Here is a 60,948-nt window from a genome sequence, read left to right as displayed (position 1 = left end):
TATGCTTATGGGTATTTATATATAGCCAGTAGTGTCTGATGATAACATAGCTTTCACTTGTTTTTCTGAATACAATGTTAATCCAACTCCTATAGGGTTAATAAATGGGTGTTGGTATAGCGGGTGCAGGGTGTGCCATTTTTATGGGACCCATGTCATATAGTTGTCTATCAAGTACTCTGAATTGCCTATTAAGCAACTGGCCCATTGCCCAGCCTGACAAGAGGAACTTGTTGGCGCTTCTATAAGTGGCCGTCTCTATCTCTTCTTCACAGTAAAGCTCCATACTCATATGATCCATCTCTCATGTTCTAGTATCACTGTCACCGGTGCAAGTGAAATAATGCAATGTGCAATTATGCACCTGTGCAAACGCCTTCGGCAAGTATCAAATTTACAGAGACGTTCTCACTGGTAGGGGAGGGGGTATGCAGGGGGCAGCATCGGGCAGTGTTAAGCCGCTCGCTAAGCAGCGAACGACCACCGTTTAGTGAGCAGTTCTGAATCAGTCCCAATGTGTACTAGCAGCACTGCAATGTGACATATTTGGAAATGGCTGCACTACAATGTGGTATAGTATGGCATGGGGAATGTGTCGGTGTAATGTGAACTTGGGCACTTCTGTAGGGCAGAAATTTAACTATGGAACCACTATGGGGCATAAAATGAACAACCAATGTGGAGAGATGTGTCTATTTTGAAGCATTATTAAAAGGGCTCCTCAAAAATGTTGCTATGGGGCCCTTAAAGTTTTATTTAAGCCCCTGGGTTAATCACTTATCTCACACTCAGCTGCCGGCTGCATTGGCCACAAGTAGTGTGTTAGCTACAGGTATATAGGCTATCCCGGGATTAAACAGAATTAGAATTTTGCAATGTTGGTGATAGTGTCCGTTCATATCTCAAGTGACCTGAAGTTGTGGAGATTAAAATAACTTTATCTAGCATTTAGAAATAAGCACGTGACACTTGAGGCAACTTAATATATTCTTTATTTGTGTTCTTACATTGTATTGGGTTAAGACAATGTAGGTTCATACATCTGGGGCACAGTTTCCTTCTAAACATACTTTATCATCATCAAAATCTGTTTGTGCAAAATGAAATATAACTCAATATAAGCAATATCTTATCGTATCAGCCGCCAGGGCTTACAATACTGTTATGTTGTTCTATCATTTTGTTGGGCTTGGCAGGTTTTATATAGTGTTATGCTGGCTACACACCAGAATGATTTGGCCTCAATTCCCCCAATATCGATACAATCTTGACCAATTGTATGTAAATTGGGCATGTCTTGGCATGTTTTACATCTGATTCCGATCCGATGCACGTCCCTACTGGTCGTTTGGTCCTTTTGCATATCCTACCTGCAGCAGTCAGGATTTGAAAACGACCCCTTCAGCTGGGTACAGATCGGAATTGGATCCGATGCAAATTGTGAGTAAGATCGTGTGCTCCAGTAGATCGTGTGACCATCGTATGGTCATCTCACGATCTGCTCAAGATCATGATCGTTCTGGTGTGTACCTAACAAAAGTATGCATAACATGTCAATAGTCTTGGTAGTACTGTTTAACAGCCTGTAGGTGTCAGTATTGCCAAATATGAAATTATCTCCCACCATATTAGTGTATTATATAAATGCAAAAGTTTTAACCAAATCTGTATTGCAGAAAATTACATTACATTTTCATTACAGTTCTTAAACAAATTCTTTATAATCCAAATCTATATTTTTCATAGATGTGAGCAGAATTCTAATTTGAGGCTTGAAAAGCAGTTTTTGAGGCTTAATTGACCAATAACAACTGCTACTGATCTTTTTGCCTCATAAGTGATTTTTGGCCAGATTCTCTAAGCTTCAAAAGTGATAAAATGGAGAGTGATAAACAGCCAGCCAATCAGCTCCTACCTGCCATGTCGCAAACTGTGTTTGAAAAATATCAGACAGGAGCTGATTGGCTGGCTGTTTATCACTCTCCATTTTATCACTTCTGAAGCTTAGAGAATTTGGCCCACTATGAATTGCAATATATTTGTTTTCCCCAAGGAAAGTCAAGCAGATATCAGAGAGTGTTGGTCTGAGTCACATGATGTCCAACCAATGACGACCTCCCATTTAGTCATCTGATGGGGCTTCTCTGGGCACCAGATTGAGCATAACAGGTTTTGTTGTCTTTAGGTAACCTCGTGTGTCAATTTCCAGTGGGATCTGTTAAATAAATAATAATGTTAATATTTCCCATAAGTTGGATTCAACCACTCAAAGCATACAGTCATTTTGTATGGTTGTTTTTAAAGCTTGGTAATTCATAACCTGGATAATTCATTAAGAAGAGGTGTAGGGAGAGATATGTTTCCCAGTAGGCAGTCCTTAATAGAGCCGCTCAGGGAGTGAGGTGTCAATAAATAGATACCAACATAAATATATTCCGTACCTTAGGGATCATAACATGGTTGGCGGTGCTCCCAAGAGTATGATTACGTTTAAGCAGAAAAACAAAGAATGAAGTAGATTCTGGTGCTGTGGCACTCTTTACATTAAAATGTAACTTGTATTAGTTATATTTAATAATTATTAAATATAACTTTTAAAGGTAAAATTTTAATGTAAAGAGTGCCACAGCACCAAAGTCTACTAAAAGGTGCTAAAAAAATTAGAAGAAGATTATGATTGATTGCCCATAGCAACATCCCATGTGAAATACAACTCCCATCTTAGTAAATTTCAGCCTTTGTGTTTCTGGTGCTGGACAAGGTAATTCTTTCTCTCTCAAAAACTTCCAAAATATGCATGCAAAAACTACTCACAGGCTGCACATTACTAATTGTTGTTTCATCTGTGTGAGGTCTAATGGAGCCTACACACGGGGAGATGCTAGATCGTTCAGAACGCTCCAGCAAGATCGTTCAACACGCAGCATTGTGTCAGCGCTGTGTGCTGAGCGATCTGTCAGGCCAGTGAGAACATTATACTGTGATGCAAGATAGAAGGACCTCCTGCTTCTATACAACTTATCAGATGTACAGTACACAGAGGGGCACAGAGTGGATAGAACTTATGCTCTGGTCACCAGCCTTCAGACGGGTGCTCCACAGGCATCAGTCAATCTATTTTCCTGACTCACAGCAGAGAACATACAACTGCAGCGCTCAGCGTTCTAATTTCCGCACTGAGCACCACATTCCTACTCAGTATTTTGCACCCTCAGCTAATGAAGCAGCCCTCAGTCGCTAAGAGGCTGGAAGCACAGTAAGGAGGTCACTGCGATCCTACCTTATAAGTGACAGTCACTTGTGATCAAGGCAACCATGTGTTGTCTTGAAGATATAATTCTATTTTGGAAATTGTGACCAAAACAACAACCAACAGCATTAAATGATGACATTAGAAAAGTAGCTGAAGTTGTTTCTTACTGGAGTGTCGTTGTTAGTGCGGAAAGAGAAGTTCTGCAGCAGTAAAGTGATGACTGATTTCATGTTTATCAAAGCAAATCTCATCCCTATGCAGTTCCGTGGTCCAGTTCCAAAAGGGAGGAAGGTATAGGAGTCTTGTAAATCTTTATTATCCTTTCGGAACCTGTGAATGTAAAGAAAACAAACCATCACCATGCACCATCAATGGTTTAGGACAATCATCACAAAATTGTCAAACTGCCCCATTCAGTTGCAGTTGTATCGGCAGCTTTATATTTTTTATTGCATGGTACAGTGTGCATGCCTCCCAAATGTCTCAGTATTCAAGGGTTAGCCATGTTTTTTGGGACTGTCCCTCCATTGGACAGTAGTGTCCCATGGTAGGGGTGGGGCAGTTGGCTGTGACTGGCTGCTCTGCTTAGCATGCACACAACATCTACTAATGCCAGTTAGAGGGGATGGGGGTATGGACAGCAGCTCACAGAATGTGGACATAAACCTATAATGATGAAAATGGGTGGTGTGGCTCACAGACATGGCATTCCCTTAAAGCCACAACCCCTAATACATAGGCCATGCCCCCTTTTGGGCTTGCACGTGGAAGACCTGAGTTGGAAAGACCAAATGTTGGGAGGCATGGGTATGCAGTGCTTAAAGTGGTCCTGGTGAGGTGGTGGAACTCTCTTCCCCGCCATCTCCCCCCTCCCCCCCCCCCCCCCCCATATGTCACAACCAGGGCGGGTGCTAGGGTATTCGGCGCCCCCCTGCGAGCTCAAAATGTATGACCTATCTCACATAGACATGGAAACAATAATGCGGGCCACATAACGCCACCCTTAATGCAAATTATGCCCCAAAGTGCAAAAGAATCTAACAGGCTAAACAATGTGAAAGTGCGCGCCGTAGGCGCGCCACAAAATTTTAGGGCATGGCTTTGTGGGACAGGGGATTATGCACACCGTAAAGCCCGGCTGCTCCCCCTGCATATCAACCAGGCCACCACAGGCTGCTCCCCCTGCATAACAACCAAGCCACCACAGGCTGCTCCCCCTGCATAACAACCAGGCCACCACAGGCTGCTCCCCCTGCATAACAACCAGGCCACCACAGGCTGCTCCCCCTGCATAACAACCAGGACACCACAGGCTGCTCCCCCTGCATAACCAGGACACCACAGGCTGCTCCCCCTGAATAACCAGGACAAACAGGCTGCTCCCCCTGCATAACCAGGACACCACAGGCTGCTCCCCCTGAATAACCAGGACAAACAGGCTGAAAACAGTGCTTAAAGTGCCCGCTGCATTATATATATATATATATATATATATATATATATATATATATATATATATATATATATATATATATAATGAATAGGAGGTGGCGGCACTCAAATAAAGGCAATATAATGTATAAATAAGGTACATACCAGGTACCTGGGAGCCGGGCCTGGGACACTGCAGGGAGGGAGAGAGGCTACTGCTCACCGGATGGTGGGGGCCGGGGGTAGATAAAGAGCGCGGATTTCAACGGCCGCGTCGGAGAGAGGGAGCCGCTCTGCAAGCTGCCGCCTGCGCTGTCATACAATATGACAAGCGCGGCAGCAGCAGTTTAAGGAGCATAGCAGGGAGAGCGTCCTGGCCTCCTGAGCGGGTAGCGCCGGCGGCCATGTTCCTGTAGCCAGCCCGCCCCTGACAGCCGGGTAGAGTGCTGGAAAACCCGGCTGTCTCAGAGCACGTCGTCCATCCCTCCGTGTGCGTTGCAGCTATTTGAAATGACGCGCAGCCCGGCTGCCAATCAGGCAGTCGCAAGCTGGCACGTCATTTCAAATAGCCGCCCGCGGACGGATGGACGACGTGCTCTGAGACAGCCGGGTTTTCCAGCACTCTACCCGGCTGTCTTGACTTGTTTAGCAATGCAGGCAGGGAGAAGCAGAGGGGGCAAGGTGAGCGGATGGAGGCGGAACCGTTCCGCCTCCAAAATGGAACTGACGGAACGCAGTTCCGCCCCGTTCCGCCTCACTTTAACCCCTGTGGGTATGTAAGTAAAGGTTGATACACTCAGTTATTATTGAGCATATTTATATAGTGACAATATATTACACAGCGCTCCAGTAAAACTGGAATAAGCTGGGATGCACATATAGACAGTAGAAGGCAGTATCCTAAAGGAGCTCACCAGCAAAGGCCCATACACACTGGGCGGCTTTGAGCTGAAAGTCGCTCAAAACAGCATGTTTAGGCGGCTTTCAGAACAAAGCTGCCCAGTGTGTAAGCCCCGGCGATGAGGGCTGCTGCGCGCTCCCACATCATCGCCTGGTATTACCAGCAGATGATCAGCTTTGAGGACGGCTTTGCATAGCGCTGTGCTATGCAAAGCCGTCTTCTCCCTGCTGACGGCACCAGGCAGGGGAAAAGCCACTCAGTGTGTAAGCAGTGTAATTGACATGTGCCGATATGCCCATGTGAGGGGACATGGTGCTACATTTCTTTCTGGACATTCGGGACAAAGAAAAAAGTGAAAAACCTCATTTCGACCTTTTGACTGTCGACCTTTCCCATGGCGACATAATGCTTGTTTCGACCAAACCCGCGTCGACCTAACCCACGTTGACCTTCATACATGTCGACCTAGTGGTGTCGATCTAGTTGGTGTCTATCCAATGATCCATACCCCCCAATTTGTTCAAGAATGGGTGAAATCGGCCCAAATCACGGTAGTGTATGGGAGCCGTAACTAACACACATAGCGACTGTACTTATTCCAAGCAAGTGATTTATTTTTTACCGTATTTTATTTAATTACAGTAACAATATTTTACAACTGATCTGATGAATATTTGACTTGTCTGATGTTTGCCGTTGATATTAGAGATTTTGAATACAGAAAAAAACTAAATATTCCACCAAGGCGCTGTATACTTATGAGCAGCAGGGGTCTATAATGGTGGTCACCTAACCACCAACAACAGATTCCAAAAAGGAGACAAGGAGACTGACGGAACCATCCTTATAGCGCAAGTGGGGCTATTCTCGTGTTTTTGGAATATTAGAGATTTTGGGGTACTTGTGTATTTTGCCGGCGCCCATCGCATCGCATACCATAACGCATGCGATGGTATGCAATGCGACGCGATTTAGTTGGTTAGTTTACGATGGCATACAATTTTCAAATTGTATGCCATTGTACATGGCATACAATGCCATACGATGCGATGCGATTAAACATTGTATAAGCACCCTAATGGGTGCTTACAATGTTAAATGCACCCCCACGCCACCCCCCCACTATAAACGTGAACCCGAAGCTTGGCGAGCGCAGCGAGCCCGCGAGGGGCGGCGGTACGCGTCCTACGACCTTTTCATACCCCCACTATCCACGTCGGCGTGGAGTTGAGAATAGATTAGTGTGGCGAGCGCAGCGAGCCACCGAGCCCGAAGCGTGGCGAGCGGACGCGGATACCTGTGAAGCCCGCGAAGGGACGCGTTTACCTGTGAAGGTATCCGCGTCCGCTCGCCACACTAATCTATTCTCAACTCCACGCCGACGTGGATAGTAGGGGTATGAAAAGGTCGTAGGACGCGTACCGCCGTTTATAGTGGGGGGGTGGCGTGGGGGTGCATTTAACATTGTAAGCACCCATTAGGGTGCTCAAAAGCACCCTTTAGGGTGCTTATACGATTTTTCATCGTATAGGGGGTCAAAATCGCGTCGCAACGCATGCCATCGGGTACATGGCATGCAATGCGTTCATCGAACGATGCTGAAATCGGGCGCCGCCAAAATACACAAGTACCGATTTTGGTCCTGATTCTAATTGACTCGGTAAGCTGCGAAGCTCACAGCTTACCGAGTGCTTGTAACGCCTCCCCGGTTATTACACACACACACACACGCACGCACTCGCACACACACACACACACACACGCTGTCGTTTCCCCTCGCATGGAATGATTTCTCCAGGGCTCGCAAATATAAGTCAGTTGAACTGACTTATATTTGCAGGCTTCTGGTCGAAGACAGGGTGGGCGGCTGACGTCATGTGAAGTCAGGCCGCCCGCCCCCGGCACACCTCATCCCGTCCGCAGTCCCATGGGAACACCCTGCTCCACCGCCCCACGCCCCCAGCCCACATCGTTCTGTGCGAACAGCCATTTACCCATGGACCCTGCACATGCGCATAAGTCATTATGTGTATACGCACAACAAAAACATTGGTTCCCCTGTGCAAACACGTGGGGGACCAAATCAGAATGGGTCCACAGGGCCTTCCAATAAGATACATAAACTGAAAGTATGAGCAAAAGAAAACTAAACGTGTATTAGGGTACAAAACATTGCAGAACATGGACAAGCGACGGGCTGTAATAGAGAACAAGTTCGCCGGAGGTGTGGGATTCCGGCAAAATATGGATGTTTTTCTACAGCGCCAAAAGCAAAACCATGTCCTATAAACAATTGCCACTTGAAAAAACATCCCAGTTTGCCTGGGCATCCCGCTCCCCTGACGAACTCGGACTGTGTTACATCCCATTGCTTGTTTCTAAACATTGCTGCAGCATCGGTCCAAATCAGCAGTGGTATGACTAAGCTGAAAACATTGTTGCTGTTGTTGGTAGTGGGGAGGAGATGATGGTATAAGTGAGGGAAGGAGAAGCACATGAGGGAAGAGAGCTCACTTAGGGGGTTATTCTAGTTCATTCTTTCTGACAAAATCCTTCTTAGATGGACAAAACCATGTGCACTGCGGGTGGGGCAGATGTAACTTGTGCAGAGAGAATTAGATTTGGGTGGGTTTTTCTTCAAAGTGAGATCTATATTGCAGTGTAAAATAAAGCAGTCAGTATTTTCCCTGCACAGAAACAAAATAACTCACCCAAATCTAATTCTATCTGCACATGTTACATCTGCCCCCCTGCAGTGCACATGGTTTTGTCCATCTAAGAAGGATTTTGTCAGAAAGAATGATTTAGAATAAACCCCTTAATTGGTAGTCACAATTACTAAATAAATGTCCTCCAATGTGTGATACCTTTCAGGCCTAAACTCGTCTGGATCTGACCATATCTCCGGATCACGGTGCAGCACAAATACTGGGATCACTACCACTACCCCTGCTGGTATTGTTACTCCATTGATTTCAGTTGTTTTCTTACAAACCCGCTCAAGTCTCAAAGAAGAAGGGTAGAGGCGCAGGGTTTCAGATATCACCATATCAAGGTATTCCATCTGCATCAGAGCCTCATATGTAGGAGAAGCCTGTGGACAACAAGAAGGACAATTTCAATAACATGGAACATGCTTTCCTGTGATTTACTATGACATACTATTTCATATGATTTATTCACTTTTCAAGTAAATAACTACTAGTTTGAATTAGGTTGATTAAACAATTCTATCGTTGTATCTGCTCCATTCATTAGATACCATTTCAGCGTAATACTAACAAAGATATAGCTTTGACTGAGCTGAAGAAATCAATAGGTGGGAGCCAACTCTCTCACTACAGGCAGCAAGTGCTACTAGCTCAGCCAATGTTTCAGCAGAACTTTCCTCAGGGCATTCCTCAGTTTGGAAGTGCTCCAAAACATAATGCACAGTGAAAACACTTACAGTAGAAGAGACCTACATAATAGGACATATTCTATTTACCTTGTTTGGGAGAATGGTATCAATTTCCTCCTGAAGTTTAGTTTGTACATCAGGGTGAGTGGCCAGATGATAAGACAGGAACATCAGTGTAGTGCTGGTTGTCTCGTAGCCAGCCATGATGAAGATAAGTCCCTGAGCCATAATCTCTGTGTCTGTCAGAGCTGTGAAACAGAGAGACAGTTCTCCATAATGTCTCCTTATGTAGAGGTGTATAATGTATCCTTATGTATAGGTGATTAACAATAACTTTCTTGCACAATTACAGAAGTGAAACATTGTGGTATTAATAAACAAACTGTAAATTGTACATTTAAGGTTCACTTATACCTCTTTCACATCACTCGGGATTTGGACACTGGTCCATCCCGGGAGCGACCCAGCATTTGCAGTGTTAAGCTGGCCATACATCAGAAAGATATTGTACCCAATCATACAATCTCAATTGATTGTAAGATGGATTGTATGCATATTGTGTGCACATCTTGGGTACACAATCATACAATCAATCATAAGATGGATTGTATGACTGATTGTATGATGGATTGTATGCAGATTGTGTGCACATCTTGTGTACAAAATCATGCAGCAGATGGATTGTATGACTGATTGTATGATGGATTGTGTGTAGATTGTGTATCCAAAAACCACCAAGGACTGCTGGGGATTTCAAGGGAAATTGTACACAATCATGAGTGCAATCGATCTTAAGATCGATCTTTCTGATGTATGGCCAGCTTTAAACCGGGTCGCTGATGTCACATGGTGGCGGAGTGGTGGCGTGTCATCGGGGGAGGGGCAGGAGGCAGCGCTTGGAGCTGACACTATCACTCACCAGAGCTTGATGCATCTCCACCAAATTCTTGTTTTCTATTTGAATTTATTTAAATATGTGAACCTCTATTGTGATGCGTCTACAATAGCTTGAATACCCCTATTGCTCTAGTAAACTGTACAAATCAAGCCTTATACCTTTATAGTTATGAGTCTCCTCCCCTGAAGATGTATGTATGTCTTTGTTTTGAGAATCCATCATAAGTTTTAGGAAATCTACCCGGTCCTAAAGAGGAAAATTAGTGAGGTCAGCAGAGATATACAGAACAATGATGTTGTCACTTTGGAAGACCAGCAAGTGCTATAGCCACAATAGATGCAAGATGCAAGGTACATGCTATGTCAGAAAAATGTCCCGGACCATTCAAAATCTCTCAGTCTAAAAATTAAAGGTTAGAAATCAAAATGTAGTGGTGAGGCATTCTATGGTGTTATTTTTCCTTCACCACTGCTACCATTGTGGCAGATTGTTTTGGGTTACCAAGCGATGATTGTTCATCACTTGTCAAAAAAACATTACACTAGACTGTGGAATGGCAAGGTCATTGTTAGAATACTCATGGTATCCATCAACGTCTTGACTTTGGCTGTTAGAATTCTGACAGTCAGTAACCTGACCACCATATACCCAAACCTCTCTCATGGCTTGTTCTACCACCAGCCCTCTTCAAGCCATACATTTCCCAATAAGTTGTCACTTACTGTGTGAATTCCTTTCTGCCGGCTTTCCTTAATGCGTTTTATGGCATCTTGGAAAAAGTTGAGAACAGTAATAGGAAGAAAACAGAAATTCAATCTGTTCAGGAGAGGAATAAGGAACGGACACAGGACTGCAAGAGAAACATTCAGAAGTGTATAGTTAGACAAAGGTTTAATTTCTAGTGAAAAATCACCTGCTACTGTGAAATTGTGGACACTAACTACAAATCTCAGTACATTAACATGTGTGAGTAGCTCAGTCAGTAACCTACGTGTCAATAAGAACAGAGGATTGAAAAACGAGAAGGTGAAAAGGTTCCTGGCATTGGTCACAAATGGGTCATTGGGATTGTTCATTGAATCCACATTTACGCTGAATGATGTGCTCAGAACAATGTCCATGCTGTAGCTGCCAAAGATGCTGAGAAGATAAAATAGCAATAAATAAACTGAAATAAAAAATATATATATATCACTTGGTCCATCGTTGAACTGTCCCAAGGGCCTTTCCATTACTCCAACAACATTCATATTATAATAGTGATTGACCCACACGGACACAGGTAAAATCCCCAGTGTGCCTCTCGACTTCCTTTAATTTCATGATCTAGTCAGTGCACTCAATGTATACATTGTTACTGTATTAAAGAGCTGGTTATATGGGGAAGGTGACTGAAGCAGTGATAAGTGGAGAAGCAACCAATCAGCTGCTTCATATAATTTTATAGAATGCACTTGATAAATGATTACTTCAAAGCTGATTGGTTGCCACTGGCTCACTTTTCCACTCTTGTTACTGCTTCCTACATCTACCCCATGGTCTTTAATGACTGTTAAAGTCTCTCTATGGTTCACCTGTGGTAACTGGCAGCACCCCATAAGCATGGGCAGCTACCACTGTGTTTCCTGATAGGCCCTTCATAGCTCAGTCCGATACTAAATTGTGATGTCATATAAAATCACTGGGGTAACAAATACCACGTGCTTACCCAATAACTTCCCAAAAACATACTGTATAATCCAGTGGTTCCCAAACTGTGTGCCTAGGCACCCTGGGGTGCCTCTGGACACTTGCAGGGGTGCCTTGGGTTGATGGACCAGGATCAATTCATATTATTTATGGTCAATGTACCAGGCAAAACCAGTGCTGGTGGCTGCCAATCATAATATATGTGGACAAACAGAAGCAAATCCTGTCCCTCACCACATAACTGTGACATATAAACACAATGCACTTCATTTAATATTTTTTTTTTCTGAATTTCTCAATAAGAAACATTTGGCCTAGGGGTGGTGTGAAAACATTTTGATGCTCTAGGGTGCCGTGATTCAAAAAAGTTTGTGAACCACTGGCATAATCCCATGTTATTAGGGCTGCCAGGAGATTGTTGAAGCCCTGAAGGCTGGGATAATGTCCCACAGTTGGGTGTGTAGATTGTACTTATTGTAGTGCCTAAGAAATGCAAATATCTGTGATAATATTTGATATTAAACTGTCTTTATTTACCATACACTTGTCCTGAATTGCCTTGTACTGTAATTCGTTATTTAATTGTTTGATTTGCTCATTTATGTATTGTTAGGTGCTGGGGAACCCGTGTGGCTCCATATAAATAAATGATAATAATAATAATGATAATTAACTCTTGCAAATTATATATTTAAATGGTGCATTTTGATGCCATAATCAGTGAGTTATGACGTCATCATTTTATACATACATATGAATATTTGTGACAGCAGAAAACAGTTCTCAGGGAACTAAAAATGACTTATAACATTCTTATAATTTATGGTATAGGGTACATATCCCATATAACACAATATATAAAATATTTTGATTAATCACCACACAGAAACCATCAATAGGCCACATACTCACTGTTTCATGTTTATAGACTCTTTGTTACCCACTTTGTTCCAAACATTTTTCACTAAAAGTTGTCCATAATTTTGTATTATTGGTAACATCTGAAAGCAAGACAATTTTTATTAAACTTTCCTTAAATCAAATATGAGCAATTCTAAAATGCAAGATTCATTTTTTAAATAATAAAGTATAAAAATTCTAATTTAAAAAAATGTATCTTATTCAGCAAATGCCATGAAAGGAACGAGAACTGTATATCACTACATTAGGAATATAACATACTGTATATACATGTTATTTTCTATAAATCAGTTTAATAAAATGTGCAATATTAACAAGAAAACTCAAAAAAATCTGCGCTATGTCATGAGAAAAAATGGCTGATTCTGAGTTAGATGCAATGAGGCTGTGTTTTTATGATACCACAGAAGCCAGATATACTACCTTATGCTGGTGCTAGTTTCTATAGGGCTGGTGTGAGGATCCTTACAGCTGCAAGCGGGAAGCCGCTCCACACACTGTTTTTCCATATACAACTGTTAAGATTACTATAGGCAATTGCGCCAGACTTATACAGTACTTGGAGCAAGCAGTGCATCAGAAACATGCTTCCCTTTGCTGCACATTAATAGAATGTACTGTACATGAATAGCCACAGGACCTATTTCTACACTGACAAAGAAGCCATCATTTGACTACCGATGGATCATGGGTGCATTCATACACAGTGTATGTGCACACCCACGGGCACTCTAGTCGTGATTGTTGCAGCTAGTGACAAAGATGAAGAAGGACTTAACTGTATATTATGTATAATTAGGACATACAGTACGTAGGCAACATGAATATAATCTCATTGATGGACATTGGCCCTCTATCCCCAGAGTCTTTACATTTTATTTATTTGCTTAGAATGCCATGAAAGGTGTTCTCTGTTACCCATATAGCTGAAACATATATCCATTACCTGCTTTAGTTTACCACTGGTGAATGTAGGGGACAGGACCGTTCTTATCCTCTTCCACTGCTCATCCTCCGCAATCAACACTGAAGAATTTAGTGGTCCGTTTAGTCCAAAATTCTAATAGAGGCCAAAAATACAAGTCAGCATTGTGTAACTGCGCATTCTGACTGCACACAAAATGTGCTACAAGAAAAATGTGGACGTTATAAAATTTTAGGACAATAGGATTAAAGCCCCATACACCCTAGATGAAAAAGTAAGATATCTTTCAGAATGGCCCTTGTGAGCGATATCTTGTACTTTCTCGTCTATGTGTACACTACATAACGTTAATGATGCGTGCTTCCGTGCATCGTTAATGACCCCCTCCCTTGTCTATACAAGTAAAGACAAGGGAGGATCTCGTTAATGAGGGCCATGCAGCAGCTGCAGCATGCCCTCTACCCGGCACTTGCCAATGCCAGCACCCCGACAGTCCGCGCTGTGGATTGCCTAATGTGTACGGGACTTTACATTTAATATATTCAACTAAAAGTAATCAAGGGAGAAGCAAGACATACCACTATATGGACAAAAGTAATTGGCCACATCTGTTAATTATTGAATTCAGAAGTTTCAATCATGCCTGTTGCCACAGGTGAATAAAATCAAGAACTTTGCCATGTCGTTTCCATTTGCAAACATTTGTGATATAAAACGGGTTGTTCTGAAGAGCACAGTGACTTCAAGTGTGGTAATGTTATAGGATGCCACCTTTGCAATAAGAAAGTTCATGAAATTCCATCCATGCTGGATATTTCATGGTCAACTGTAAGTTATAATAAAAAGTGGAAGTGTTTAGGAACAACAGAAACTCGGCCATGAAGCGGAAGTCTACGTGGGATCAATGACTGCTAAGGTGCATGGTGCGTAAAAGTGAAAAATGCTGAATCTATAGCTCCGAAATTCCACTGGCAATAATGTATTTGAATACAAAACCATTACAGTCTCTGTTGGTGTAATGGTCACACGTCTGAATACTTTTGTCTATATAGAGTATGTAACATAGTGCGCTAATGGTCACAGACAAAGTAAAATGCAGGTCTAGGGTTACAGACCTGTCACTCACCCTTCTGTTAGTGAATAAGCTGTAGCATTCCTTAACTAAAATGCATTTAATGATTGCAGGATCCATTACGGCAAGAACTGGCTGTCGACCATCGTAGAACCTGAAGGGGAAAAAAAGCTTTTATTACAAATACAAAATAGGAATAAAAAAAGAAGACCATCCCAAGTAATGCAGACGACCATGATGTCTGTTCGGCTGTGAATTGGTTTTAATTGCAATACTGAGTTAGGACCAAAGCAAAAAACAATGTGAGTAACTGCAAGCAGTACACACACTTTCTGATTTCCTGTGCAAACTAGGAAACGCCCCTCTCATCTAAATCTCTGTGCACATTTAAATCTGCCCCTGCATTGCAGCTTGCCAAGGTGCATAGTTATCAACTTTATTATGCTTTGCTCCTAACTTTGAATCAGCTCCTTGGTTGTGCCTCAATAATATCACTAGTCCCCCCCCCCCCCAATTAAGGTTACACTACTTTTTCTTCCCCTAGATACTATAATATATGCCCAGTTCCTGAATACATTGATAAAAGGGTTCACAAAGCATGGGAAAGAAAATATTATAGAAAATAACAATATTATAAGAATCACCAAACAAGTCCAATATGACTTAAATAGTAGCTGAGACACAACATGGATCTCCAAGAACAGGACCATCGCACTCAGCCATTGGGGAAGGCGACTGAGACACTACATGGATCACCGGATAACCGGACCACTGCACTCAGTCGGAAGTTCGAAACCCAGTAACCTTTAGGAAAAGAATACATACAAACAATGTGTAAGGGGCATAACTATAAATCGTGCACATGGACACAAAATGTAAAAAGCTTAATATGTGCTATGGGTTATAGACCATAACATCTATCAATGGTCACAGATCTAATGACAAAAGGGTACAATAGTCCTTCTGCAGCTCCAGGCGTCCAATAGTAGCAACCAACTGAACCATGACATAGAGCCTGTATCACCCTACAAACTACCACTTCACTGGATCCCATTATTCCTACATTACTGACAATATGAGTTGAATACTAAACATTATGCACTGTGAAGTACTGTATAAAAGAAATCAAATACCCATATAAAAAACGGAATTAGAACCTTCCAGTGTAACATTCCAAACCAGCATTTTCAGACAGTTTAAAGAAGTGGTCTCCAACCTGTAACTTGCGAGCTACCGGTAGCTCACAGGCATAATTTGGGTAGCTCACCTACCTTCAGTACTGCTGAGACCGTTAGGAGGAAGTGATCCAGTGTCAGTGTCCTAGAATAAACTGGTGGCTGATTTGGAGACCAACAAATATTAACACCACCAGTGGGAGACAGCAGCACAGCTGATACTCCACAGTGGAGGTAAGCGGGAAGGTAAATGGGAAGTCCTGCGGGATGGAGAGGGAATCCACAGAAGAGCCTTCAGATCAACATGGTGGGCCAAGGGCTGGAAGTTACTGATATGCAGACCACTTAAGAAACTAACACAATTTTTATTTTAGTGGCTCTTCAGGAGTTTAATTTCTCTTGAGTCGCTCACACCCCAATAAAGGTTGGCGGCCACTGGTTTAAAGCATACACTGTACATTGCTTGTAGTGATTTTTGGGATGACAATCCCTTATGCTATGTCAACTTTAATTCAGGGTTGCCGACTTTTAAAAGTTCCTCTCCGGGAGAAGCCCGGAGAGGAGACTTTCAGCAGGAGTTCGGGGGCGGGGCTTAAACATGACATCATTAAGCCCCGCCCCCATGAAGGAACGTTACTCAATTTGCCTATCTCCGTGGAGGGTTTCTTGCTCGTCCGACACGGTATTTTGTTCAATGTGAAAGGGCTTACCGGTTACAGCTACTGACCAGGTAAAAAGAAGGGTTCTTACCGGTTCATTGCCGTGCTGCTGTGCAGTGTGAACGGGTCAAGCAATCTGTTTTCCATTCACACTATGGAGGAGACAGCGTTTGGAGCAGCGCCAGCTCTAAATGCTGCTTCCTCCTCCGCCCCCAATGATGCTCCACCGCACCCCCACATGACGTCAGCGAACAGTTTCAAAGTCCCTGTGTGACCCTAAATTTGCGTTCTGAAAGCGTTATTAGTGTACTAATGGGTCTATTCTTGTATAAGTCAGTGTTGGCAGGATTGAATATCACATGTGAAAAACAGCATTAATACAACTTTAATAAAAAAAAATATTAAAAATGGAGGCCCTTGGGGTGACCATATAAACAGAGGACATACAGTAATTCATACTGGGGCAATCTATAGCCCACCAGGCCAGGGGCAGGACAGGGAACTATTTCCATCACTAGAATGGCTAAAAGAGGTCATAATTATGGGAGACTTTAATTTACTTGTAAACTGGAAGGTGTCTTGTTGCAAGTTCCCCTAGAAGTGGCCACTTTCTAACATCATGCAGGGATCATCTCTCAAGCAATTGTTAAGAGAGCCCACTCATAAATATACTATTGTAGACTTGATACTCACAAATTGTGACATAATATCAGATGTCAATGTGGGTGAGAACTTATAATCCAGTAATCATCAAGCAGTATGGTTTAGTATAACAACAGGGTCCAACTCATGCCATACAAAAACAAAGGTACAGATGTAGCAGGGGCTGGCGGTATAGCATCTTTGCAGGGGCTGTACGTCATGTACTGTATGTCATACGTCCTTATAATATAATATTATATCTGGAGCATAGGGAGGGTTTTTCCGGTGAAGAACAAGCTCCAGGCACGAAAGACTTCAGAGGGTACCATAGGTCATGCTGCCGCTCTTCTTTTCCGTCTGTGCTGCAGCAGGCTGCAGTGAAAGGTGATGGAGCTGTGGGCTGAGGAAAGTAAGGCACATGGTGCTGAAGATGAGGGGCTGAGGATGGTGATAGTGGTGTGATTGGGGGCCGTGGAAGGTGATGGGGACTGTGGCTAAGAAAGGTAATGGGGCCCTTGGCTAAGGAAGGGGAGTGGGGCTTGGCTTAGGATGGGGAATGGGGTCTTTGGCTAAGGAAGGCAAGTGGGAGCTGTGGCTGAGGAAGGTAATTAGTGACTTTGGACAGTGTTGAGAGGATAAGGAAGGTGATGAGATGCTGAGGTGATGGGGGCTTAGGACGGTGTTGAGGGCCCGGGGAGGATGTGTGACCAAGGTTTCTTTTTACCCTTTACCTTTGCTACTAATCCTTTAATATTTTATTATTCTATAATGATAATAATAAAAAAGGAGCTTACCCCCAAATTCTTCCATATTTTTTGAAACATTCCATGTCAAATTCAGAGAGGCCCTGAAGAGAACAAATTTTGCATGAATAACTGGAAAAAAAATCCTACATCCATTCTGAGTAGTAAAGCAGTATATTCAGTTTATTCAAAATGGTTCATTGCATAAGTTGGGTTTTGAATATGCGCATACACAGTACAAAAACATTGATCCAAAGTGCGAGCACGCCAGGGGCCGAGTCAATCAGAATGAAACACTTTGTGTGATATGAACTAACTTTTCTTAAGATTATGACTATATATTCAAAAACAATAGTATATATATCACAACATGTATATGCACCTTAGGTTTCTACTAGCCCATGACAGGTGATATTATGTGACTCTGCTCTAAGTGGGCGGGTATACAACTGTATGGAATACCGGCACTTCATGCACTGCACTCTTTTTTTTTACTTTAGCTGCCGCTTTCCTGCACAGCATCACCTCCCTCCCCTCCTGGCAGCTGCAGTCAGTGGCCATCCCCTCAGCACCAGTCTAGTAATATCAGATGTCAATGCCACTGGGCCCCAGTGGCTGAGGGCACGTGTGCGGCCAGCATCACTTCCCTCCCCACCCGGCGGCTGCAGTCAGTGGCCAGCCTCTCCTCAACAGACTCCTCTCTTGGCAGCTGAGGGTAGGCGGGAGGCCCGCATCACCTTCCTACCCACCCGGTGGCAGCAGTCAGTGGGCAGCTGTGCATTTCTGCACCAGACCCTGCAACTGTGGGAGAGCGGATGGCTCACATCACCTCCCTCCTCACTTGGTGGCTGCAGTCAGTAGGCAGCTGGTCCGCATCAGCTTCCTCTCCCACATATTGGCAGACTGGGTTGGGTGCTCCTCGGGCCAGTACCATTTTGCAGCACCAGGGCTGCTGCTGTGTGTACTGTACCTGATGAGTGTTTTCTGTGAATTTAGCACAAATGTTACATGATAAATTGGCCCCTGTATAAGAATTGCACCACATTTGGCTGCTATCTGTCACTGCCACTGTCCTCCCTTGCTTTTACAGGAGAAAAATATATGTTGGATGCTAGATGGTCATCCTGCAGCCCATTTCCGAACCCAACTGTCTTCAGCTCCAGGGCTGCTTCTCATAGAATGGTGGACACTAAATCATCCATCCATGTCGTCCTCTGCTCGTCACTTTCTCTCCATCACTCTCTGCCTCCCTGTTACCCTCTCCCTGTCACCCACAGCTTGCCACCCTATCGCCGTCACTCACTGGTTCCTGTTACCCTCTCCCTGTCACCCATTGCTTGTCACTCTGCCTCTCCGTTACCCTCTCCCTGTCACCCACAGCTTGTCATACCTCTATATCACTCACTGCCTATCTCTGTTGCCATTAGGCGTGGAGGGGGTCTATCACTGCCTATCTCTCCGCCTCTCCGTTACCATGTCCCTGTTACCCTCTCCTTGTCACCCACTGCTTTTCACTCTCCCTGTCCCTATGTCCATGCTTTCACTCTCTATGCCCCAACCACAGCCTCCAAAGCACAAATCCCCCCCCCCCTGACTGTAGCCTCCAACTCCTCCACACTGCTGCAGATCACAGCCTCCAGCTCTGCTGCCTACCACAGCATCCTCTGCATCGCTGATCGCAGCCTCCTCTGCCCACCAGCTGCAACTGACCACAGCCTCCTCTGCACCACCGTCAAACCCATCTTCCTCCTCCACGCCACCGATCACAGCCTAAGGTAAGGTAATCATACACTGCTGCCTTCTTCTCTCCCACCGGTATGTCCCTGCTTCACTATCTCTCGCTGTCCTTGAATTTTGGCTTGTACCATGTTGCATAAGTGTACGGGGCATTAGTACTAAATAGTATAAGGTGTCCAAGTATTGTGGTGTATGTGGTGTGGTACACTACACTTATACTCCCTATCAAGTGGCCACACACCCTTTTCCAGAACACTCAGGTGCGGGCATAACTATTTCCTTTATTTATCCATACCGCAACTTTAACATTTCCACTTCGAGCACTGATATGTGACGGATATGTATTCCAGTTTATACTCAAAAGCATGAATACATTATCCATTTCATCCTTAAATATCTGCTATTCTTAAAGGAACTTTAATCCTGTACTGTAACGATCTAAGCCTTACTTTACTGTATATTTCACATGTGCTCTCAACCTAGGTCAAATGAAATGAATTATATTGTTGCCAAATTAAAAAATGTGAATTAAAAAAAATAAGCTTCTATAATTAAAAAGTAGGGATGATGCCCATAGCAAGCAATCAGATTCTGGGTATTATTTGGTATGATACAATAGAGAAATGATAGAATCTGATGGTTATTATTGGCAACATCCTCCCTTTTCACTTTAAGAAGCTTTAATAAATTCACACCACAGTATCCAATTAATAATTCTTTTTCTGACTCATTTTTTCCTGCTGCATTATTTGCAGGTTAATCATTCGTAATCTGCTTGATAAATATGTGTGATAGTTACAGTTAGGGTGACCAACTTATCCCTTTAATCCGGGACACATATTAATTACACAGGTTCTGTGGCAGTTTAAAACCAGGTGAAATGGAGTCTTGAGGTGTGGCAGTTTAAAACCAGGTGAAAGCCAGCCACAGAACCTGTGTAATTAATATGTGTCCCGGATTAAAGGGATGAGTTGGTCACCCTAGTTACAGTATGTTTGCGGATTCCCAGACTACACAAAGGCCCTTATTCTGCTTTACTCGCAAAGGCAAATTCGTCCTCAAATGGTCAAAACCATGTGCACTGCAGGGGGGCAGATGTAACTTGTGCAGAGAGAATTGGGTGAGTTATTTTGTTTCTGTGAAGGGAAAATACTGACCGCTTTATTTTTACACTGCAATATAGATCTCACTTTGAAGCATGGTTGCCTACCTGACCCTCCTCCTTCAGCGAAAAAATGCTCTGTCCCTGGACTTCCCTGGTAATGTAGGACTGCCATCACCTGTGGGGAAACACCTTTCTTATTAATTACCTAGCTCCCCACAGGTGATGGCAATCCTACATTACCAGGGAAGTCCAGGAACAGGGCATTTTTATCCCTCATGTAGAGGGTCAGGTAGGGGAACCATGCTTTGAAGAAAAACCCCACCCAAATCTAATTCTCTCTTCACATGTTACATCTGCCCCACATGCAGTCCACATGGTTATGTCCATTTGAGAAGGAGTATGCCTCTGAGAGTGAACCAGGATAAGGGCTAAAGTCCTGCAGCTTTCAGTGGATGGGAAAACGTATTATCAGAATCTTCTATAATTACACATTATGTGGTGCATGTTATATACTTTGATTGCTAGGCCACATATACTGGGTACAAGTGGAAAATAAATGACTAAATGGCTTTGCGAATTCGTACAGCGACCGATTAGTGACACACTGCGCATGCCTCTGGGCCACAATGTGTGTGCCATGCCTGCCAGCGGTGAAATCCTGCTACTTTTTTCCTTCGCTAGCTGTTCACAAGTTGATTGACAGGAAGCCGGCATCTGGGGATGTAACCGGCTGTTAAATGGGAGTGACCAAACACTGTAGGGGAGGGTGTATGGACCTTAACAGAAAAAGCTGAGTCCAGTAATAGATAATAGTGCTGGCAATAAGCACAAATCACGGCTGGTCCTTTGGTTCCAGCACTAACCCCGCTCACTGTATAATAGCTGACATTCTGATTAAACTGTAAATGACAGAGAATCAACATTAGGGGTGAAATGTCACAGGGTGAGAGAATCAGAAAGCCAGGGATTTGTTAGGAAATCTCCAATTTTTTTTAAAGCGGCAATCATTTACACTGATTGCCGCTTTAAAAAAACTGGAGAATCTGTGTAATTCATAGTTGCCTACCCTCCTGCATTGTGCAGGAGACTCCCTGAAATAGCAGCAATCTCCCCCTCTCCCTCATTAGTCTAGCAATCTCCCTCATTTCACATAACCCAGATTACATTGTTAAATGTTTTGGGGAAAAAGGAATGAGAGAAAGATACTGTACATTTACATTGAATCATCAGCGCCATTTCCCTGCACTTTACCACGTACTGTATAGTACTGTAGCTCTTACTAACTGCTTTGGGGCTCATCTACATTTGGATATAATATACTGTACATCAGTGCTCGAAGTGGGGCGGTATACGGTGGTATGACATACCGCCACTTCCCTCCGCCACTTCATTTTTTGTCTGTTTATGGAATGTACCAGCGCTAGAATAGAATATGGCATCCCAGCACTGAACAGTAGCAGCATTGTTGGAGAGGTGTCCTTCTAGGACCTCTCACGGACCGGCTACCAATGAAAAGAAGGGCAGCTTTTTTTTAATACTGGCATTAGCCAATCACGTCTATGTCCACCAATCAATTAGAAGCTGTCAAGCGGGAGACATGAAAGCTGCAGAGGTCGCCAGACTCAGGGGATGGAGGTTGGAGCGGGCGCCAAACCCGCGGGACATGGAAGCTGCAGCGTTCACTGGACCCGGAGGGTGAGTGTGGCAGCAGCGGGCACCAGACCTGCGGGGGGGATGGAGGCTGCAGCAGATGCCGAATCCAGGAGGGATGGCGGTGTGAAGGCTATGATGGGAGCTAGTCTGGGGGTCTAGCCTGCAGGACTGCTACTGTCCTCCAGGCTCAGCGGCCACAGAAAAGATCAGGCATCTGCTGGATCCTTCAGATAGCTGCACCCACCCCGTGGCCAGATCCACACTACAATCCATTGCCTCAACCCAGCTGCCGAGAAACTACATTCACAGCAGGTGAGCTGCTGCTGTATTGCCGGGGGAAGGGGGGGTGGGCAGGTGAGATGCTATGTGGGCCGGGGGAAGGGGGGGGGGGGGCAGGTGAGATGCTATGTGGCCTTGCAAGGGATAGGGAAGTGAGGGTCCTGGGGGGCGTGGGGGTGGGGTTAAATTTCCATACCCCCACTTCTAAAATTCCACTTCGACCACTGCTGTACATTATAAAATGACTATTTTAAAAGATTCCTCTCAGATGTAGCAGTACACACCCACGCTTCTAGGTGCCACGTTCACAATCTCTTTTCACAATATCTCCATATACAGTATGGAACTAGACAGGGCCTTTGGGTGAAGCATGACACACCCTCTCAACCTGTGCAAAATTCTACTACCAACTATAATCTCCCTGAAACTCATTTCCAAAAGTAGGCAAGTATGGTGTAATTAAACCATTCTTACTGGTTACAAAGGCTGAAACTATAAAGCAACCGGATGAAGGGTCAATATACTCACATTTCTGTTTTCCAGGAAGGTCCCAATAAATGGCAGCGGCTTAGGACCGGGTATTCCATGCTTTAGGAACACTCTGTAAGGTACTACAGCATAGCTGGGAAAGAGCAGAAAACCATTGAGCTCTGTATGTGATTATGTATTATAATTACACTTAACAGCTTGATAATTAGCAGAATTAAATGCAGGATTGTTCTACAGCTGGTGTCATCATAGTATCACTGAGTAGTATGCACTTGTCTTCTAGTAGCTTTTCTCATAATGTCACTTGTTCTATTGTTTGTCTTTGCTGCGTAGTATAAAGGACAGTTACAGTAATCTTTATCATACTAAAAAATAATAATTAAAAGCCCACAGTGCTGAATAGTGGATTTCAGCAGTGAACATGTATTTGAGCAAAATATAAGTGCTACTCATTACTGTACATATGTGAAAGTTCACAGTCTGTAAAGAAGCGATACAAAATCATGTCTAATACAAAAGACCGACACGTACACTAGCAAATCAACCCAGATGTACTTACTAAGTGAACAGTGCCAGTAACAGGACTAGCAGTATCCATGTTTCATTAGAGAGATCTGGTAGTAAATACATATTTTAGCTTCCTTGGTGCTTGTAGTCTCTCTCTCTGTCTCTGTCTGTCTCTGTCTGTCTCTGTCTGTCTCTCTCTCTCACATTTCTGACTTCCTGCTAGTGACGTGTTCTGTGGGTAGGATCCAAAAGCTGAGAGGAGAGCAGGGCAGAGTGGATGCCAGAAATATATTCTGTATCACTGTGTGTGTTGTGGTGGAGCAATTACTTATCTCTCTCACCCAAGCACAAGCCCTCCTAATATTCCCTATTTGAGCTCTGTTGAGCAAAGTATTTTCAATAGAACTCCCAGCTTTGTAAATTAACCTCTAATGGGGAAATTTACTAAGATGTGTATTCTACATCACATGTGATGTTGCTATGGGCAACCAACCAGATCTTGTCTACTATCTTCTAGAGCAGGGGTGGCCAACCGGTCAGAGGTAAAGAGATGAAAAATATCTGTAGTCAAGCTAAAGAGCAAACAACATGCGTGCGTGCCCAAAAAAGGGGCATGGTCTATTTGGACACCTTGGGTGGTATGCCCAGCTGTGCTGCCGCAGCGGGCTGTCCCGCCATGCCGCCACTCATTTTACAGCAGCACTGACGTCGGTGGCAGGCTCGGGTATGTTCGGCGCGGCTCGGGGGGACTTGGGAGCCTGCCGCCGACGTCACTGCTGAATGTGACAGGTGGATATAGCAGAGGGTGCAGCGGCGGCAGGGAAGCTCCGGTGTACAAATGCCGGAGCGGAGATGAGTGGGGGGGGGGGGGGGGCAGGGGGGGGTTTCCAATGTCCTGTGGTGGGTTTTGCTGGGGCAGGTAGGTTTGTCCTGCCCCAGCAAAAGCCACCACTCAAGGGATAAATGCAGGAGCCGCACTTTAACAGGGGGAGAGCCGCATGCGGCTCGAGAGCCGTGGGTTGGCCACCCCTGTTCTAGAGGGTGCTAAATAAATAAGAAGTAGATTCTGATTGTTTGCCCTTAGCAACATCACATGTGAAGTAGAATACACATCTTAGTCAATTTCCCCCAAAGTATCATAGTTGTAGGAAAGGGTTAACGAAGCAGATAATGTAATTATCTTCCTCATTATTGCTGCACTCCTATATCACCGAATTGAAGCGCGCAGAGCAATGCACTGCAGGGGGGCAGATGTAACAGGTGCAGATAGAATTAGATTTGGTGAGTTATTTTGTTTCTGTGCAGGGTAAATACTGACTGCTTTATTTTTACACTGCAATATAGATCTCACTTTGAAGAAAAACCCCACCCAAATCTAATTCTCTCTGCACATGTTACATCTGCCCCACCTGCAGTGCACATGGGGGGTTATTCTAGTCCATTCTTTCTGACAAAATCCTTCTTAGATGGACAAAACCATGTGCACTGCGGGTGGGGCAGATGTAACTTGTGCAGAGAGAATTAGATTTGGGTGGGGTTTTTCTTCAAAGTGAGATCTACATTGAAGTGTAAAATCATGCAGTCAGTATTTTCCCTGCACAGAAACAAAATAACTCACCCAAATCTAATTCTCTCTGCACATGTTACATCTGCCCCACCTGCAGTGCACATGGTTTTGTCCAGCTAAGAAGGAATTTGCCTCTAATAGTGAACTAGAATAAGGCGCTATGTGTCCAGAAAGTCTAACTATGTGTCCAGAATGTCTAATACATTTACTAAAGTCTGCGTTCATTCAAGAACATTTTCAGCCGAAAAATGCATCTTGATAATTTACCAAACACAAAACATGACAGAGTTTGCTCAGATACAAATGTAAATCAACAGACTTGTACAAATCAACAGACCATCGTCCGAACTTGGCAGGATTTTCCAAATGCACAACCACATGGAACTTTTCCAACATTCTTTTTTGCAAACACTGCTGTGAATCAGGCTCAAAATGCACGTTTCAAATAGACCACATTTTAACTGGAATGTCTGGAGAAGCATGCATGGATCAGTCAGATCCTTATAGCGTTTCTTTATGTAAAAGTAAAATAAAGAGTTCTTAAGTGGTTTCCCCTCTTAAGCATGAGTGGGAAAAGCTTGTGGTTTTCCATATTTTATAATTGTGGTAAACTGCATTTTCCCAAATATATTCTTCTGTGGCATAGGTGTGCGCAGCCCATTTTGTTAGGGGGTGCACGATTGGAGGGGCCTATCCTGCACCGCCTACTGGGCGTGTCCATCAATGCCTATTGGGCATCAATGCAAACTAAATAGAAGGTGACTTATTTATATATACACTTCAGAATGAACCATTCTCCCCCCACACACACATATCAGAAATAGGAACAGTGCGTGCCGTATAATGCCACATACTGCAATGCCCATTACACATAATGCCACACACATAATGCATGTCCATTACATATTATGCCAGGGCTTGACAAATTTTTGTAAAATATGGAGAACAGGGACAGTGCGTGCCGAAGGCACACACCAAAATGCCTATTACACGTAAAGCCTATTACACGTCACACACCAATTACATAGTATACCACATGCCATAATGCTCAATAAATTTTATGCCATACGCCATACACTATAATGCCCGTCCCTCTGTCAGCCATGGGGGTCCCCTATGTCAGCCATGGGGGTCCCCCATGTCAGCCATGGGGGTCCCCCGTGTCAGTCCCCCCTCCCAGTGTTAGCCCTGTCCCCTTCCCCCTGTGTCAGCCATGTCCCCTCCCCCTGTGTCAGCCATGTCCCCTTCCCCCTGTCAGCCAGGTCCCCTTCCCCCTGTGTCAGCCCTGTCCCCTTCTCCATGTCAACCATTGTCCTTTCCCCCTGTGTCAGCCATGTCCCCTTCCCACTGTGTCATCCATGTCCTCTTCCCCCCTGTGTCAGCCATGTCCCCTTCCCCCTGTGTCAGCCATGTCCCCCTCCAATTGTCAAAACTCAAGGGGATCTAGACATTACCATTTCCCCTTGTGTCAGCCCTGACCTTCTGCTGTGTGAGTGATTACGGTTGGATGTCACATACCATTTAGCAGGGACTACCAGTGCCCACTGTTCTGCTGGTTGCTCTCCGGACTCCCTCCTTTGTGTGCGCTGAGTGTGACAGCCCTGCATTTCCCAGACCAGCTCCTCAGTCAGTCAGAGCACAGCCTGCTGAGAAGAGCGCAGAGCTGATGTAGGTCACAGAGGGGAGTGCAGAGCTGATCGCTCCTCCACCTCTGCTTGGGGAACGCTTAGTCGGGGGACATTGATGCAGACACAGTGGCAATGAGGCGCAGTGGAGGGGGGAGGAGATGGGGCCAGTGGTGCGCCCGCTCTCCTCCTCGGCTCCTGGAGGAGGAAGGCACCCACCCGACATGGACCTCGACCATTCAGCCGCTCTCGACCAACTCTGAGTGACAGTCCCGCTGCATCAGTGTGATTTGGGCGGCGGCGGCAGCGGCGCGGGACTGTCACTCAGAGTCAGAGTTTGGCGGCGGACGGTCATTAGGAGGTGCCTGTGCACCCCCGGCACCCCCCGTGCGCACGCCTATGTTCTGTGGGGATTTTCCCCATAGAAGTGGAGTTGAGCCAATCAGGTGCTCCCTGATTGGCTAATATGTCTCCAAGTGACTCAAGTAAGGTGAAGGCCCTTCATTTGGGGGAACAGAATCCATGTGTAAACATCAGTTTGCCTCATTCGGGTAATGCACTTTGTTATTTTTTAAAAATTTGGAATGCCTGCATGGAAAGAAGAGGACTGATCTACACTGGATTGGGTGAGTATGTCAATTGTGTGATTTTTTTACAGGTGCCCTATGGATTACAACAGGAGAAGAGGAAGGAAGGGCTGTAGGTAAGTATGTATAAGTGTGTTATTATGTATACGAGTCCATATGGGTGTTTCATTTAACTTGCTTGTCCTGTGTTTATTGTAATATTTGTTTTACATGTGAAACTACAGGTTTCAGCAGGTCCTTTAATGCCCTACATGCTGGTACTTGTGGTTCTCCAAGTACCAGCATGCGGAGAAGGCATGCTGGGACCTGTAGTTCCAGAGGTAAAACAAAATATTCACTTATTTTTTTATTCAATATTGTTATGAACCACAGAAAGGCATAGCACCAGGTTTTTGCCCTGGCCCTTTTGTATCCCAGAGGGGAGTGCCCCATTATCATTAATAAATGAACACCATTAGTTTACAGTAGATCTTATCTATGCTCTAAAGCTTTCAAAGTGCCGACATTACAGTCTGATAAGGTATAATGTAGGTGCCACAGTGACTTGGCATATTTCACCATCCTAGGTGAAGGTCCTTTTTATATATAAATATTGCTGCAGCCAGTTCAGTTTGCACTTTCTGCTACCACCAGAAACTGAGCTGTCTACAGCTTACACCCACACGTATCTTATCTACTTCTCGACTGAGCATCTGATATTGTGGATCTGGTCATCAGTACTACTCAGATTTGGTCGTCCGTACTTCAGAAATGGGATGGTCCTGTATTAATAAAGACACCTTATACACGCACCAAAAATAGGTGTACCAAGAAGGCCGCGGACACCCCATATACTTGTGGACACTTCCACCTTACATTCGAATTATCGGATTTCTGAGATCCAGAATTTACCCAACGGTTGGGGAAGCCATAACAGCCAACAGCTACTAACCTATCACACCTCGTAGGTGTTTAATAGAAGGTTTTGGATAGTCCATGCGCATTTGAAGCGTTCCTATATTATACTTAGTGTAAAACCCCTGATAAAGTCTTTTTCAAGACGAAACACGTCGGGTTATTGATGTCGTATTCCGAAATGGAAACAATGTCCAGATGTGGATCTTCTAATAAAGCATTCTGGTTTTAATTGTATTGGGTCACTGTATTATGTACCAGTATTATTGGTGTGAATTGTACTAAGTGGTGAAAGCGCTCTCTATATTTCTTGTTTCTATTTTCCATTTTTGCCTCCCACTAACAGGGTCATTCTTTGTTTTATATATATATATATATATATATATATATATATATATATATATATATATATATATGTATATATATATATATATATATGTATATATATGACTTGTTGGCTGAAAGAGCACGCACACATACTGTAGGACAAAGACAAGAACATTTCCATTTGTTGGTTCTTATTCAAATTGTATATAAATCTGAAGAACTACCTTAAACTTTGGACTGAAGGTTTAATGTTGTTTAATGTATATAGGAGGTGGATCAAATATACACCCCATTGAAATTATAATCAGGGTGAACCACCCCCCGTAAGCGGGATTTCCGTTATCTAATAACATCAAGGTCAGGATTCTAATGATTTTAACATGAAATTAGTTTTTAATGTCAGTCAACACGAAATTGTATTTTTAGATTTAAATATTTATAATAAAGAAGGAAAAATCATTACAAAAACTCACAGAAAGCCAACAGATTCAGGGCGAGATTCTATATAGCAGAGATGCGGTAAAAACCCCGTTTTCGGGGTTTCTACCGCATCTCTATATGCTATATTGTGCCTCCGCAGTGTCAGCGCTGCGGAGGGAATCGCCAGCAAAAGCTGGCGAATCCCTGCAGAAGCCTATGGGCTTCTTACCGCAGCGCTGTTTGAGGGATCCGTCACGGATCCCTCCCAGCGTGCCCTGCGGCCGGCGCCGGGGTCTGCGCATGCGCAGATGGACTCCCGGGTCACAGACCCGGAAGTCCAGCACCGGCACCGCATCGCAAGGGACAGCTCTTACCGCAAGAGCTGTCCCTTGCGTTAATAACGGCATATGTTACAGCATATGCCGTTATTAAAAATGCGATGTCCGGCGAAGGGGGGCCGCGGATGTTATAATATCCCGCCCTCAAACTGCTATATCGATAATACTAGCCAACATCATAGAAGATGGCTAGATGGGATTCCTTATGGCCAGTTTACCCATGTGAAAAGGAACTGCACAGAAGAAGCAATGGGCAGTATTCAATGAGTAAAATTCACCATGTTTCATGGTGAATTTGTGCTTTTTTCACTTTGGAAGGTGATTTTTTTGTGTCAGAAAGTGAATCACCCTATTCAATGTGCACTTTTTACCGACGGTGAACAGTGAATGAGGGACAATTCCCCGTCTGATACTCTCCTGTGGTTTTTCAATGGGTTTTTCAATGTGATTCGCCATGAGTGTATTCAATGACAAGATGGCGAATTGCTCTCGCCGTGTGTCACCGTGTAGCAATCGCCATCTTTTCATGGTGAAGTGGATTGTGAACTTTTAAAATAATGTTGTTGTTTTTTTAAATTTGGTGTAAAAAAATCAGGAATTTTATTCTGAGAAGGGGCATGCTATTTTTATTCATGTGCTTACATGAATATATATTTAATGAAAAAAAACTCCGGAACACGGCGAATGTGCAGCGAATCCTAAACAGGATTCGCTGCACATTGCGATTAGGGACATTGAATACTGCCCAATACTGCCCAATATGTGAAGAACAAATACAAGAAAAGGCTGTTTGTTTAAACAAAAGGGATACAGTTCAGATAAATCGATATAGGGCCTTATTCTGATCGGTGCGGCCGGATCCGAATATGCGGCCAGGACCGTGTGTACGAAACCCCGCCTTCCATACGGATCGCCAACTCCGTCCGTACGCGGTAAGAAGCTGGCCGAACGGACCGCACGTGTATTTTACACGGAATACGCCTCCTTCATCTAAGGGAACCTCCCCCATCATTCGATGGTCGCAGACCATCGAATGCAGGGCTGAGTGCTCCACCAGCTCCCGCAACCTCAGACCACACGGACATTTCTCCGTGCAAAAGCAGGGATCTGGGCGGGCAGCTGACATCCGGCGATGTCATATTTCCGCCCCCTACACGTGCGTCACGGCCACATTACCATACGTACGCCCAGCGTTTGCATGGGAACACCCATGAAACGCGGGGCGTACGCATATGGTAATGAGCCCAAATAGCCCTTCACGCCCCTCTCCACCCCCTGTTCGGAGTGTTCACCTTTCATGCAGGATTTGGCCGTACGCCCCGCTCGCACATGCGCAGAGACGCCTCTGCACATGCGCAGACACAAAACATCGGTGGGACGAACGCACGCGGACATTACCGCACCAACCAGAATAAGGGCCATAGTTCTCTTTTTATCCTCCTACTCTACTAGCTCTCTTCTTGATCCTATACCTGCACAAGTCATTAAAACTACAGTATGTCTCCTGTTCTTATCCCAACCTTAACTAAAATCTGCAATCTCTCTCTTGCTACTGGTACTTTTCCTTCTTTGCTCAAACATACAGTGATTACTCCAATTCTGAAAAAAACACAATTCTGACCCTAACTCTCTCTCTAACTATTGTCCTATCTCTCAGCTCCCATGCCTCTCCAACCTACTGGAGAGACTTGTCTACTCTCACCTCACACACTTTCTTAACTCTCACACCCTATTAACCCCACTTCAGTCAGGCTTTCATTCCCAACACTCCACTGAGACCGCACTGACTGAAGTGGGGAATGATCTGGTAACTGCCAAGTCTAAAGGCCATTACTCACTACTTATTCTTCTAGATCTTTTTTCTGCGTTTGACACTGTTGATCATACTCTTCTCATACAAACACTGCACTCCCTATGTCTTAATAATAAAGCCCTTTCCTGGTTCACATCTTTCCTATCTGAACGCACTTTCAGTGTTAGCTTCTCTGACTCTACTTAATCTTCACTACCTCTGTCAGTCGGAGTTCCGCAAGGCTCAGTCTTAGGTCCTCTGCTTTTCTCAATCTATAGCTCATCTCTTGGCAAACTTATCAGCTCTTTTGGATTGCAGTATCATTTATATGTGGATGATACTCAAATCTATCTATCAACCCCAGAGTTGTCATCAGTGGTTTTGGGCCGAGTCTCTGGATGCCTCTCTGCCATCTTATCTTGGATGTCTTCTTGCCACCTCAAACTCAATATTTCCAAAACGGAATTACTTATACTCCCACCTGCTAAGAACAGTTACCATCCTGATATCTCCATCGCTGTTGACAACTCGATAATCTACCCTACCCCACAAGCTCATTGACTAGGGTCATCCTCGACTTTGAACTGTCCTTTGTTCCCCACATTCAATCTGTCACCAAATCATGTTACATGCATCTAAAAAACATATAAAAAATATGACCCTATCGCACACTACTATATATCTTATCCATGCACTCATTATATCCCGCATTGATTACTGCAATAGTCTCCTAACTGATCTTCCCAAGAACAGACTCTCGCCACTTCTAAATGATGCTGCTAGGCTGATCTTCCTAGCAAGATGCTCATCATCTGCTGATAGGCTCTGCCAGTCCCTCCATTGGTTACCTGTGTTTTACTGTATTCAATATAAAACCCTTCTGCTAGCAAATAAAACTATTAACCCTACTGCAACAGCTTATATCTCTTTATTTATCTCAAAATATCTGCCATCTCGACCAGTGGTGTAGCTAGGTGCCACGGTGCCCGGGGCAAGGGTATGTTTCGCGCCCCCCCCCCGATTTGTAGTAAGTGGGGCTCTTGCGCGGCGAAAAGGCCTTGCTCGTTGCCAAGGGGACTGACATTGCTTGTTGCCAAGGGAGCTGACCTTGCTCGTTGCCAAGGGGACTCACCTTGCTCATTGCCAAAGGGACTGACCTTGCTCTTTGCCAAGGGGACTGACCTTGTTCGTTATATACAACATACAGTAGAGCCCATTATTGATGTTACTTCGCACAGTAGTACCCCTTATAAACATTACACCACACAGTAATGACCCTTATACACTTAATTCCACAGTATTAGTGCCTTTTTAAGAAACCGCTCCTTTGCTAGTCAACCAGAATGAGGGCCATAATGACCAGAGTAGTACCCAAAAAAGATAATGCACAGGGTAGTGCCCAGTACATATTCCAATGGAGCCACCACCATCGGGTGCACTGGCATGCTGAGACGACTTGGTGCACCATTCGCCAGGACATGTCCATTGCCGGGAATGGGGCACACAAGCGTTTAACTCACATGCACGCCATTTGCCAGGAGCTCTATCTCTAGTGCCCAATACATAAAATGCCCCAGAGTGCCCAATACATATAATGCCAAGAGTGGTGCCCAATACACCATATTGCCCAGAATAGTGTCCAATACATACTGTATGACACTTCCTTTTATTAAATGTGCAGCGGCCAGCCTCTTCCCTAGTATTAATTACCTCCTCTGCTGCAGTCAGGGCCTCCTCCCGGCAGCCAGATCCTTCTCCCGTCAGCCAGCCAGCTTCTTCTATCCTCCAAGTGTCTGTAGGAGCAGCAGCTTTCGGCTCCTGTCTCCTCTCCAGTCACTGCAGCCATGTCTCCTCACTGTGAGGGCAGCATCATGGTCAGTGAGTGATCCGTGATGCTGTCTATTTAGAGCCGCTGCTGAGCCCGCTGCCTGTCATATTTTGACAGGAGCAGGCTGGGGCGACAATCAGCTGTGGTGTCAGGAAGGGGAAGGGTAGCGCCTCTCTTGCGGGCGACAGGAGTAAGCTAGCGTGTGGGTGGGCGTGCGGGCGGGTGGTGTCGGCTGGCTGCAGTAAGCTAGCGGGTTGGTGGGTTCAGCGGGTGGGCGCCAGCAGGAGTCTAGCACGGTCGCACAGTGCACTCTGTGTCTGACGCCGGGCAGAGCAGGCGAGCAGGGCGGGAGAGCCGGCGGCACAGAGCAAAGCTCCGGCACCAGGTGACATCCCTGCGCCTGGAGCTTGTGCTCCACTGGCTCCGCCCTAGCTACGCCTCTGATCTCGACCACTCTGCTCTGCACCAGATCTGGGTCTCTCTTCTGCACGGATCACCAGCTCCCATTCACTATTACAGGACTTTCATCGGGCTGCTCCCAACCAATGGAATGCCCTTCCACACACAATAAGACTCTCCACTAGCCTCCAAACTTTCAAGCGTTCCTTGAAAACTCACCTGTTCAGGCAAGCCTATCATATTTAAGTTCCATACGCATAACCCTCTGAGGCACTTATGTATTATATAGCTTCCCTTCTGGGCATACAAGCTATGCTATTACTGGTGCCTGTCCTTGTGTTTCCCTCCTATATCCCTATAGATTGTAAGCTTGCAGCAGGGCTCTCTTACCTCCAAATCTGTCTATTGTTACCCAGTTTGTTTTATCTCTGTTTACAATTGTAAAGCGCAACGGAATCTGCTGCGCTATATAAGAAACTGTAAATAAATAATAAATAAATAATAATATTAAAGAGTTAAGCAGATGGAACGCTCCACATTATTAAAAGACAAAATTAAGGATAACAGTAAAAACAATTAATCCATTGAGTGAGCATTTATGTCCAATTTTAATGCAAAAACTAGACAAATTGAATCGTTTTTTAAGAAGAATTGGCACATTTTACAAAAAGACCCTATTTTAAAAGAGGTTTTACCTGACCATTCAAGTTTTATCTACAGACGAGCCCCTTCTTTAAAAAATAAGCTTGTTCAAAGCAAATTAATGGAAGAAAAAAGAAGTAGTATAAGGAGTCAGGGTTTCATGGATGTGGAATGAGCCTTATGTGCAGAACCACCAAAGGACCCAGTAAACAAAAAGTTTTTAGAGTCAAAAGTTGTACGTATAAAATAAATGATTTTATAACCTGTAATTCACAAAATGTCATTTATATTTTAGAATGTGGTTGTGGCCTTTTTTATGTTGGCAAAACATCAGACCACTAAAAGTGCGTATGGCCGAACACATATATAACATCAGAAAAGGGCTAGATACTCACACAGGGCCTTATTCTAGCTCACTCTTTCTGACAAAAACCTTCTTAGATGGACAAAACCATGGGCCTTATTTTAGTTCACTCTTTCTGACAAAATCCTTCTTAGATGGACAAAACCATGTGCACTGCAGGGGTTCAGCTGTAAAATGTGCAGAGAGAATTAGATTTGGCTGAGTTATTTTGTTTATGTGCAGGGAAAATACTGACTGCTTTATTTTTACACTGCAATAAAGATCTCACTTTGAAGAAAAACCCCACCCAAATGTAATTCTCTCTGCACAAGTAACATCTGCCCTCCCTGCAGTGCACATGGTTTTGTCCATCTAAGAAGGATTTTGTCAGAAAGAGTGAACTAGAATAAGGCCCACTGTCTCATCACATTTAAAATAAAACACCAATCACGTGAGTGCCACCTCAAATTCTTTTGGGGGAGTACAACTAATAACAACTATTCGGAGAAATAGGGATGTAAACATATGGTTACAAAGTAGGTGAGGCTTAATAAAAACTTGTGTCCATCTAGTTCAACCTATGTTTATAATAGTTTATCCCTTGTTGTATAGTGTGTTCCGATATTTTAAAGACAGATTATGTTACTTATTCGTACCCGTGGATGTTTTTAACCAATAAATGTTTATCCAACCTTATTTCAAACATATTTATAGTGTCTGCCGACACCTCTTCTCCAGGAAGAGAGTTCCAAAGTTTAACTGTTCTTCTGACTGTAAAGAATTTTTTTCTTCTAGATTAACAAAATCTTTTTTCTTCTAATCTAAACCCGTGCCCTCTCATCCTAGATTCCTGTCTAGCAGAAAAAAGGGTGTTTGACAGTTCCTTATATTGGCCCCTAATGTATTTATACATATTGAGCATGTCCCCCCTTAAAAGTCTCATCTCTGGTGTAAATAGTCCCAGATTGCTTAATCTTTCCTCGTAGCTTAAATTCTCCATTCCCCTAATAAACTTTGTTGCTCTTCTTTGGATTTTTTATAATTGTATGATGTCCTTTTTATAGTGTGGGGCCCAGAATTGTACTCTGTATTCGAGGTGCGGTCCAACCAATGATTTGTACAGATGCATAATTACTTTTGAATCCCTAGTTTCCATGTCCCTTTTAATACATGCTAGAGTTTTGTTGGCCTTTTTTGTTGCTATATTACATTGAGCACTACTCCCTAGTTTGTTGTCTATTTGGACTCCTAGATCCTTTTCGAGTACTGAATTACCCAATTCATCCCCGCTTAGGTTATAACTAGCACACTGGTTATGTCTCCCCAGGTGCATGACCTTGAACCTCATCTTCCACTTTTTTGCCCACTCATCTAGATTGTCAAGATCATTTTAAAGCATGGGGACATCTTCTGCTGATTTAATAACTCTGCTCAGTTTTGTGTCATCAGCAAAGATGGATACATTGCTGAATAACCCCATCCCAATATCGTTAATAAAAATGTTAAATAAAATGGGCCCTAGAACCGAACCCTGAGGCACCCCACTTAGTACTGGTGTCATATTTGATACGGCACTGTTCACGACCACTCTTTGTTCTCTGTTACACAGCCAGTTCCCTACCCATCTACAGATATTTGCCCCTAATCCCAGGTCCTCCATTTTATTTATCAACCTCTTGTGTGGTACGGTGTCGAAGGCTTTAGCAAAATCTAGGAAAATCACATCTACAGCATTTCCATTATCAAGGTTTTTGCTAACCTCTTCATAGGTTGTCACAAAATGAAATGAGGTGGATATACAAACTGAAAACTCTGGTGCCTCATCGGTTAAATGGTGATTTTGAATTAGTTATTTTGTGGATGGATATAAAGTGCTAATATTTTTGTTTTACTGTAAATTGACGCTTTATATCTTTAGTCAAAATTTTCCAGAAATTGCAGAAATATCTAAACTTTTATAATCTCTTCAGCTGGGTACACACTAATAGATATATCTGCAGCTCAATTGATCTACAGATATATCTACAGACATATTGGGCAGCGTATTCTCCATTTGCACTGCACAATCCGTCAGAACTGTCATCACAAGTGGGCGGGCGCATTTGCATGTACCTGCCATGCCCACTGAGCTGTTGATCACCGTTGGCTCCCCATGCCTGCTGTAGTGCATCCTTTGGGGCTACCTGAATGTACAGTAGGCAAGTCTGCGGTACAGGGTGATTTTTGCTAAACTCCCCCGTCCCACAAAACAGGTGCAGTATAATTTATGGAACAGCCTGCTGCATTGCACTTTTTGTAAATGACCTTTTTAAGCTCCCCCAGTGACTTCACTGTCGGATTATAGTGTCTCTATGATCCATTAGTAGTTCTACAATATTTGCTTAATGATCTGTGAACTGTACCTGGTCTTTTGTTGACTATTAATAATCATTCTGCTTTATATCTAATCTAATAAATGTGTCCTGTTTACTTACTACTCATTTTCCTTGAGTCACACTACAATCTGCCTTACTCTGTCCTTATCACAGAACTTTGTTCCCTGTATCAGATCATTACAGCCTAATATATTTAAGAGAACCAAATGCTATAGCTTAAATAATATGTAGTTCTAGTACAGGTTGAGTATCCCTTATCCGAAATGCTCGGGACCACGAGCATTCCGGATAAGGGAATATTCCGGTTTTTGGAATATTTTTTTTTTGCCATACTTACCTGCCCCTGGTCGGTCCCCGATGGTCCCTCGGCGTCCATGGAGTCCTCCGGCGTCCACGGCAGGCCACCAGCACCGTCTCCGGCGTCTCCAGCGGTCCCAGGAGTGCTTTGCGCAAGTTCCCAGGCGCGCCGGTGAGGAGCGCAAAGCACTCCTGGGACCGCTGGAGACACCGGAGAGGATGCTGAAGGCCTGCCGTGGACGCCGGAGGACTTGGTAAGTATTAAAAGAGGGTTTGGGGGGGACAAAAAAAAATAAAATTTGAATTATTCCAAAAAACCACGGTTTTTGGAATAATTCGGATACGGGATGCCCGGATACGGGATACCCGACCTGTATTACAGTGTACTAGATGAAGCTCATGTTGTAGAAGCACTTAAATAGAAATGGCGTTCCATATGGCAAGGGATGGTGTTTTTCATTTAGATCTGAAATATTTAAATGAAAGGGTTTTTTTTTGTTTTTTTTTGCAAATAGATTTGATTTGAATAAATTAGATTTGAAACAGAACATGTAAATAATAAGCAATTCAAAACGCATTATATATTCTGATATACAGTAGGACAAAACAAGAAACATTGTAAATAGTTTTGATAATATTAATTAAGTAGTAAAAAAAAGATATCAACATGCATCTTTTTGTTTCTTTTTCATGGAGAGAAGGAAGGAAGACGATGGGGTTATATAGGGGAAGAAAGAAGAAGTGAAGGGAAGAAAGTAGAAATATCGATGCGACTCTCATGTCTTGTATATTTTGGAAAATATTTTCAGTAAGAAAAAAATTAAAGGAAATAAAGCATGTCTCTACAATGCTTTGTAGTGATCTGATTCTTTGTATGTTAACCAGGGGAGCCAGACAACGTTAAACGTTTGGTCTTTGGAGTTTATAGAAGAAACAAGGTCGTCCATTGCCATATATTGATCAATTCGGCTGCACCACTCTGTCATTGAGGAAATGGTGGAGGACTTCCAATATACTGGGATCAAACAGTAGAGTTTTTTTATAATGGGTTTGGGGTCTGTGTATAAGGTTAAGTAGCCAGAAGCTGGGGCAGAAGGGAAGATCCTCCTGTAGGACAATGTTTGCAGTTTCAATTACGGTACTTGTGAGTTATCCGGGCTGCCGATTTTTTGATTGTATGCCTTAAGTTAAGGCATACAATCAGATGCGATGCGATGCGATATCGCATCGCATGCGACCATCGGATGCGATGACCCGATTTTTCCATAGGAATCAATGTTAAAATTGACTGAGTCCATTTTAACATGGAATTCAATGGGAAAAAGGGGTCCTTTTCATACCCCTACTATCCAAGTGGGCATGGAGTTGGATATAAACCTGTGGCGAGCGTAGCGAGCCACCGAGCCCGAAGCGTGGCGAGCGGACGGTATTCTGTGTCCCCTTGCGGGGCGCGCTACGCTCGCCACGCTTCGGGCTCGGTGGCTCGCTACGCTCGCCACAGGTTTATATCCAACTCCATGCCCACTTGGATAGTAGGGGTATGAAAAGGACCCCTTTTTCCCATTGAATTCCATGTTAAAATGGACTCAGTCCATTTTAACATTGATTCCTATGGAAAAATCGGGTCATCGCATCGCATCCGATGGTCGCATGCGATGCGATGTGCCCGATCCGACCCGATTTAGAAATCGGCAGCCCGGATAACTCACAAGTACCTCAATTACCTTTTTCCAGTATATCTGAATAAGCGGGCAGTCCCAGCAAATATGCAACATTGTACCTGGGTGTGTCCCACACCTCCAGCATAAATTAGAGACTCCAGAGGCACGAGAGGAGACCGGGAAGGAGAAATCATGGGGAATGAGCGAAGTCGACTCCAACAGTCAAACATGGGAGTTGCCAATGGGTGTGAGATATTGGGGGGCTTTTTACACCAGGGGAGATCGGGGTGAGCCAATGGGATAGTGGCTAATTCTAGATCTACCCATTGTTTTTTACCTGATTGAGAGGTCCATTCCAACATTCTGGTCAGTGAGGAAGTTGGAGACCCCCCACATGTTTCCTCTTAAATAGGATCTCATGTTTAAATCTCGGTCTCCGACCTGCCCAGATATAGTCCTGTAGCTTACGTTGTAGGGATAAAAACCATGAGTTAGGAATACTGACCGGAAGTGCCTGAAGGAAAAATAATATTCTGGTTAGAATATTCATATTGATTAATACGTCCCAACCAATAAATCTTTTTCACTCCCCAGGAGGAGAGGTTGGCCTGTATCCTGTTTAGTAAAGGGGGGAAATTATTAGCATATATATCGGAGAAATTTCTGGTGAGGTTTACTCCTAGATATTTGAGCTGCGTAGGATGCCATGCAAATGGAGACACCTGTTTCAAGGTTTGTAAATTCGCCTGATCTAGTGTTAGGTTTAGTGCAACCGATTTGGATAGATTCACTTTGAAATTAGAGAGCTCACCATAATGACGAAATTCGTCTAATAGGTTGGGAATCGAGGTTAAGGGGTTTGAGATTATTGCCAATAAGTCATCGGCGAATAAGGCCAGTTTATATTCTGTACCTGCTACATTGAGTCCCTGTATATCAGTATTTTTCCTAATTGCCCTCGCCAGTGCCTCCATACAAAGAACAAAAATCACAGGGGACAAGGGGCATCCCTGACGTGTGCCGTTTGATATCTGGAACACTACAGAGTGATCTCCATTAACTCTGACCTGTGCAGCAGGGGTTGAATACAAGGCTTTAATTCTCTGGTATACCCTAGGGCCTAAGCCTAAATTAAAGTTATTTATTAACAACTAATTATATAATGTACATACTCCACAAGGCTTACAGATAACATTTAATTGGCACAAGTCCCTTTGAAACTTCCAGTGTTGGAAGGAAATTGGAGCACCTTGAAGTACCCAGTGTTTATTTCTCCATATTCAGACTCTTGATGAATCCAAACTATCACATACCTCCCAACATTTCATCCCTTCAAGGAGGGACAGTGCGTGAGCCAAATTTTGGGGGCGTTTTCGCCACTGTAGGGGCATGCCCAGCAGCTCCGTGAGCTGCTGGCTATGCCTGCAGGAATAGAAGCTGTGTGCATGCACTCAGCATCTATATGTGGGGGTAGGATGCTGTGCACATGCACACAGCGTCTATACACGCTGCCTGTACGTGGGGGCAGGATGCACAACAGCACCACTCATGGGGAGCGGATCTCCGTGTGAGGAGACCCAACACTGAAGGAGGGGGCTTAAATTAGGAAGTACTGTACAAGATGCCTGTCTCCCCCTCCCTCGAACTCTCGCCTCACTTTTTCTCCACCCGTCCTTCCAATCTCTCTCTCCTTTTTTTCTCCAGCTCATGTTTCCTCTCCCTCCACTGCTCTCTCTCTCCTTTTTTTCTCTCCACCACCCCTATCTTCCCTTTTTCTCTCCCATTCCACAGTCTATCCCCCCTCTTTTTCTCTCTCATGTGCTCCTCCCTGTTTTTTCATGAAGCACTCCCTCCCGTGACCACCCCTCTTTCCACTCTCTTTTTCTGTATCTTTTCCAACACCCTTTATGTCGCTCTTTCTTCTTCCCTATAATGGGCCCACAAAGTTCTAGTTACACCCCTGGTCAACATCCTCAGAATGTTGACATATTCACAATGTCACCATGGCCCTTATTCTGATCGGTGCGGCCCGATCAGAAATATGCGGTGATGTCCGTCTTGGCGAATCCCCGCCTTCCATACGGATCGCCACCTCCGTCCGTATGCGGATATGTGGCGGTCCGCATGAATGTGGACGGGGATACGCCTCCTCCATGGTGGGAGCAGCCCCTGCATTCGATGGTCGCCGAACATCGAATGCAGGGCCGCACGCTCCACCAGGTCCCGCAACACAAGACCACACGGACACTTGTCCGTGTGAAATCTTGTATGGGAGCGGGCAGCTGACATCCGGCGATGTCAGATGCCCGCCCCGTACCCACGCGTCACGGCCTCATTACCATGCATACGCCCCGCGTTTGCATGGGAACGCCCATGAAACGCGGGGTGTATGCATAGGGTAATGAGGATAAGTAGCCCCTCACGCCCCTCTACGCCCCCTGTGCGGCGTATAAAGAATCCATGCGGCGAAATCGCCTGCACATGTGCAGAGTGACCTCTGCACATGCGCAGACGATAAACATCGGCGGGCCGTACGCAAGCGGGAATATCCGCACCGATCAGAATAAGGCCCCATGTGATATGTCAATATTCTCATATTGCAGACTGTTAGGAGCCACAGATAGACTTTGCCACTAGGGGAAGGTCAGGATTAAGCTGCGGTGGGAGGGGAAGGTTGTTATGATTAAGATGCAGTGGGAGGGGAAGGTGGTTAGGATTAAGCCGCAGTGGGAGGGGACGGTGGTTATGATTAAGCTGTGGTGGGAGGGGACGGTGGTTAGGATTAAGCTGCGGTGGGAGGGGAAGATGATTAGGGTAAAGCTGTCATGGGGGGGTAGGGTTAGGCTGCAGTAGGGGGTTAGGTTTAGTCAAGAGAAGGAGGGGGGGGTAAGGGAAAATTACTCACCAGAAAGTCACTGAGTCACCGCTCTGCTGGTCATATCACTAAACACCAAATAAGTAACTGCTTGGCCCCCAGGGGCAGTAGGTCAACATTCTATAGTATGTCATCTATGTAGATATGATAAATGTCAACATGGTTACTGTTGAAATACTAAGCATGCTGATATGCTGCATGTTGACATTTTGACCATGTCAGCATTCTCATATCAGCTTTTGACATGCATGTGTGAGAGGGGTGTAGAGTATAGGCAGTGTGATGTGGTGTCTGCTGCCATGCAGGTGTCTCCAGACCACTTACCTGGCGCCGCACCCTCTCACCTTCAGGCGTGACAAACCACGGTCCTGGAATTTTCCGGCACCCAAACACGAACACCCAGGAGGAAGGAGAGTAGGTGAGAGCTGTTCTTCCTGGATGAAGATCGAATCACCCTCCTTCCCACGACGTCTCTACAATAGGAAGCTCCGGGAAACATCATCATTGGCGCACTGCCTCAGAGCCCGGTCACCTATTGGCACTCGCGTACCTAGGTGAGGCCTTGACCTCGCACGGAGATGCAAGGTCCACGTATACCCTGGATTGAGGAAGGAAGGCACAAACACACACGGATGAACAGGCAAGATGACACTCACCGTCGCCTTTCTTGTACCTTCTCCTAAATGCCCTTACAGGTCCCTGTAAGGAGACAAAAACACCAAACACGTGCAGAGCCTAACACAACCTAAATGTGGCATGACTACATAACTACAACACAAAGCCCTAGAACTGACTAAGTGTGTGTGGTGCAACACAACTATAACAACCTAAACAACTTTGCTCTGCACAGACACAACATACACACAGTACAAGACTTTACCACCAACAATTCCTTCAACCCTCTGCCTAAGCCTTGATGTTACACTTCCTACCTAGAGCTGGCCAGCATATGCACAATCTAAATATTCCTGTTCCCTATCTGGGGACCCACGAAGGAACTGCCGCATAGCACGTCCACCTCTGAACCCTAACCACCCATGGAACACTTTACTATACTGGGCCTAATGCCCTCCTTGGATCACTTGCAGGCCTAGTGCTTGCCTATTAATTACACCAAAGTGACTTTCAATTCAAACACTCCTAACTGCGGCTCAGGCCTAGTGCCTGTCGGTGACCACAGGCCTAGAGGCCTAAGTGGAGGCACAAGCCTGGGGCCTTCATGGGGGCACAGGCCTGGGGCTTGGCTAATGGAGCCCACAGGCCTAGTGCTCGGCTACTTGGGCCTTACGCCCGGCTCCTGTGCAACGGAACCTGGGGCCTGGAGGGCCCAGATTATTGCTCAAAGGGCCAGGAGGGCCCAACATTTAATTGCCTATGGGCCGAGAGAGCCCAACTCATGCGTCCACAGGCCGGAAAGACCTGAATTTACCCACAGGCCTAGTGCTCAAACACCCGGTGGTCTAGGGTAGGAGGTAGGTGGCCGGGGGGCGCCTACCTGGTGTTGGGAGAGGCCACGGGGGGAGCTTTGTCAGCTCTAGTTCTTCCCACCCCCCGCTGGCCTCTCCGGATCTGGCCACCATCTTCTTTCTACTGCCGCTGGCCTATCCTGGACAGCGGCGGCGCCGCTTCTCTTATTCCTGCAGAAGGCGCCGGAGGTCTTCTTGATTGACTCCGGCGTCTTCTGGCCTCTTCTGTGGCCGCCGGAGCTGTTCTCCTCACCACCGCCGTCCTCTTCTTCCACCGGTGTCTTCCTTCTTCACGGGCACTCCAGTGCTCTGCTGGTGTGGGACCCTCCTCCTGCTTCGCCTCCCGGCGGCGTCTGACGTCAGGGGGTGGGATGGAGTACGGCACGGCGAGCGCTGATTGGCTCACCGCGGCCGTTTCCTATTGGCTGCCAATCTGGGAGCCGTGCTTGGCTCCCGAATGCTGCCAATGTTTAAATGCCGGGGGTGGCGGTTTGCATTGGTGGCCAAAAGGTAGCCAATTACAAACCCCCGCCCGGTCTGTCAAAGCTGGGATCGGTTCTTTGATCCCAGCGCTATCTGAAACTGCGTCCCGCTGGGGACACAGATCCATCTCCTCTGCCTGCCACTGGGGCTCCGGAGCATGGAAGCTGTCTGGGCACCGGGGCACATTATTACACATGTTCAACATAAGAACTATCTACCGAACATAGCACATCCACATCCCAGTTGGGTTACTCTTCCCAAAACTTTAACCACTCTAAACATGATGGCAGCTATCTCCACTATATGGAGGATTGGAGGCCACCCCAACATCTCCGTGCAATAAGCAGACACATATATACTGTATACTCTATAATGTTTGAATTTATGATAGGATAGAACTCACAGAAAATGAGAAACCCTTGATGCTGGGGTACATGCATAAATGTGAGGAGCCGGCAGACAGTGCTGACACAAATAGGGTGGACAGTGAGCATAGAACATAGGGTTAGGATGAGATATCGGAATGAAACAGAATACATATGGATGGCCTGCGGCTGGGATACTGGTGGTTAGAAGATTGACAGCGGCATCCAGGTGGTTAATATCTGGCCCCCCCTTGCTAGGTGACTCAGCAAGATCACTCAGCACACAGCACTATACCAGCGGTGTGTGCTTCTCTAATGAGAACACTGGCCCTGACCAGTGAATAAGTAGATTTATCCAGCAAGCTGGATTGTAATCATCAGGCTATAAAGACGAGCAGGAACGCGCATCACTATCGCCCCTATAAACTGAGTTATGTAGGGGCATTTTCTAAACGATCTAGTCAAATTACGTCAGATCGCTTAAAAAATACCCTGAAATTGCCCCGTGTGTAGGCCCCATTAGGCTATTTAGGTCTTCTGCATAAGATACAGAGGGAATAGCATTGCTCTTTACTTTACTGTAAAATAAGGTTTTGTTTGCCACCTAGTGGAGGAATCATGTACTAAACAGAGAGAAAATTATTTTGTAATTGCATGAGGCTTTACAGTACAAAAATTATGGCTGTTGAGTGGTTACAGTATAAGAGAAAGACAATGACTGGGTTGACAGTCACTACGTCAACCACTAATGGTTGACACCTGAAAATGGTCGACATACCATAGGTCGACATTGGCAGGTCAACATAATGTCGATATGGACAAGGTCGACACAAGTTTTTTCACATTTTTTGTTGTCTATGTCGCCCTATGTCGACATGGACACCGTATAATTGTACTGCGGCCCCTTGCATGGCTCGATGCCCTCGCCATGCTTTGGACAGGCATTATATAATAAAGTATGAACCAAGTTGGTCTACACCAAAAATTTTTAAAAACTCACGTCGGCCTTGTGAATATCGGCCATGCACATGTTGACCTTAAGCTTGTGTCGACCTACTCTCAATGCTTCTCTAAATTATTTCTATGGTATGTTGACCATTATCAGGTGTCGATTTACTGTGGGTGCACGCACCCTGCGTATGCACATGCTCAGAAATGCGCACAGCACCACCATCGATCGGTCCCTGTGCAAACACTTCGCAACCAGAATAAGGGTTTTTATTCAATTAAGAATAAATTTGGGTGCCTGTGATATGAACTGATTCCCAATGAGCAGCTGCGAGGGGGTAGGGGATAGTCAATCCCTACAAGAAATTACCAAAAAGATAATTAGAGAATAGCAGCGCTGCCATGCAATAAAAGAACCAGAAAAAGCAGAGTAGGTCATATAAATGCAAAAACTTTACTGAATAAACATGAACATGCCACTAAAAATTGTATAAAATACAAAAATAAAAAATATAAGTAAACAATAAATGAAAAGCCTCACTGGCAGGTATAATGATGGTGGAGAATCCAGGTTTTTTGGAAGCAGTCTGATGAACAAGGTAAGTGCACTTTACCATAGGATGCTGTAGTATTGCTTCACTGCTAAGGAGAATGTGATTGTGGCCATGCCTCTTACCCATGAAGCCATGCCCCTATATTTTTTGCGCACACCTTCATCGCGCACTCTCCCTATTTTGTCTGTTGTGGTAGTGGGAAAAACCAATTCCCTTTCTGGCACAGGGACACCAAAATGGGTAGTTACAGCACTGGTGCTGTGTAATGTGAATAAGATTGTGCTACTGTGTGGTGTAATTTGGAACGGGGTACTATTGTGTGGCCATGCCCTTTCCTTGAGAGACCACACAGGTTTTTTTGGTGTGCACTGTCCCTATGTATAATATAAAAAGTTATGTAATAACCTGGTAACCAGCCAGTTTAAGTTATGATTAATAATATAGTTTTTATGACCTTACAAATAGGATACATTTAGAAAGATGGGATGGTTGTATTGAAGATGGCATGTTGCCCATAGCAATGGAGGGAGGAGAGGAGAGAGGGCCGGGGATCCCTTGGGCAGCGGTGGTCTGGCCTAGCGGAGGCCCCACTCCAAAATCTCTGAAGCAGCCTTCGGCTGAGCAGGCCACGGGCGCAGCAGCAGAGGAGGACCCTCGTGCATCCCGTGACCCGGCGTCCAGGCTGCTGGTGACCATTGGAGGGAGGGGTGAGGTGGAGCTACCCGAGGGCACCAGTGGCACCCCCCCTGCCCAGTGCTGGGCAGGTCATGGCCCCCGGCTCGCTGGCTCACCCCCTCGCAGGCTCATCCCCAGGAGAGGGACGGCAGGAGAGGGAGCCTCTGCCCCAGGAGACACCAGCAGTGGCTCCCTTCCCTGCAGGCCCAGCCTTGGCCCTCTGCCTGATCTAGGAGATGGGGTCTCTGCCCTCAGGATACATCAGCAGTGCCCCCCCCCCCCCCCCCCGCCCCACACTCTGTCCAATTGCTCAGCCGCAGCCCCCAGCCAAGGCCCTCTGGACACATTGGCCTCCTGCTGATTGGACACTAGGCGCCGCTAGCCGTCCAATAGCGGCATTCGCGAGGAGTAGCCGCACGATAATAATAATAATTTTATTTATATAGCGCTTTTCTCCCATAGGACTTAAAGTCGCTTAAAATACATCAAATACATGCAATTATTTTTATTATTATTTATTTTTCTATTTTTTATACACTGAAGCCTGCACAGATCTTACTAATCCGTGCAGGCTTCTGCCAAATACGCTTCTGCCAAATACACTTCTGCCAAATATTTTCCTGGCACATTTGGCCGGCAATTAGCAGCCGTTTACCGCTCATTAGTGGCCGTATTTTAATACAGCCGCTTAGTAAATTAGGAATCACCATTCTTTCGAATGGCGATTCCTATTCATATTTTCCGATGGCTTATACATTAGTATTTGTATTATGTGCCATAAATACAAATTTACATATTTTCAGGATAGTAAATCCTGAAAATACGTATACGCCTAAAAGATTTATATTTTTTAGGCGTATTAGCCTTAGTAAATTCCCCCCAATGGGTCTGGCCAGATAATTTGCAGGTACCTGCTTAAAAATCAAACAGACCTTTATGATGATGTCCGCTGTCCATGTTCTCCCAGCTGCTGGTGCCTATGACCAATCGTGTAGCAGCTACTGTTTCTCAAGAGTCCACGGGTCCCAATGGCTGAATAGCTGGTCTGGTGTTATAAAAACAGTTCACCTCTTGGGTGCTGGTAAATTCACCCCTAATGTGTTTCAAGTGTCTGTGTAGCACTGTATCTATTATCTTATAGAAGGTTGCCATTATAAATTGTGGATTAAGGTTTTCAGTCATGTTAGGCTAATACAGAAGTGTCCGCTCCCTGTCCCCTCCCCCCACCAATTTTAAATAAAGATAAAAATCTGTAACAGCTCATTATATAGCAGAAGTGGCAGGTTTGTTATGGTAAGGGTTTCCAGGCGTGCTATGTAATGGGCATATGTAATGCCCATTACATATTATGCCACATACCGTAATGCCTATTACATTTTATAGCACATACTGTAATGCTTATTGCATGTCACACACCATAAAGTCCTTTATATATTATACAACACACTGTAATGACTATTACTTATTATACTACACACTGTAATGCCTATTACATACAGTGGCGTAACTATAGAGGGTGCAGGGGATGCAGCTGCTATGGGGCCCGGCGGCTCGGGGGGCCCGAAGGTTTAGCAGGCTATCCCCTGCACCCTCCAGAAGTTTTTTTCAATTAGTTTTTTTAAACATTTAGCTGCCGCACGAATAATTGCAACGCGCACGTCACCCCCAGCGGATGTGGTCCCCGACTCCACCCCTATGCTTTCCGCATCACCTGTTGCCGGCATCTATGAGCAGGAGACCCAGCGCTGATGAAGAGACTGCCGGGGTACAGCCCATCCTAACAGCGCAGCTTACAAGGAGAGACTGCCGGGTTCAACGACCAGCAATGTGGAGAGTCCATTAGAGAGCACAGTGCGCAGATGGAGAAAGCCTGCCGGGACACAGGAGATCACACTGCGCCGCAGACTAGGAGCTGCCCAAGCGCCTGCCAGGGCACAGTGCCACCAATGAGGAGAGCCTGCTGAGCCTGAGGCTTACTATGGTACACAGTGGGGGAGGGGTTATCCAGGTACACGATGGGGGAGGGGTGCTTAGTGAGGTACATAGTGGGGGAGGGGGGACTTAGTGAGGCACACAGTGGGGAGGGGGGGACTTAGCGAAGTACACAGTGGTGGTGGATAATTAGGAGGTACAAAGTGATGCCTAAACAGCCCTGCTCGTTGTCTCTTTTTCTGTCTCTCCCCTCCCCAGTCTCTCTCCTCTATATCCTGCTGTCTCTGCCATGGCCACCTCGCAGTCTCTCATTTTCATTTTCTGTCTCTCTCTGCTCTCCCCTAGCCATTTGTAACACCCCATAACTGTGGAATAATAGGTGCCGTGTATTCCAGTTAACCAGGGGTTAATATACCTCAGCACCAGGCACAGCTCAGCCCTAAAGAGTTAAACACAGACAGGCTGGAGTGTGACAGGAAGAGAGAGGTCAGAGGTGACCTGATCCAGCAGCATGAGAGTAGGAGGAAAGCTAGCACATGAAGAGGAGACTTCTCCTGCAGCTGAGTGACACTGTGCTTAAGGAGTAAGCAGTGTAGCCTGTGAGCGTGTGGAGAACTCCTGTATAGAGAGAGAGAGAGAGAGAGGAGGACAACAGCGTGGCATCTGTGACCCCTGACCTGCCAGACGCTTCAGCAGCAGAGAGCTCCAGCAATAAATGACAGCCTGTGAGGCCTGTGAGAGAAGGAGCCAGTCGTGCAGAGTGCACACAGTCCAAGAAAATACAGCAGCTCAAGGCCCAGCAGTGAGAGCCCAGCACACAGCAGAGTCTGGACACCAGAGAAGACAGGAGGTAGAGACTGGTCAGAGCCAGCACCAGCAGCAGCTACAGGTACACTACTGAACACTGCCCCCACCTAGCACACCCTGTTAGGTTGCCTGCCCGACACCTAGTACAGCCAGCGGCCCTGTGTAGCTGAGTGTGGCAACGCTGAGGCGCCCGCACTAGCAGTCCCCGGAGGGTACACAGCGATGGGCGAAGATTCACTGACCCCAGCCGGAGTCAAGACCTCCCCAGTCTTTCCCAAGAACTCCCCTTCACCGTCTTTACCCATTCCTCATAGCAGAATCCCAGAATTGCCACTGTAATGGTTTTAGTGAAAACCCATGGAGAAGCTAGGACAATCCCTCAGGATTTGTGATAGTTCACTTTTTCTTCACGTTTGAAGTATAGTTAATGGAACACTAGTGCCACCCGGTGGCTTAAGGACCAAACTGCGACCTCATATAGAATTAATAGGAAAAGCCGGCAACTACATTAAGTCCTATGCATAGGCCTCCGTCGAGACTGACCGGTCTTATTAACAGAGAGTGTACCCGGGTACTTAGAGTGAGTTCAGTATTGATTTTATAGTAATTCGCTAAAACTATTTGTTAGTATAACAGTTGGTTGTAATGTTCACTCATACTCGGTATTATCACTGTATCCAGGTGTAAATTAGTGGACCAGCTCGCCGGTCCAGCAGCGTAGTGGAAGTAGTTTCTCAAACTGCAGTGATAGGCCGAGTACGGAGTGACTCAGAGTTAACGGTAGCTCCATTGTCCTTTTATGGTATATTGCATTTGTATGCATAGTGTGAGTTGTATTGCATTGATTGTATTCTGATATTGGGAATTGTTGTGATGTCATTACGTAAAGAAGGCAGCCGTTCCCAATGGCCGTGTTACAATAAAAGGTCAAAGTAATTCTTTTGTCGACTGTTCTGTGCCGCCATCCTGTATCACGAGAAGACTCCTGACCGGTACCAGTGAAACCGGGGAAACACGACCCCCACGGCATCCGACCAGGTAACCCTATCCAGGTGTTTACAGTTCTCTGGCGTCACGAACAGGATATAGTCGACGCGGAGTATAATCTGATACCAGGATGGACACAGTACAGGTTGGGGGTGGACAGCCACTTGTTGTGCCCCCCAACGGCGACCAACAGGCTGCCCCCCCAGTGGCAGTACCTGCTCCAGCAGCAACCCCTCATGCTCCCATCACGCTACCCTACTACTTTGGGGCCCCATGGATGCTGACCTACAGCGGGGACTCCAACAAGGGAGCCACGTTCACAGCGTTTAAGAACCAGCAGAAATCCATGTCCCAGCTCTACACACCGAGCGAAGAACAGAGGGTACAAATCTTAATCGGCCAACTCACAGGCTCCGCCCTCAGTGAGGTCGAGTCGTGGGCCGATGACCAAAAGATGAGCACTGACGAGATTCTGAATCGGCTGGCCACGATCTTTGAGACCGCTACCCTCCCAGAGCTGAAGATGCAACTATACGGACAAAAACAACGGCCGGGTGAAACCCTCCGGGATTTCGCCCTGAGTCTACAGGCGACCCTGAAACTCATACAAGCGGCTGACAAAGATGAAATTCGCAATGGCGACGAAGCCCTTGCCATACAGTTCGTCGAAGGAGTATCGAACCCCACCATTAAGACCCTTCTACGGCTCCTGAAGATGCAAATGCTGGGTAAATCCTTTGCCTATTTTAAAAACATTGCCATTGCCACCGTCGGGAACCACTCCGACCCTGAGGTGGAGTATCCGGAGATGGTGGGGTTTCGAGGACCAGTGGCTACGAACCCAGAACAGTCCGGGAAGCCAAAAAAACCGGGCCATACAGCATAGCCAGCAGTCATCGGGAGATCCCGGTCAGGTCCTCCAGCGCCAGGTAGAAGACCTAGCCATTGAGATGGCCGCGATGCAGCGAGAGATGCACCAGGTAGCACGGCAAACTGAGCCGGACAGCGGGGGAGCCAGATGGAAGGCAGAACGACGGCAGCCGAACCGAAACCGCTGGGAGCCACCTCGGGAGCCTGGTCGACGGGCAACCGACCAGTTTGACTACTAAGACCGACCTATTTGCCAGCGGTCTCAAGAAGTGGGGCACGTTGAAAGGGACTGTCCACCTGATACTTTAAACTCCAATGCCCTGAGGAAGAGGGCCGAACCTCGGGGGGAACAGGAAGAGTAGGTCCAGGTGAAGACGAGCAGACCTACTATGGCAGACAGAGCCATATAAGTGTAGGCAAATTATCTGCCAGGTTAGACCGTGACCCTCCCGTTCGCATGAAAAGTCGAGGGAAAGTTATCTGGTTCCACGTCCAACGTGGATTTGGGTTCGTTGAGTGTATTGACCCAAAGCGAGACATCTTCGTCCACTATACCGCCATCCAGAAGAGTGACCCAAGGAAATTATACCGAAGCCTGAGGGCTGGAGAGATGGTAGAATTTGACGTCATCAGAGGTGAGAAGGGCCTCCAAGCAGTGAACGTCACTGGCCCTGGTGGTACTCCTGTTCGAGGCAACAGATACGCTGCAAGAAACAAGTGGTATGGGAGCCACCCACTTCGCCGCAGCCATCCCCAAGACCAACCTCAGGGGAATAGTATGCACTCCAAGAAAACAGCAAGCATGGCAGGAAACACAAAGGAAGGGCCGTATGTATGTAGCCAGCGGTACTCTCATGCCCGAGTGCAGAACGAGCTGATGAAAGAGGACCCGTCACGAGGCGAAGTACACCCCAAATGGAAAACCCGCCCTTATATGGCCACTAAGAGGCCTACGTCGACAACCGGGAGCTACCAGATGGGAGATCCAGATGGAACCCGACAGCAGCGGATCCATCGCAACCATCATAAGTCACACCCCAACCGAACCCAGTTGCCCCTCAAGTCAAGCAGCAAAGTGAGCGATAATGACGGCCAGAATCTCGTCCTGAACATGTTGCAGAGTACAGTGGAGCTGTCACCGAATGGGGGGTGGTCAACATTCCTACCAACAGGGGTGCCACTGTTGTGGTATAGAGCATAGTCATACTTATATAAATGTTATTGAATGTTTTGCACCATTGTTCATCCGTCGACAATGTTGCCGACACTGTTTAGTCACCTTGGTAATGTTGTATCTGTTTGTAAATTATACCTTGATTTAAGGAACAGACTCAGTGGTTCCAGAAAGTTATCACAGCTCAGGACTTGTGTTTGTGTTGGTGTGCGCGAGGACACGCACATTAAAAAGTATGGGCGGATGTAACACCCCATAACTGTGGAATAATAGGTGCCGTGTATTCCAGTTAACCAGGGGTTAATATACCTCAGCACCAGGCACAGCTCAGCCCTAAAGAGTTAAACACAGACAGGCTGGAGTGTGACAGGAAGAGAGAGGTCAGAGGTGACCTGATCCAGCAGCATGAGAGTAGGAGGAAAGCTAGCACATGAAGAGGAGACTTCTCCTGCAGCTGAGTGACACTGTGCTTAAGGAGTAAGCAGTGTAGCCTGTGAGCGTGTGGAGAACTCCTGTATAGAGAGAGAGGAGGACAACAGCGTGGCATCTGTGACCCCTGACCTGCCAGACGCTTCAGCAGCAGAGAGCTCCAGCAATAAATGACAGCCTGTGAGGCCTGTGAGAGAAGGAGCCAGTCGTGCAGAGTGCACACAGTCCAAGAAAATACAGCAGCTCAAGGCCCAGCAGTGAGAGCCCAGCACACAGCAGAGTCTGGACACCAGAGAAGACAGGAGGTAGAGACTGGTCAGAGCCAGCACCAGCAGCAGCTACAGGTACACTACTGAACACTGCCCCCACCTAGCACACCCTGTTAGGTTGCCTGCCCGACACCTAGTACAGCCAGCGGCCCTGTGTAGCTGAGTGTGGCAACGCTGAGGCGCCCACACTAGCAGTCCCCGGAGGGTACACAGCGATGGGCGAAGATTCACTGACCCCAGCCGGAGTCAAGACCTCCCCAGTCTTTCCCAAGAACTCCCCTTCACCGTCTTTACCCATTCCTCATAGCAGAATCCCAGAATTGCCACTGTAATGGGTTTAGTGAAAACCCATGGAGAAGCTAGGACAATCCCTCAGGATTTGTGATAGTTCACTTTTTCTTCACATTTGAAGTATAGGTAATGGAACACTAGTGCCACCCGGTGGCTTAAGGACCAAACTGCGACCTCATATAGAATTAATAGGAAAAGCCGGCAACTACATTAAGTCCTATGCATAGGCCTCCGTCGAGACTGACCGGTCTTATTAACAGAGAGTGTACCCGGGTACTTAGAGTGAGTTCAGTATTGATTTTATAGTAATTCGCTAAAACTATTTGTTAGTATAACAGTTGGTTGTAATGTTCACTCATACTCGGTATTATCACTGTATCCAGGTGTAAATTAGTGGACCAGCTCGCCGGTCCAGCAGCGTAGTGGAAGTAGTTTCTCAAACTGCAGTGATAGGCCGAGTACGGAGTGACTCAGAGTTACCGGTAGCTCCATTGTCCTTTTATGGTATATTGCATTTGTATGCATAGTGTGAGTTGTATTGCATTGATTGTATTCTGATATTGTGGAATTGTTGTGATGTCATTACGTAAAGAAGGCAGCCGTTCCCAATGGCCGTGTTACAATAAAAGGTCAAAGTAATTCTTTTGTCGACTGTTCTGTGCCGCCATCCTGTATCACGAGAAGACTCCTGACCGGTACCAGTGAAACCGGGGAAACACGACCCCCACCGCATCCCACCAGGTAACCCTATCCAGGTGTTTACACATTGCTCCCTCCTTTTCTCTCTCCCCTTCTCCATCCACTGCTTTCTTTGCCCCTGTCCACTCTCTTTCTCTCAACCCTCTCTCTCTCTCTCTCTCTCTCTCTCACTTTCCCTCAATTTTTGTCTAACCTCTCTTAGGGGGGAATGCCCTAATGCAAAAATGCAGTAAAAACCCGTTATCGGATTTGGGATGCACTAAAGCCCCACTGCAGGGTTACCGCGACAGGGGGGATCGACAGCAAAACCTGGCTTCTTACTGTGACCCCCACCACCCTGCGCTGACCAACGCTGCACCACAACGATACATGCCGCCCCCCCTCACCTGAGTCAGGGCAGAACAGTGCTGTCTTTTGCAATAATTATTGCATTTGTTAGTTCATATGCAATAATTATCTATGCGGTAGAGGGGGAGGGGGGGCCTTTCCAAGATTTTGCTATGGGGCCCACAAAGTTCTAGTCACGCCCCTGATTACATATCATGCCATATAAGTGCTGCTTACCTACATGCTTGTTGCCAGGGGTTTCTTGTTTGATGCTAGTGGTTACATGCTCATTGCCAATGGTTTCATGTTGTTGCCAAGGGGTTACATGACTGTTGCCAGGGTGTTCATGCTTTTTGCCAGGGCGTTGCATGTTCCTTGCCAGAATTTCATGATTGTTGCCATGGGAGGATTACATGCGATCCTTCAACAAGCCATGGTTCGGTAGCCAGCTCAGGAAACTCCACCAAGCCAAGGAGGAGGCATACAGCAGCGGGGACAGGGCACAGTACAAAGCCAGGAACTCCTTAACTCGGGGTATCAAACTCGCAAAAAGGGAATATACAAACAAGCTGATGCACAACCTCACAGCAAAGGACCCTGTGGCAGTATGGAAGGGCATGCAAAACATCACAAATTACAAGAAAGCCCAACCACAGTCTGAAACCAGCCATTAACTTGCAGAAGACCTGAACAAGTTCTACTGCAGATTTGAGCAGGTCGTACCTCCCCCACTCCATCACAAAGACCACCACACCCAGGCCCTCCACGTGGACCAAGGCGAGGTAGAAGCAGTACTCAAAATAATCAAACCTAAGAAGGCTACGGGACCGGATGGTGTGTAGCCATCCAGCCTTAGGACCTGTGCAGCTCAGCTCGCCCCCATCTTCACAATGATGTTCAACTCCTCCCTGGACTTGTGCAAGGTTCCTGCCTGCTTCAAACGCTCTATCAATCGTCCCGCTCCCTAAGAAAACACCTGCGAAGGACCTAAATGACTTGAGGCCAATTGCACTAACCTCAGTGGCCATGAAAGCATTCGAAAGACTAGTACTGAAGCACCTGAGAGAAGTGACAAACTCTCATCTTGACCCAATGCAGTTCGCCTACCAGGCGAACAGAAGTGTAGAGGATGCGGTCAACCTCGGGCTGCACCATTTTTTACAACACTTCGACCACCAAGGCACCTATGCAGGAGTCCTATTCGTGGACTTCAGCTCAGCATTTAACACTATTGTTCCCGGCATCCTGCAGCCAAAACGCCTCTCCTTAGGAGTCCCAGGATCAACATGCTCATGGATAGTGGACGTTCTAATGGCAAGGGAACAGGTGGTCAAAGCCAGCGCCTTCTCGTCCAGCACATGAACAATCATGCCTCTCTCCACTCCAGTCTATCCTCAATGCTGCTGCCCGGCTCATCTTCCTATCCAAATGTACTATGGAAGTTATTAAAATCTGATCACAAAGCTGTTTTTTTCTCAAATGGACAAAACCTTGTTCACTGCAGGTGGGGCAGATTTAACGTGCAGAGAGTTAACCTGGGTACACACTAGTTTTACAGGCATGTCCAAACTATGGCCCTCCAGCTGTTGTGAAACTACACATCCCTTGCCATAGTTTTAACATTTCCTAATAGCAAAACTGTGGCAAGGCATGATGAGGTTTCACAACAGCTGGAGGGCCATAGTTTGGACATGCACTAGTAGATATATCTGCAGATCAATTGAAATTATATCTACAGACGGATTGTGCAGCTTGTTCTCCATTCATGCTGCACGATCCATTGGAAATTACGGTACTTATGTAATATCTGGGCTCCCATTTTTCTTATGAGACCGCGTCCCCTCGCGGGGCTCGCTGCGCTCGCCACGCTTCGGGCACGGTGGCTCGCTGCGCTCGCCACACTATATAAAATCAACTCCATGCGTAGTTGGATAGTAGGGGTATGAAAAAATGGGGTACATTTAACATGGGAGCCCAGATAATACATAAGTACCGAAATTACATTACCAACTGAGCAGTCAATCCTCAGTGGCGCCCGGCATGGCTGTACGGTCGATCGGCGGTTTGCTCGTACACACTGTGTGAAGTGCTGATTTATCTCTAGATATATCGGGCATCGACTGTGTTGCAGAGCTGAGGTGATATATCTGTGAATGACGCCATTCACAGATATATCGCTCGTACACACTGGCCAACGGTGCATCGATATATCAGCCAGTGTGTACACACCTTTAGATTTAGTTGAGTTTTTTTGATTCGGTGCAGGTTAAATACTGGCTGCTTTATTTTTTTTTTGTTAAATCTGTTTATTGAGTCAAATTCACAGTATGACAACAGGTAAGATTCAGATTCGACTTTTAACATGAAAGTAGTATCAACTTAGTTGACATACGGCAGAACTGTGTTAACGGATACAATTACAAACATTTTTTCAAATTTTTACGGAGACATTCTCCGCAAGGACCAAGTATCATTAGAAACCTTAAAGCGTTTGTGAAAAGTTGTACACAATTATAAAGTTGGTTAAACATGGGGTGTGATTTGGGGTGAGGGGGGAACGGCGCAAGGGAGGAGACATGAGGAAAGAGGTGGAGGAAAGAAATGAGGGGGGGGGGAGGAATGTAGATGTTTACATTCAGTCATATAGCAGACTACATCACTCCAACATCATTTTGCATTAGTTCCTAAGAGCTGTCTATGTAGGAACCATTCGGTGGTCTCAAAAGCAGAGAATATCTGGGTTTGTGTGAGTTGAGGCAAAGCATCAATAAACAGCCCCCACTTTTTGTAGAATTTGTTCACGCCTGATTCTGCTGGCGGATTTTCTGTCAAAGTACATTATTTGCAGAGTTTTGGCTTGTACTTCGGATAGGGTGGGGGAGGAGGGGGATATCCAGTGGGATAGTACAGGGGCGGATTGGCCCACCGGAAAACCGGGCTGTTTCCCGGTGGGCCGGCATATTTTTAGAGTAAAGGGCTGCCTCCCTGCTTAACAGGGCCGGCCGCGGCATCTCCGTGTATTTTGCCCTGTTTATAATGGGCATCACGGTGTGCGGCATATGTATAATGGGAATCACGGTGTGGCATATGTATAATGGGCATCACGGTGTGCGGCATATGTATAATGGGCATCACGGTGTGCGGCATATGTATAATGGGCATCACGGTGTGCGGCATATGTATAATGGGCATATGGTGTGTGGCATATGTATAATGGCATCACGGTGTGGCATATGTATAATGGCATCACGGCGTGTGTCATATGTATAATGGGCATACGGTGTGCGGCATATGTATAATGGGCATACGGTGTGTGGCATATGTATAATGGGCATCACGGTGTGGCATATGTATAATGGCATCACGGTGTGTCATATGTATAATGGGCATACGGTGTGCGGCATATGTATAATGGGCATCACGGTGTGTGGCATATGTATAATGGGCATCACGGTGTGTGGCATATGTATAATGGGCATACTGTGTGCGGCATATGTATAATGGGCATACGGTGTGAGTCATATGTATTATGTGCATCAGGGTGTGTGGCATATGTATAATGGGCATCACGGTGTGCGGCATATGTATAATGGGCATCACTGTCTCCCCTCCCTGCATCCTCCACCACTTATTGACTCCCCTCCCTGCATACTCTGCATTCCCCCTCCTACCCTGCATCCTGTGCCACCATGCCCCCCTTACACTCCCTCCCCCCTCCCTCCCTGCATCCTCTTCCACCCTGCCACTCTAGTCTCACCCCTCGTCACCCTTCATTACCAACCCCTCTCACCCTGCATCTTTTCATTCCGTTGCATAATGTGAACTTTAGCTTTTTTTTTAACTCAGCGACAAATTGGGCGTGGCCTCATTTAAATAGGCCACACCCCATAATGATAGGCCACGCCCCCACCAAAAATCGCAACAGCACACCCCCGCATTAGGGCTGCTTCAAGATATTTCCCGGGCTGGTTTTAATTCCCAATCCGCCCCTGGGATAGTATGACCTTTTTTGCAATAGTGACAATAACCGTTAGAACTGGTGTTAGGATTAGTTTTCTGGTGTCAAGGTCCCAGTTATCAAAATTGGCACATAAGCAAGCTATTGGATCCGGGATGACCTGGATATGAAATTGGGAGGAGAGGTAGACCATCACTTTGTTCCAAAAACGTCTGATCTTCCGGCAGCCCCAGAAGCAGTGATAAAAGTCTGCTTTGGATATGTGGCATTTAGGGCATTCTCCAGATACTGTTGGAACAAAATGGGCCAGGTGTGCTGGAGATATGTATGCCCTATAAATGGTCTTAAAATGGACCTCTTGCAGGTATGACGAGTTAAGTATTTTCATTGTGGCGTTGAATCTGGTGCTAAGGATGGAGGGTGATGTTAAAGAGGGGATATCGGATTCCCAGGAGATTTTAAGTTTGTCCCATTGAGCTCGGCTAGGAAGTTCAGTAAGGAGATAGTAAAGGGGTCTGGTTTTGTAAGGAGAGGTTTCAGAATTAGTTATGATTCTCTGAATGGGGTCAGTTATTAGCCAGTTGGCAGTTGGCGCTCTGTGAGGTTGAAGTCCCAACAGGTAGTGTCTGGTTTGAAGGTACATGAAGAAGTGTTTTTGAGGGAGCCGGTATTCCTGGCTGAGCTGCAGGAATGACTTAATTTGGCCACCAGGGTCGAATATCTGCGATGCATCTTGGAGGCCTTTCTCTCTTTCTCTCAGCTCAGGAAACTCCACCATGCCAAGGAGGAGGCATACAGCAGCGGGGACAGGGCACAGTACAAAGCCAGGAACTCTTTAACTCGGGGTATCAAACTCGCAAAAAGGGAATATACAAACAAGCTGATGCACAACCTCACAGCAAAGGACCCTGTGGCAGTATGGAAGGGCATGCAAAACATCACAAATTACAAGAAAGCCCAACCACAGTCTGAAACCAGCCATTAACTTGCAGAAGACCTGAACAAGTTCTACTGCAGATTTGAGCAGGTCGTACCTCCCCCACTCCATCACAAAGACCACCACACCCAGGCCCTCCACGTGGACCAAGGCGAGGTAGAAGCAGTACTCAAAATAATCAAACCTAAGAAGGCTACGGGACCGGATGGTGTGTAGCCATCCAGCCTTAGGACCTGTGCAGCTCAGCTCGCCCCCATCTTCACAATGATGTTCAACTCCTCCCTGGACTTGTGCAAGGTTCCTGCCTGCTTCAAACGCTCTATCAATCGTCCCGCTCCCTAAGAAAACACCTGCGAAGGACCTAAATGACTTGAGGCCAATTGCACTAACCTCAGTGGCCATGAAAGCATTCGAAAGACTAGTACTGAAGCACCTGAGAGAAGTGACAAACTCTCATCTTGACCCAATGCAGTTCGCCTACCAGGCGAACAGAAGTGTAGAGGATGCGGTCAACCTCGGGCTGCACCATTTTTTACAACACTTCGACCACCAAGGCACCTATGCAGGAGTCCTATTCGTGGACTTCAGCTCAGCATTTAACACTATTGTTCCCGGCATCCTGCAGCCAAAACGCCTCTCCTTAGGAGTCCCAGGATCAACATGCTCATGGATAGTGGACGTTCTAATGGCAAGGGAACAGGTGGTCAAAGCCAGCGCCTTCTCGTCCAGCACATGAACAATCATGCCTCTCTCCACTCCAGTCTATCCTCAATGCTGCTGCCCGGCTCATCTTCCTATCCAAATGTACTATGGAAGTTATTAAAATCTGATCACAAAGCTGTGATGAGAAAAAACTCAAATGGACAAAACCTTGTTCACTGCAGGTGGGGCAGATTTAACGTGCAGAGAGTTAACCTGGGTACACACTAGTTTTACAGGCATGTCCAAACTATGGCCCTCCAGCTGTTGTGAAACTACACATCCCTTGCCATAGTTTTAACATTTCCTAATAGCAAAACTGTGGCAAGGCATGATGAGGTTTCACAACAGCTGGAGGGCCATAGTTTGGACATGCACTAGTAGATATATCTGCAGATCAATTGAAATTATATCTACAGACGGATTGTGCAGCTTGTTCTCCATTCATGCTGCACGATCCATTGGAAATTACATTACCAACTGAGCAGTCAATCCTCAGTGGCGCCCGGCATGGCTGTACGGTCGATCGGCGGTTTGCTCGTACACACTGTGTGAAGTGCTGATTTATCTCTAGATATATCGGGCATCGACTGTGTTGCAGAGCTGAGGTGATATATCTGTGAATGACGCCATTCACAGATATATCGCTCGTACACACTGGCCAACGGTGCATCGATATATCAGCCAGTGTGTACACACCTTTAGATTTAGTTGAGTTTTTTTGATTCGGTGCAGGTTAAATACTGGCTGCTTTATTTTTTTTTTGTTAAATCTGTTTATTGAGTCAAATTCACAGTATGACAACAGGTAAGATTCAGATTCGACTTTTAACATGAAAGTAGTATCAACTTAGTTGACATACGGCAGAACTGTGTTAACGGATACAATTACAAACATTTTTTCAAATTTTTACGGAGACATTCTCCGCAAGGACCAAGTATCATTAGAAACCTTAAAGCGTTTGTGAAAAGTTGTACACAATTATAAAGTTGGTTAAACATGGGGTGTGATTTGGGGTGAGGGGGGAACGGCGCAAGGGAGGAGACATGAGGAAAGAGGTGGAGGAAAGAAATGAGGGGGGGGGGGGAGGAATGTAGATGTTTACATTCAGTCATATAGCAGACTACATCACTCCAACATCATTTTGCATTAGTTCCTAAGAGCTGTCTATGTAGGAACCATTCGGTGGTCTCAAAAGCAGAGAATATCTGGGTTTGTGTGAGTTGAGGCAAAGCATCAATAAACAGCCCCCACTTTTTGTAGAATTTGTTCACGCCTGATTCTGCTGTGACTATGGCGGATTTTCTGTCAAAGTACATTATTTGCAGAGTTTTGGCTTGTACTTCGGATAGGGTGGGGGAGGAGGGGGATATCCAGTGGGATAGTACAGGGGCGGATTGGCCCACCGGAAAACCGGGCTGTTTCCCGGTGGGCCGGCATATTTTTAGAGTAAAGGGCTGCCTCCCTGCTTAACAGGGCCGGCCGCGGCATCTCCGTGTATTTTGCCCTGTTTATAATGGGCATCACGGTGTGCGGCATATGTATAATGGGAATCACGGTGTGGCATATGTATAATGGGCATCACGGTGTGCGGCATATGTATAATGGGCATCACGGTGTGCGGCATAT

The 60,948-nt window shown here is 45.8% G+C and overlaps 1 protein-coding gene across 1 annotated transcript; it reads right to left on the bottom strand.

Annotated features, from left to right (window-relative positions):
* Window positions 1–1,987: 1,987 nt before the first annotated feature.
* LOC146058391 (cytochrome P450 3A4-like) lies at window positions 1,988–23,690 on the bottom strand. Its single transcript, XM_083170676.1, has 13 exons — window positions 23,532–23,690; window positions 23,012–23,105; window positions 17,761–17,813; window positions 14,545–14,644; window positions 13,440–13,553; window positions 12,485–12,573; window positions 10,875–11,023; window positions 10,606–10,733; window positions 10,042–10,129; window positions 9,073–9,233; window positions 8,453–8,679; window positions 3,421–3,583; window positions 1,988–2,215 (listed from the first exon to the last, which is right to left on the bottom strand). The coding sequence occupies exons 1-13, from the start codon at window positions 23,600–23,602 to the stop codon at window positions 2,123–2,125; spliced, it is 1,530 nt and encodes a 509-aa protein (XP_083026802.1). The 5' UTR covers window positions 23,603–23,690; the 3' UTR covers window positions 1,988–2,122.
* Between the last annotated feature and the right edge of the window lie 37,258 nt (window positions 23,691–60,948).

This window comes from Crinia signifera, chromosome 1, assembly GCF_055691185.1.
Source record: "Crinia signifera chromosome 1, ASM5569118v1, whole genome shotgun sequence".
In the NCBI taxonomy this organism is placed as follows: domain Eukaryota; kingdom Metazoa; phylum Chordata; class Amphibia; order Anura; family Myobatrachidae; genus Crinia; species Crinia signifera.
The sequence above is the reverse complement of the archived record's forward strand: the minus strand, read 5'-3'. Positions and strand labels throughout refer to the sequence as shown.

Excerpts from the sequence above, each read along its gene's own strand:
- LOC146058391 (XM_083170676.1), bottom strand. The coding sequence starts at position 23,602 with ATGTATTTACTACCAGATCTCTCTAATGAAACATGGATACTGCTAGTC. Across the intron at positions 10,734-10,874 it reads TCCTCTGTTCTTATTGACAC|TCCTGTGTCCGTTCCTTATT; the intron begins GTAGGTTACTGA and ends TTTCTCTTGCAG. Across the intron at positions 3,584-8,452 it reads GACGAGTTTAGGCCTGAAAG|GTTCCGAAAGGATAATAAAG; the intron begins GTATCACACATT and ends TTACATTCACAG.